At 36.6% G+C, this 72,089-nt stretch overlaps 2 protein-coding genes and 1 pseudogene across 6 annotated transcripts; 1 reads left to right on the top strand and 2 right to left on the bottom strand.

The window, feature by feature from the left end:
- Positions 1-9,887: 9,887 nt before the first annotated feature.
- CISD1 (CDGSH iron sulfur domain 1) lies at positions 9,888-26,168 on the bottom strand. 5 transcript variants are annotated; one of them, XM_037496167.2, is made up of 4 exons: positions 26,000-26,018; positions 19,468-19,671; positions 18,261-18,466; positions 9,888-10,179 (listed from the first exon to the last, which is right to left on the bottom strand). In XM_037496167.2, the coding sequence occupies exons 2-4, from the start codon at positions 19,505-19,507 to the stop codon at positions 10,090-10,092; spliced, it is 336 nt and encodes a 111-aa protein (XP_037352064.1). In that variant the 5' UTR covers positions 19,508-19,671; positions 26,000-26,018; the 3' UTR covers positions 9,888-10,089. The 5 variants fall into 5 exon arrangements, with proteins under 5 accessions (XP_037352064.1, XP_054546059.1, XP_037352065.1 ...); XM_054690084.1 differs by lacking the exon at positions 26,000-26,018 and adding an exon at positions 24,513-24,838 and having other exon boundaries at positions 19,468-19,556; XM_037496168.2 differs by lacking the exon at positions 26,000-26,018 and adding an exon at positions 21,804-21,897 and having other exon boundaries at positions 19,468-19,556.
- Positions 26,169-27,596: 1,428 nt separating this feature from the next.
- Positions 27,597-56,894, top strand: IPMK (inositol polyphosphate multikinase). The gene is made up of 6 exons (XM_037496442.1): positions 27,597-28,107; positions 38,069-38,154; positions 45,083-45,179; positions 51,670-51,842; positions 54,570-54,651; positions 56,044-56,894. Exons 1-6 carry the CDS (start codon positions 27,918-27,920, stop codon positions 56,664-56,666), a joined length of 1,251 nt encoding a protein of 416 aa, XP_037352339.1. The 5' UTR covers positions 27,597-27,917; the 3' UTR covers positions 56,667-56,894.
- On the bottom strand, positions 42,374-43,836 carry LOC119234071 (ubiquitin-conjugating enzyme E2 variant 1-like; annotated as a pseudogene).
- Positions 56,895-72,089: the final 15,195 nt, after the last annotated feature.

A 72,089-nucleotide genomic window follows, 5' to 3' on the forward strand; every position in this document is an offset into this window, starting at 1 on the left:
AGCAAGTCTACCAGGTTGACAAACACCAGAGCCTTTGGTGTTGTTCAGAGTAACCTTCTCTTCTCCCAAAGCAAAGCCCACAGATTTGAAAGGTCCCAGGTGCCACACTTGTCCCCAATTATGCATCATGTACATGCTGGCTTAAAACAAGCCGATCTGGTTAGTAGTAATATTTGCTGGTTGGTTTATACTACCTATGTACTAGGAACTGAAATATTATAAATTATAGCCAATCTCATCAGGATAAGTTCTCTACTTAGCAAATTTCCCTAATAGGCATAGTCAAAAGTCTACAATACTGGACATAAACAGATTTGAAAAATAAATAATAATGGTTTGGAGCAGAACAAGAAATAAATATGATATTTTGGGCAATGATTTCTACATACTTTAAAAGTTTCATTAAGACATCTCATTTAGGGCCCCCCCTGGTGGCACAGCTGTTGAGCGCTGGGCTGTGAAGCTGCCCGCAGCCCCTGCAGCGCCAGTTCGAACCCCAGTCGCCGGCCACTGGCGAGGGTCCCACATGGCACGACAGACCTCTCCTGCCAAGCCCGCTGCTCCCCTCAGCAGTGTATTTTGTCAGTCTGCCTGTTCTGTTCCCTGCTTTGGCTCTGGTGAATTCTCTGACCCTCCCGCGCTTCTGACTGTACCCAGTGCTTGTATAAATAATCTTAAAAAAAAAAAAAAGATGTCTTATTTAGACAAGCATTTATTAAGCATCTGCTAATGTTAAAAATTTGAAATATATTCTTCAGGGGACGTTAAAAAATCATTTGCCAATGATTTGACAAATCAGATATGAAGAGCATTAGGGAGTCACAAAATTGTAAACTGCAACATGTGACCAGACTTTTGGGAGTACAAAGGTGTTTCAGGATCAGGGACTTCAACTCAAGAGCGTACAATTCAAAATAAAATTAAGAAACGTCATTTGATTTAAATTAACAGAGACTCAACACTAGATGGCGTTCAGGGTCAGGATTGGTGCCCTAACTAACAATGGAAAGCCAAAGTTATGTTCTCTGTGGATCCTAAGATTAATAACATGGAAAGAGAAATGAATGAGGTTGTTTTAAGTAATACTCAAAATGCTCTTCTTTGGAAGGGATGTGGGGTGAAGAGACATGGAGAAAGTTTCAGATGATAAGTAAAAGGGAGACTGTAGATTGGAAAATGAAGGCTGAGATTTTTTTTTAAACTATAAAAACATAGTGGTATTAAGGTGAGAGGGAGCCTGGGTAAAGAAGGTTTAGAATATAGAAAAAACAGGGCCTCCCTGGTGGCACAAGGGGTTAAGATGCAACCTATGAAGCTATCCACAGCTATTGCAGCACAAGTTCAATCCCCGGCCAGGGAGCTTACCCACATGGCACAGCAGACCTCTCCTGACTTACCCACTGTTCCCCTCAGCAGTATAGTTCAGTCAATCTGCCTGTTCTGTTTCCCACTGTGTCTCTGGGGAATCCTCAATCCCCCCACACCTCTGGCCGTATGTACCCCAGTTCTTGTATGCATAAATAAATATTTTTTAAAAAAAAGAATATAGAAAAAACATTGCTGTGCAGAAATGTAATACATAATGGAATTCTATCTTTCACACTTGGGAGGTTTTTTAAATAAATTTAACAGATCTAGCTAATTTTAATAAAGATAGAGCTGTGAAATGTGTACATATCATCTCTATCATATATATATACACACAAAACTGCTCATGTCAATCTAGTATATGGAGTTAGATGAGATGCTGCCTAACAATAATGAAAATGTTGGTAGAGAAAGACAATTTATCCCATAGTGATGAGCATGTATGCAGGTGAGTAATGTTCATTATTATTTTTTTTTAATAGAGGCATGTTTATTTATTTATTTGTTTGTTTTGTTTGTTTGTTTGTTTTGTTTATACATGCACTGGGTACAGTCAGAAGCGCAGGAGGGTGAGAGAATTCACCAGAGCCAGAGCGGGGAGCAGAGCAGGCAGAAGGACCGAAGTACACTGCTGAGGGGAGCAGCGGGCGGCAGGAGAGGTCTGCGCGCCATGTGGGACCCTCCTCTGGTGGCCGGGGAGCAGCCGGGGATCGAACCGGCGCCGCAGAGGTCGCCGGCAGCTTTGCAACCCAGCGCTCAACCACTGCGCCACCGGGGAGGCCCAATGTTCATTATTTTTAATGTAAAATAAAGCTGGGAAGTATATAACTCTGCACATTTATAAATGAAAACAAATTTTGAAATAGCACTTGAAGAACCAGATCTTGACAGAAACTGACTTTTACTTATCTGCGACAGATTATGAAGACTATAAAGAAATAAGACTATTCTAAGATACAGGCATTGCTGAAAGTGAAGAACATCTAATTTACACAATATCTAGCTGACATTCTAAGCTTCACATTTTCCTATTTCACGTTTGAAGCTGAATTGACATTTTGTTGTTTGGGGACTTAATGGGTAACACCATTATTATGGTAATACCCTAACTTATAATACTACTTACATTTACCAATTATTGATTAAAATCTTATTCCCAGTCTTTTTCCTTTTGGCATGATTTCTGGCAATTCCAGTCAATATAGTCAATATTTGCAATTCTTTTGTTTATGGTACACTCTTCACTAAAATGCATAAAAAATAGAGACTTTTCCCAGGAAAGGCAGATGCCCAGTTACAGTCATATTTTGTAAACCTACATGTTGTGTATTTTATTCATTTCTTTGAAGTTATAGGTTCGAAAGGGATTAGATGGAATGGTATTACCTTTAGTTTAGATCCACAATGGTAAAATGAAATAAAGGCATTTTTTCACATTAATTTTGCATGAAGCATCAACACATTATGTTAAGTCATATATGAACAATTTCAAATGTGTAATATTAGAATCAGCAAAACTATGTTGTTTTTAATAACTATTAATTCCTAGTGGTTCCCAGAGTTTGATTTCATGGAGCAGCTTAAAAAAAAAATGGGAGGGAGTCCAACACGGGGTTTCCAACTTTTATTTTGCTAAGGATTTTTTTTAAGATTTATTTATTTATGCATACAAAAACTGGGGTACAAGCTAGAGGTGCAGGGTGGTGGTGGTGGTGAAAAGATTCACCAGAGACAGAGTGGGGAACAAACAGAACAGGCGGATTGAGTGAAATATACTGCTGACGGGAGCAGCGGGGGAGAAAGGGGAGGTTTGCTGCACCATGTGGGTTAGCTCTCCCGCCAGCCAGAGATCGAACTTATGCAGTGCTGTAGCGGCTACAGATAGCTCCATAGTGCTGCATCTTAACCCCTTGCCCCACCAGGGAGGCCGTTGCTAAGTAAGGATCTTTAAAGCAACTAATATACTACCAACACTTCATAAAAGAATACTTTAATACTCAAGTGATGGATTAGTCTTACAGTAAAACTTAAATACCAGTTGATAACCTATCATCTTTTATTTTTTTTCCTTTGTGATTGTTAAAAATTCAGTCTTGGGGCCTCCCTGGTGGCGCAACGGTTGAGCGCTGGGTTGCGAAGCTGCCCACAGCCTCTGCAGCACCAGTTCGATCTCCGGCTGCTCCCCAGCCACCAGAGGAGGGTCCCACATGGCGCGCAGACTTCTCCTGCCGCCCGCTGCTCCCCTCAGCAGTGTACTTCGGTCCTTCTGCCTGCTCTGCTCCCCGCTCTGGCTCTGGTGAATTCTCTCAACCTCCCATGCTTCTGACTGTACCCAGTGCTTGTATAAATAAATAACTCTTTGGAAAAAAAAAAAAAATTCAGTCTTGGCCTAGAATTTGGGAACAATTGACTAAAACGCCATTTAGCTTAATCTGCTTCAAGAAGGCTAAGAAGTGAGTGGCACTGCCTGAAATCAGTTTGTGTTAAAATCAGGAAGAGAAAACACAGCTTCTGACAACTGTAGAGTGATAAACCTTGGGAGATACCCAAGCACTAAACATGCTTATCTAAATCACTGTTTACTTTAAAACAAAACCAAAATCCCTCTTAACTAATGTAAAATAATTCCAACTTCTTTGCATTAGATGACTTGGTAATATATGACTGTTGTAATTTGTAGAGGAAAATAAGCCCAAACCATAAATTATGATAATTATATAACCTATGCCATAAAAGATAGAATCTAGAGTGTGAGCTCACTAAATGTTTTATTTTCAATCACATGGTTTATAGATCTTTAATAAATGTTGCATGAATAGATGAATGTCACTGTAAATCACAGCAAAACAAGTTTCTTCTAAACACAAGAAACTCTAAGTCCCAGGCCAGATGGCGGAAGAACAAAGATGCTGGGCTCACTTCCTTCCCATGTATAAAACAAAACAGATAAAAACAAGTCCCTTAAAGCTGATTGGAGGACCATCAATTACACAAGGAAAAATTGCCATATAATTTTGCTTGAAACACTATCAGGGCAGTACAAGAAAGGGAGGGATGACTTACTTATAACTTCCTTACTTACAACCCAAGTTAAGGGAGAGATGACTGTGATGACCGTGATATGAAGCATTTTTCAGTTGGTGACTGAAAGGCTCACTCCCTTCCTTATAGGGGGGACTTTAGAACCTGGGAACTACATTGGGGAGGGGGGCCGTATGCAAGAAGGTGTGAAAAATGGAAGGTCCTACTTCCAGAGAAGGTAGGATTCAGAGGAATGAAGACCTGTGGTTGAACAGGCGGATCAGATAAATGCTGACAAAGGAAGACGTCACATTGCTAGAAATAAACCAAGAAATCAGTGCCAGAAGATGAAACACCCCACACCCCACCACTCACTGGGGAAGTGTGAGGCCATGGAATAGTCCTTGTGACTGCTGGTGGGGCACATTTCCTTTTTTGTTCTGTCTTGGTCTGTCCATATTTTTAAGTGGGGTTTTTAATCCCCTATTATGTTGTGTTGTTGTCACTCTTTATGTATCTTGATGCTATCAGTTTGAGCCTGTAGCCCCCAGATGTAGGCAACCAGACATTGAGCCCAGTGGGGAAGGTCTGATTAGAGGAAGATGTGAGAGGAGGTCACTTGAGGCCTTATGCGTCAGAGGTTCCTCTCCATAAGAGCAGCCATAAGAGGCTGCTCTGTATGAACCACCTTATGTGAATCACCTGTCCCATGCCTGCCTGGGGCTACTGTAGGGATAACATTTACCTACAATGCTTGCTGCATCTAATTAGAGAACCTAAAAAAGCTAGGTCCTAGCAGTAGGAGCTTGCATTTTAAGGGAAGGTACAGTACACGAAGGTCTTGTGGGAACAGACCTGGGCCATGGCTTTACCTGGACTCCCAGTCTGTTCTTGATGCCATGGCCCCTAAGACTAAGCCCAGGCTGCAAGGGAGGCTATCTTTTACAGATTCTGAGAAACACATCCTCATCTGTTTGCGATCAAAATGAGGACTGTGGCTTGTCTGTAATCTGAATAAACATTTTCCAGATCACTCTACACACACCTAGGAAAAACTACTTGTTGAAAAACTGGCAAACAAGAGTTGGACCACAACTCTTGTTAGCCTAAAACTACAGTGCAGACTCCAGTGAATGAAGTGGCCTAAGGGAGGAGATCCTCCCTTCACTTGGACACCTCTAGCCCCTTAGAAGGCTTGAACTTTTGGGAGTACTCTTGGGTCCCCACTGTCCTTGCTCCTGCCCTCTACTGGCACCAGAGCTCCAGTCACCTGAATAGGTGCAGAGACATCAGTCTATGTAGCAACAGGTACTCCAGGATCCTGGGCAAATAACCTAAGATAATATTCTGCAACCATTCAATTTCTCTGCAGAGGAAGCATTTATGACAAAAAAATCTTAACAAAATGGGTATAGAAGGAACATACCTCAATATAGCAAAAGCCATATATTAGAAATCTGTAGTCAATAATATCCTCAATAGTGAAAAACAAGTTTTTCTTTTAAGATCAGGAACAAGACAAGGATGTCCACTTCCACCATTTCTATTTAAGTTAGTATTAGAGGTTTTAGCCAGAGCATTTAGGTAACAAGAAATAAAAGGAATCTAGACTGGAAGAGATGTAAAATCATTATTTGCAGGCAATATAACACATACAGAAAACCCTATACACTAGAAACAGGAAATGTATAAAGTGGTAGGCTACAAAAATCAATCCAAAAAAATGTTGCATTCCTATATGAAAACAGTAAGAAGAAAAAAGAAATTAAGAAAACAATCCCATTTATAATAACATTAAGATTAAACACCTAGGAATAAATTTAAGGAAGTGAAAGATCTATACAATGAAAACTGAAGACAAGGTTAAAGAACAAGACATCCATATTCATGGAAGGGGGAAGGGGGAAGGGGGAAGAACTAATATAGTCAAAATGATCATCCTACCATAAGGAATATACAGATTCAATGTAATTTCTATCAAAATTTCAATGATGTTTTTCAAGGAAATAGAACAAAAAATACTGAAATATGTGTGTAATCACAACAGTTGCAGTAGCTACAGTGATTTTCAGAGAAAAGAAAAATGAAAGCATCAATTACCTGATTTTAGGCTGTATTATTTAAGTTATATATATACACAGTAATTAAAATAGCATAGTGCTAAAAAACAGACACACAGAACAATGGAAAAGAATTAAGAACCCAGAAATAAACACACACATTTATCAACATCTGATTTTTGACAATCAAAACCATACATTGGAGAAAGGAAAATCTCTTCAACAAATGGTGTGGGAAAACTGAAGAGTGACATGCAAAAGAATGAAACTGGATCATTTTCTAACTCCAGGCACAAAAATTCATTCAAAATGGATTAAAAACTTGGATGTAAGATTTGAAAACATAAATACATAGTAGGAAACATAGGTGACATGTTCTGACATTTGTAACAGACATGTCTTTGGGGATCTGACTCCAATGTCAAGGGAAATGAAAGCAAAAGTAAACAATTGGGACTGTATTAAACAGCTTTTTGCACAAAGAAAATTATCAGCAAACTAAAGAGAGCCAACCGAATGTGAGGAAATATTTGCATATCACACATCCCATTTGGGGTTAATCTTTGAGGTATGTAAAGAACTCATGCAATTTCACAATTAAAAAAACAAAAAAAATTAAAAAATGAGCAAAGATTCTTTTCAGTGGTTGACAGGCATGAAAAAAATGTTCATTACTTATTACGTAAATGCAAATCAAAGCCACACGAGATATCATTTCATACCTGTGAGAATGGTTTACATCAAAAAGACTGTAAACAAGTGATGGTTAAAGATATGGAGAAAGAGAAACCCTGATACATGGGATGTTGAAAAGTAGTTTGAACATTCCTCAAAATCCAAAAATAGTACCCATATGATTTGGCAATTCTAGGTATCATCTAAGGACTATAAATCATCAACTTGAAGAGTTAATGCACTGTGATGTTAACTGCAGAACTATTTACAGTGTTAAGAAATGGAAGCAACCTATGTTTCCATTGGATAAAGATGTGATTTATAAACCATGAAATATTATTTAGCTATAAGATGAATTTTTACCATTTGTAGTAAAAAGGGAAAGAAATCAAGTAGACTACAAGAGCAATTCCTCAGAAAGACAAAGTTGGATATTGGATGATTTCATCAGTATGTGCAATATAAAGAAGTAAAACAGATAAATGTACAAAATAAACTAGTGGACGTTGAAAATCGAAATGAAGTTACCAGAGGTGAAGAGGGGAGAGGGCTAAGGGGGAGAGGGTATCATGGATGGTGTTGATGTGAAGTTTTGTTTTGGGTTAGGGTGGGCAATAAAAGTGGGAGGGGGCTCAAAGGTTTATGCTGAAGGACTATGATGATGGGTATGGTGTGGTAACAATACATCTGAAGAGGTATGAACCTATTCCCCTAAACCAAATAAGGTATTATAAACCAATGCCTGCTCAATAAAAATAAAATTAAAAATCCAAAATAATGTATTTAAAGTGATAAAAATTGGATTTACATATTCAGAATCAGAAAAAAAACCTGACTTCATAAGTCAGTATTAAATAAATGATATAGATGGTAGTAGAATGGGGAGTCCCCACTGCCTGATTTGGATCTCAATTAAATGGAAAAGCAGCTCAAAGCCTTAGGATGCCTAAATGAGAACAGTGATTGGACACAATGACTTTTTTGTGTGTAATAATATCTCATATTAACTTAACCATACCCACTTTACTTGCTAGATTAAGTAAAAAAGGTTTTAATATAAAAAACTCTAGCTCAAAAGCATATAGGAAATCTTAACGTGACTCTGGAAATAAATTTATCTATCATCGTGGATTACTAAACAAAGTAGCTCTCTATTTTCTAAAGTAGATCTTACTTTTATTTTCACCATACACATACAACTCACCTAATCCTCTATCTTTGAAAAATAGTTTTGAGAACTGACACTCCCCATAAACTATACAAATGCAAGACAAATAATTTCAAGTTCAAGTTCAATTCATTTAAATTAAAAGGAACTTTGAGAGCTCATGAATTTTTCTTTAAAACGATCAACCTTTAAGAGCAAAATGTTCTCTTTTGCTGATCCATTCATACTTATTAAAAGACAGGGAAGATTATGGAAAAAATTCGCCCTAAGAATCTGATAGAATCAAAGCTTGAAGTATTTTAGATTTTGACTATAGATATGCCTTAAAGACATGTCCAAATAAATCACGTGACACTTAAAACTGTTATACTTTAGTATCAACCTCATCTACCATAATACACACACAAAAAATCAGTGCTTATACAAAATATAGGACTTTTTGGTTTTATTGATTGTGACTGCTAAGGTAATTCTCAATATTAGCAAGTAGAAACTTAAGACTGACAACTCTTAAGAATTTAAGTATACTAAAAGAAATTGAGAATGTTTGCCTGTTACTTTTGACAATTTCAAATGACCTGTTTCTTTTTACTTTATATAAGTATGTGTGTATATAGAGATGTATATGTATATTGTCATTCCTCCTTCAAACCTATAGAGTTCAAAAATCTAATCACCTTGAAAAAAAATACTAACTACTCCTGTCTTAATTCTTTTATTGTCCCTAATAATTTTCAGTTTTCACACTTTTTTTCCTGAATCAGTAATGAATGCAACGTCTCTGATCAGAATCTTTGAAGAATGTTACATAAACAAAAATCGTGTTGAAATTTTTTGCTTTTAAGTACAAGATCAAATAATCTAAAAAGTCTAATTCTTACTTTTCTCTCCAAAAGTTTCTTTACTAAAATCAGTCACACATATCATTGTGAGTGGAAAATAAAAATCTTCCCATGCCTTTGATCTAGCTTATAGTTACTATTTCTGTCATGAATATGTGGCTTTGCCGGACTTGACATGTACTCCCGTTCTCCAATGTCCTTAGTTCAAGCGCTTGCCACTTCTTGGGCTAAAACTCTGGAACACTACATTTTAAGACCTTCTTTATGACTACCTTAAATCTAATTATCACTTTGGTCTTAATTTCCACTACTGGGTTCCTTTAATGGATGAATTACATATCCCTGAAGATGAATATGAAGTTACTGCCCATGGCCCACATTACTAAGCTGAATGGCATTCAAAGTTCTTTTTGACCAAAAACTATAAAAACAAAGAAGCATTATTTTCTTGGTGTCAAAGCATTATTTTCTTGGTGTCAAAAAAGAAATTAAGGTCGTAACAGTTTTCTCCTAGATTGTATTGAGAAATTAGTGGAGCTTAATGACACCCAAACTAGTTTTGAGGTTAACTAAGTAATATTAAAAGGTGATAATTTTTCTTTGAAACTTACAAGTACAATCTGCATATACATGATTTTGAGAATAATTTAATAGGTTAACTTCAACATACAACTATATTCTAGTGTCATTATTTTAAAATGTGAAGAAACGGATCCTTACAAGACCAAAGTAACCCACAGGCCATGAGGTTGGTTTTAACTTTTTCCTTTTGTTTAAACAATTTCACCACAATGGCTCAACAAGTAAGGCAAATGCCGTGAATATGAAAGCTGCAGTTTGCAATATACCACATCTAGAACCAAGGAAAGGTGAATTAGACAGAAGTGGTAATCGTACTAATTAAACAATCAGGTAATATTGAGATAAGTTGGTTTGCAGCATCAAAAGTGTCCACTTAAGTTTCTTTTTTCTTAATGATCAGAGGTCCCACGTTATCTCCAGTCTCTTCATTGTGTTTTGTGTGAGCGCCATCACAGAATGGAAACTAGGAAGAGAAAGATAATGCAAAATGTCTAATCACAAAATCAATATTATATTCAGCAGACTGAGGATGATGTTTAATTCACATATATAACTTCATAACTAACGAGTACATGTAAAGTATATATACTAAATACATGGAGGAAATCAACTTGTGAATACTACACAGATATAAACAGCATTTCCATTTGATACCTGATTATGGATGTTAAAAACTTTTCCCATGTTTATGTACTAATGAAATTTTCTTTCTAGTAAATTATATTCACTGTCCATTTGTAAGAACCTAAATTCATTCATTTCAAATCAATTTGTACATTTATCCTTTACGGTAGATGATCTTCGTTGCATTTTTCACCCAAATGTTTTTATTTTGCTTATTTTTTTCACCCCTGATTTCTCCATTTTTATACAAATAGGCCAATAGGTTGCTTCTTAACATTTTTAATGGAGACATCTTTCTTCTGGAGATGTGATAGATACCTAAAACTTTCCATGATTTCACATTTACATGCAATTAGCAATTTTCTGCCCAGCAGGAGAAAAGGGTCCAAACTAAATGTGTAATACAATGTTTCTCAGACGTATCTAAAGACGTGATACAAGATGTTGATTCTGTGTTTGAAAAACATACCTTGAATCACAATATACATCATTACTTTAAAGAGGTCCTGCTATAAAAACACAATTTTAACTCCAAATTTCCCCACTGGACTACAGACATTTTTAACCTTGCTATCCATTATCAAGGTGTCCCTACAGAGCACTTAACAAAATGCTGTTCTAAGACACTGCTGTTTCAGTATTAAAGTTCCCTCACAAATTGTTATATCTGTATGTACTAATAATTTTATCAAAATAAAATCTCCACATAAAAAAGCCTATTTATAGTTTTTACATTACCATGCTCCTCAGCATAGAATACTGGGGTAGTAACTGCATTTAAAATAGGTCTCAGTATTTGGTAGCTTTCCTTCACATTCTTCTTCTATATTAAACATTTCCTATTTATTGCTTAACTTTATTAAACTTTACCCATTTATTCTTCCAGATAAACTTGGTAATTCTTTTTATTAAGTTCTACTTTGTTTCTCTTATAGTTTGTATCTTCAGGTTCCATAAATTCTGTTAAGATTATTTGTTTCTTATTTGTTATATGGTTATTATAAGTAGGTATATGTTCATACCTGTCTTCTCTCGAGATGTGTGTATATGTACATGTATATGCAAACACACATGCACTTATATCAACACTGGGTTTTATCTATTGCTCCCAATGCTGAATGATGAAAATAAGAATTCAACAATGTCTTAAATGTATACTTAGGATTTTACAATTATTTTGTTTCAGTCCTTCTAAATTTATACCTTTTTCCCCTCTACTTCATGGGAAATTTTGATAGCTAGTCTCTTTGTTTTATGCTTGCTGTCATGAATAAATGTATTTACACTCTAGAATCTAGAGTTTCACTGTTTAGAGTAAGGTACCTGGTGGCACGGGAGAAACCTATTTAGAGAGTAAATACTATTAGAGAGTTTTGGCCAAGAATAAAATCATCTCATTATTCACAGTGAAGGGAGTATTATTTTAGATACCCAACACTATACAATGATGTGACATAATTTTAAGCTTTGATATAAGATTGTGTTCATTCTAAGATTAATATACTATTTGGTAGATGTTAAAGAAACTTAATGTTAAGCATACTTAACATTAAGGGGTTGGGGAAGGAAGAGGAACCTGCTGCCAGCCCTCCTCTGGGATCTCCTGCTTGGGTGGCACCAGGTATGGGTGCCCAGCTTGAAGCCTTGGACCAGTGCACACCCTTCTCCTTATCTAATTCTGAGATGCAGTAGTTAAGAAATACAGATAAACTAGGATCTCAGCATATATTATAAATTCTATCTTAGGGTAGATGACAATATAAATGCAATGTGTATAAAGCTTGCATTTCTTTTTTTTAGCTGAGATACCTATTAAAAACAAGTCCTTGTAGCAAAAACTTGAATCCAGCTTTCATTTTCTTGGCATGGATAAGGAAAGAGGCCAAAAAAAAAAAAAAAGAAAAAAGAAAATCAAACTAAATTGTATCCCATAGCAAGAAAAAGCATTTCAAAGTGACATGCTTAAATAAACACCCATGATCTTAGTGAAAATAAAAGTTTACATTGTAAGAGATTCTATTTTTATAAGTAGAGCACACAAAACATGCCACTGTATATGTAATTATAAAATGCATTTATGAAAAATAAAATAGTTGTGAATTAAAGTCTCAACCTACAAGATAGCATGTTTAACTTTTATTTTTAGTTTCACATTAAAAAATTAGAAAACTAATTTATTTTCTCAAAGGACTTTCCTCTATAGACAGAATAAAAAACAGGAAAGAAATCTATGGATAAATACACAAAGAAAATCTTACTAAAATATAAAAAAGTCATATATCTGACATGAGAATTTATTTTTACAATCCGGTTCTGCCTAAAAACTGACATTTGTCTGTATCATGATGTTTGTAAAAATGTAAAAAAATACTTCTTTAAAAGTAGAGAGTAGTAAATCCTGGCTATTTGTTAATACATGTCCATACTTTTAAACTATATAAAGTTTTTATGCCTTTAAAATATAAATTAGGTATTAAAAATTTTATTCAGAGGCACATATAAGTTCTTCTTGGGGGTGGGAGCGCCAATAGCTTTTATCATCAATGTTCCCTCCCTATACACCCCCCTCTCCAAACCACAGAAACCACAGTAGCCCTGAGAGAGGAGGCAGAGTGTAGGAAAACCTCTTTCTACATCCTGGCAAGCACTGACTGGGTAAATGTGTGAGGGAGAAAAGGGGTAGGGGAAGGGGTTAGGGAAAGAAGAGATGCCTGCTGCCAGCTGTCCTTTGGGATCTCCTGCTGGGGTGGCATCCAGGGATGGGTGCCCAGCTTGAGGCCTGGGACCAGTGCACACCCTTCTCCTGTGTGGCCATCACTCTTCTCAGCTGCTTACTCTAAGGCCCCATCCTAAGAGTCTGAGTCACAGATAACTTTTAAATCATAATTTCTCTATCACTTAAACCCGGGAATTATTGACTTAATTCAGAATTATGCCCCAAATTTCATGTGAGGATTAGTTCTATTTTGTATCTATTCATTAGGGATGACTCATCTTCTGTTAATGAAAAAAATGCAACATTTTTTCCTAGGGGCAAAACAAGTTGTTTCAAGATAAGGTTAGCAATTTTTAAGAATGCATTGTAATTATTAATGGAATATATTTATTGAAATTAGATTCTTAACATAGCATAAATGAATAATTACTTGACCTTAAAATCAAAAGGTAAATTATATAAAAATATGTAGTAGTTTTACATTAAATAATGTACAAAAATGAATGCTTTAGTAACTTTTTCATTTAGAATTCTAAAATTTGTTAAATTGCCCAAGCTGAATTTGCAAAAACACAAAAGTATATATTTAATCTAGTTCATGTACTATCAATACTGAAAAAGTTTAGTTCATGATTGATTCTAAAATTTGTTCTAAAATACCTGGTTACAGATTTCCCGATATGCAAAAAGTAGACCATTCCTCTTTCATGGTTATTTTCTTGGCATGAAAATGCACACAAAAAAAATTTCCATATAAATGAATGGTAATAGTGTTTCCAGGCCCAAAAACTAACCAACCAAATCATACCAAATAGAAACACTGTACTTTCGGATAGCGGGGCAAACACATATTAATGAATTCCGAAGAGAGTTCAATGAATTAAGTTAGCTGAAAAATACCCCAATTATATTTGCTAATCCATTTAGAAAACTATAAATCCTAATATCTTAGAAAGCAGGGAAGAAAAGGGTGAAGACGTTTGGAATAAATATTTGGGAGGGAAAAACCACCAGAGATCCTTACTCTCCACTTAGAAAGCCAACATTGTTGGGGTCTTCATAGAAAACATGAGATTTGTTTCTTTTTAATGGCTCCACATCACAAGTTAAGATGCTCCTATTTTTAGGGTGACTCAGATGGAAATAAATGTTCCTCCCTGACCGACCTCTTCTCCTTCAACAATTAAAAAACATCCTCCTTCTCCAAGCTTCCTATTTTTAAAGGCTTTGGATTAATTTCCCAAGGAATTTTCCTGATACCATTTTTGCTCATTACAAAAAATGTTCTGAGAAACAAGCTTGCTTTGGTTGAGGAAGAAAACAAAAGCAATTAGATTTTCGAGGCTACCTGAGAGATTATGTGACATTTTACACCATTCTTTTTGTACCTACTGTAATAAAATGTGAGATAGTAAATATAACTTAGCAAATGATGGTACAACTCACTCAAGGTGAGGGAGATAGGAAACCAGCAAGACTAATGCATACTCTTCCCTCTTAGATCAATGTTCTCTTGTCTTGTTTTGAAAGTAAAACTCTCTTCCCGTTTAAGACCGAGTTTAACATCTGCACTCTTACTTTCATTTCCTTCCACTTTCTTTCAAGACACCAATTTTTTCAAGCAGTGTCTTTCCTTGTAGTTGTTTTGTTTCCTGTCTATTGGTACCTTCGTTTCTCGATTCATATATTGATTGCCTTTTTGTGAAATGCTACGAAATAAGGGAATTTCTGAAACAGCAAAGAGCATGCCTAACTGAGGAGGAATGAGGTAAGTTAAAAATGTAATTTCTACACACTACTAAGAGATCTGATTTATTAGATCTGGAAAAACTATTCAAAATGCTAGAGACCCATAATAGGTTATTCATGATTAATAATCTATTAATAACTTTAAGAATGAGTTAGTATTAAAGCTTATATTAGACATAACACTTTTGGAGATAGCTAAAAATATGAAATATAGCTATCTAATCAAAGATATTAGTTACAAGTCCTCTGTGCATCGGCATGTAAATGCATGACTTGGCATCTGGGCGACAGATAATTGCAGGTACTGAAGAATGTGGGGACTTTCCAAAGATGTCTAAAGAATGAGAACAACCATTAAATTCAATATTATTCAAAGTAAACTCTTAATTGATTCATCTGGGAATAAAAAGTGCCCAAGATTCAGTGAAAATTCAGCACTGACAAATCTTAGATGCAAAAGGATCACTATGGCATAAAAGACCAAAGGAAAAAAAGATAGGTCTGGCATTCCTTTCCTTAAAACCTACCTATGGGAAATGGTGATTGTTAGTTTAACCATCTGGAAACTAAACCATATGATCAAAGAACAATTCTGTAATATTTTGTTGAACTAGAAGTCTAATTAACATTTAGACCACCAGCCTGTACTTTTTGTGTTTTCATGAAATACTTGAGAACTTTGTTCATGAAAGTCCATATTGACCCTTTGACAATTGAGAAGACCAAACAAAGCAAACACCCTTTATTTAACCTCAAATAAAGCTAAGCTATGCTTTGGATTATATTCAGGCAGTTATATCTCTTCATTTTCATTTACTGTCGTATTTATTGAAAATTTGACATGTACGTAAACTTCCAGCATTTCTTTATCAGTAATTCATACTTTCACCCACTTAAGACACAGCTTCTATTCTAAATGCACTGTTGAAATGAACACCAAAAGGTCAACCGCCTAATTGTTTAATCCAACAGAAATACTATAAGTCTATTTTCCTTGTTGATTTTAGGTTGATGCTCACACCAAATTTTCTTTGAAATGCTTCTTTTTTCCACTGTGAAGCCGTGATACTCATAGTAATATTCTGCTCTGACCAATTTCGTCTCCTTTTTTGGTTCTTTTTTTAAAAAGATATATTTATTTATGCATACAAGAACTGGGGTACAGGCCAGAGGTGTGTGGGGTGGGGGGTGAGAGGATTCACCAGAGACTGAGTGGGGAACAGAACAGGCAGACTGACTGAAATACACTGCTGAGGGGAGCAGCAGGTGAGTCAGGAGAGTTCTGCTGCACCATGTGGGCAGCTCCCTGGCCGGGGATGGAACTCGTGCTACAGAGGATGCAGATAGCTTCATAGGTTGTGTCTTAACCCCTTGCACCACCAAGGAGGCCCTCCTTTTTTGGTTCTTATGCCTCCTTCCAAAATGCAGAAAATTCTCTAGCATTTCATACTCAGTCTGATTTTTTTTTCCTATCTGTATCGAAGATTTGTTGCATTCTTATACTTGACTCATCAGTTTTGCTGATCTCTATCTCCAACCCTGATGCCTCAGCTTTAGTCCCACATTTCAGATTGCTCATGTTGTACATTTCCATTCAAGAGTCCCCTCAAATCTACTCTTTGAAATCAAATACCTTTTCATTGTCTTAAAATAATCAGTTTTTTCACCCTGAATTCCTTATTTTTGTTATGGACACCGCTTCTTTTAATCCAACATGCTTAGATACTTCAGTAAGCTTTAGTTTTTCTCCCCCAATCTTCCACACAAATCAATCATAGCATTTGGGTGATCCTCCCAATATGTGTCATGTTTTGCTCATTTTTTGGTCTATGCTTCTCTATACCAAGAGTTAGCAGCATAGTATAAGTATGATAACTTTATGCCTGAAATTCCTGACAAGGAACTCTTAAGCCTGGAGACACAAACTCCTCAGGCTAGCACTCAAGACTCTCCTTTATTGGACTTACTCTGGGAGAGAACAGGACTCAAGGACCAGACTAGATTCTTCATTCATTCCCAACTTTGCTCAAATAAGTCTTTTCTCAGCAGATTTTGAGAGAGTCCCCAATACTTGCTAGTTTATTCAAACACCACCAATCTTTCCAGGGGCCTAACTGCTGTATTTATCACAACTCTTTCCCAGAAAATTCTAATCCCCAGTGTAGGTTCCTTTTCTCTAATCTTATTTTTATTTAGAGCACTTATACTCTATCTACTACACAGTAAGTCCTCACTTTCTGATATGTTCCTAGAAACTGCAACCTTAAGTGAAATAATGTATAACAAAACCAGGTCCCTCAATAAAATCATTTTGCTTAAAGTCAAGGACTGTTTTTTTCCTCATCAACATTATACTGAAATGATGTTCAAGAAAATGACATCCTTTGAGGGCCTTCTGTACATATCTACACCGCCTGCTGTTTCACTATTTAACTTTCTTAAGCATATACAGACATGAAATAAACTATATATCACTGATTAAAGAACTATTAGAACTCCAACTTAAAATTCCATAATTTCTAGGTGTTACTTTCTATATTTTGATGAGCAACCAGATAATAAAACTTATAATAAGCATAATTTTAAAAAACTAAGGCGGTCTAGTCCAAAGAATACTGAAAGATTATTTTCTAGCAATCCATTAGTATTTATTAACAGTCTAACATTTCAAATGAATAGTGCTCTTATGATTCAACTTGTAATGGGGCTGTTAATTTTTGGTTCATATTCCATATATTCATTATGCAGTTTTTGGACATAATAACAATCTAAGCACTATATCACTAGATTATATACATCAACATCAATTGTACTAGAAGAAAGGAGTTAGTGGAATAAACTTCCCAGTAGCTCGTATGTAACTTCTAACTTGTGGCATGTGATTTGTGATAATAGTACTCCATTATATGAAGAGGTCCTTGACATAATGTTTTTAGGAATAAACACATCATTTTTATGGCATATTGTCTTGGCATTTTTGGGTCTCATCTTTAGTAAAATTCACTTTATTTAAATACTAATAGTAGCAGTACATACAGTATTTTTATCATATTTCTCACAATGCACCAGAAATTCTGAAGTTATTCAATATATAAAGCTTTTCAAGTTGACCTTAGGATAGCGTTTTATTATCTTTAGATCACTAGCTGTCATCACTTTCCAAAAGCTGCAGGTATCACAGATGACACTTCCAAGTGGAACTTGATGAAATGCAATTTTCTCAAAAGAAAGTAAGATTTAAAAAAATCCTGTTAGATATTTAACTATAGAAACTTCAGCTTAAAGGTTTACAATACAGGTTAGATAAATTCTCAAGTTTCTCTTGAAACACTTTGAGAACTCTTTACAAGAAGAAAGAAAAGAAAAAGGGATGTCTTTACCAATTTGGTGATATAAATGTGATAGAGTAATTTAAAAAGAAATGTTACATTAAAAATGGTATTTGTTTTCCTCACCTTTTTGGACCTCCAACAACGGCAATACACAGCTTTGTCTCCCAAATCCTCCATGTCAAAAGCATGTACTATCTTGGGGTTGTCTTTCTGGATATGAAGGTTCACCATAGCTTTGTTGCGATGATCTTTACTATAAAATCTTTTGTAAGCTAGATAACCAATTGCAGCTGTCCCAGCAGCAATGGTAACTGCTGCAATCCATTCAACTAGAGCAGGGAAGGAGAAGAGGAATAATCATCAAAACCAGAGTAAACATTAATAATTACACATGCATGTTCTGGAAATCCAGTTTTTGAGAATTAAGCATTTCAAAAGCCAAAGGTTTTTAATGTTAACAAAATGCCCCAAACAACCTGGTGTAATAGTCCTTCTAAATACATTTCCAGTCCTTACTGAGGCAATTGTGCATTTTCTACTGAGTGATGAATGCTAACACCACTGCAACCTGAGTTTGATCCCCAGCCAGGGGATACACATGTGGTGCAGCCGACCTCTCCTGTCTCTCCTGCTGCTCCCCTTAGCAGTGTATTTCAGTAAATCTGCCTGTTCTGCTCCCCATTCTGTCTCTGGTGAATCCTTTTACCCCCCATATCATTGGCCTATACCCCAGTTCTTCAATGCATGAATAATATTTAAAAAAATAACATGTGAATCTATAGATATTACTGCTTAAGAAGAAAAACATAAAAATTCAGATTACAAACAAGACCAAAAAGAGAAAATGATCAGGTGATTATGTTGAAAAATGACTCATTAGAGTTCACTTAAATAGTAAGATCCCTTAGTGATTTTAAAATGCATAACTACTAACAAAATTGGTATCTGAAAAAAAAAAAAAAACAAAAATGACAAATAAAACAAAACCACCCTTACTATTAAACATTCTAAGCAATATATTCAGCAGGAATGTGGGTTCATCATTCAAAAGTTGTGTTTTTTTTAAATTTCAAAGTTCTTTCTTATTAAAGTAAAAATTGAAATGTACTGATTTCATATTTCATAAGACATGACTAATATAATTAGTTATATTCTCAATTAATAAATTCTAGATTTCCATTATCCACCAGTGGATGGTTATCTGAGTTCTTTATAAATTTCATTTTAAATTTAATGACAATTTTCTAGTCAATTATTTATTTTCTTGACTAACAGCCATCTATTCTTTCCATGGAGCCCTTAGAAAGGCAAGTATTTAACAACTAACTACCCCACTTCCAGAGATCGCTGGAGAGAAGAAAGTTCTGCATAGTCTGGTTAGCCTCAGAGTAGAGTTGTCTATTTCCAGCATGGAGTAGACTGCAGGAAGAAGTTGAACAAGGGTCAGGATAAACACAGTGGACTGCTTCCCAGCACTTCCTGAGTCAAATCTTCAGAGTGTTTGAAATAAGTTCCCAGACTATCAAATAAAGCCCTAGAGAGATAAGTACAAAAACACATTCCAAGGCCAAATGAAAACATATAGTGAGTAGTTAACCATATGGCTTATTAGCACTACTGAGTTAAATTTCTTATCTGACTACCATGATTAATCACCATACCTAATAGTGCCTTATATAATAGTGCCTTAGTTCCTATTCTAGCTTACTTAATAATTTAGTTTTTAGCAAATGTTTCTAATTAGCATGACCCTTGTATTCTATTTTCAGTCAGTTATTTTTCTCTACCAAGTAATTTAGTTTGTTTTTCTTCCCACAACAATTCCATTCTTCCTTGTTATAATTCCCTAAAATTAACATTAATGTTATGTCCTTCCCAGGTACTGCATGACCGGGAAAACAAGTTAGTAAGTCATACGACAGCTTCAAACCTTTGGCCTAGTAGAAGGATATTTTTTCTAACTCACAGTTTATGTAAATTTGTGTTGAACTACCGTGTGGCAATTCCAAGCAGGGCTGCAAATTTGCTCTGATTGCTAGCTTGATTTGCCATCTTACTCTTTGATGCAGTATTTTCCATAAAATTCCCTTGAGAAAACATTCTCTTTGTCAAGAGCTATAGCAATCCAATGTTAGCTAATGGAAAGCCACTCTGAATAGCTAATATACCTATCATAAAATGGGTTAAAATACTGTCTTGCATAGTACATGTTCAGTTGCATTTGCTGAATGTTATCTTTAGCATAAGCTTAAAAGATGGGCAATAATCCAAAAGGACTAAAATAGCACAACCACCTAAATGTTGTTGATCTTAGTTCAACCTTATTTTTTAGATCAATTATGAAATACTCAAACAGATTTATTTCAACAGTGCCTACATATTACAAAGAATTACAAAGAAGCCTGAGACCCAAAGAACAAACATAACTGGCTGGTATTAATTGGTCTCCAAAAAAAAAAGAATCCTACAGGAATTTCTACCTGAAATTCGTGATAGGCCAAAAGATTCTTTTTTAGCCATTAAAAGCGTCTCTAATATTACCAGCTAAATATAAACACTGATTTAAAAACAAACAAACAAACAAAAAAAACAAAAACCTTTACTACCCTTGAATCTTTTTGATGGTGGAAGAAATGACAATTGAAGAGACTGTCGTTGTTTATAAGGAAAGGGAGAAATGAGAGATGACTCTAAATATATTACTTGAGTGGCTGTCCCATGGGAATCATACCATGCACTCTGCTCCTCTACCCCTGACAAGGGTCACTTATGGCCTTATAAAAGTGTCATAGTACCAGATGTGTGCTAGGAAAATGGCTTTGTATTTGCACAGATGAGTTTAGAATCACGAGGCTAGATAAGATCTTAAGAAATGAATTTCAATTTCCCCCCTTTCCAAATTCTAATTCTCTAATTTCATAGGGGCAAATTTAAGTTTCCAGAATAAGAAAAATGTTCTAGTTTATCTTTTCAGTACTGCACCTGAATCAGTCTTTTTTGGTAAAAAGCTGTGGATGCCACTGGCAATTCCAGGGAAAAAAAGAAAAAAGAAACTATATTGAAATAGAGAAGAATGATAATGGATTCCAAAGTCACCACTTAGGACAGAAAAAGAACTGAAAATGTGAGACAGTAAATACATACACAAAATAAAACTCAGTAACATTTAGTCCTTGATGGTGTATATTCCTAATAAAAATAGACACAATCTCAGAGGCAACAAGTTACTTTCCCATGACCCAATTTTAAAAGATATTTCATTTGGCATCTTTGAGACATTTTCAGACCTGGGTTTCAGAAAAATCCTAATGGCGTATTTCTGCATGTTCTGGTTTATTTTCATTTTCCTTTTCTATAGATATCTCTCAAGGTACAGCGTTCCTATAGTTAGATCAAACCCTACTTTATCTTGTTTAACAACGCTTTTTATCTACAAAAATACCATTAATGAGTGAATCAATATAAAGAAGAAAACAGCAAATTTTTTTCTAAATACTCTCACCCCCCCATCCTTCTTCCTACTCTTCCCCTTTTATTATTTAATCTTTGGTTTCCTCTCTTAAAATTACTCAGCGATTGAGAAAACATAAACGTGTCCAAATTTCACACCGTTGTTGAGAACCCCCTCCTTGGCTTTCTCTGTGATAGTGTATTATTTTTCTTTACCTTAGAGATAAACCTCACCCCGCTTCTTTTCCTCAGCCCCTTTTCTGCCTCAAACTGTCTTATGCCCACTGTCAACTGCCACAGAATCAGAACATTCCTTTCCTTTCAGGTGAGGGGGAGGGGATTGTGTCTAAATCTTTCACTCCTCCCAAGTCTCCCAAATGTTGGCTAGGCTGTGCCTAGTAATGTTTTTCTCCCAAGGCCTGGTACAGGTGGTGTTTAATGTTGGTTAAATAAAAAGAAGTAATGGATTACTCATTTGTATTTGCAATTCCAACAGTTCATCCTACTGTCATGCTTCTGTTAAACTAAATGACTTTCTTTGGCCTAGCCTGAATCTACTATGTCAGAGTGTGGAATTTAAATTCCTGAGATTAAAACTAAAACTTTATTATGTACTATTTCAGACATACACAGGGAATACTGTAACAAACACCCATTTTACTCTCACCCATCTCCACCAAGTAACAACTAACAGCCGATTGTGTTTCATATTTAGGCCCTAATCCCACTCCCTTCACCAATTATTTATTGTTTATAACCTATGAGAATTGTCTCCTTTATTCTCAGCTTGAGCTGCACATTCTTTCTCAGACAAAACACAAACCTTAAATGGTAATACTTTAAAATGACTCAATGGGGCCTCCCTGGTGGCACAGCGGTTGAGCGCTGGGTTGCAAAGCTGCCCACAGCCTCTGCAGCGCCAGTTCGATTCCCGGCTGCTCCCTGGCCACGGGAGGAGGGTCCCACATGGCATGCAGACCTCTCCTGCCACCCGCTGCTTCCCTCAGCAGTGTACTTCGGTCCTTCTGCCTGCTCTGCTCCCCGCTCTGGCTCTGGTGAATTCTCTCACCCTCCGGCGCTTCTGACTATACCCAGTGCTTGTATTAATAAATAAATAAATCTTTAAAAAAAAAAAAAAATGACTCAATGGATTTATCAAACCCAAACAGTATTTCCCTATGCTGAAGTTAAATGAATTACAGAAACCATAAATTATAAAACAAAAATATAAACATCAGAAAATAAGAACTTATGAAATTCCGTTTTTGTTACATGCATTTTAGTGTTCAGAGTTTGGAATGGACAACAGTGCAGAGTGGACAGATGAACCATTACTTTGTAACTTAACAGTAAAGCAAAGTTTGGAAAAAATAATTTGTAGGGAAGACAAGTTAAAGAAGTTTGTTTAAAATATTTGGTTTAGCCAAACAAACCCCTGGATTCTCACAGCAAAACTAAGGTTTTGAAATGGGTGGGAGTAAAGTTGGAGCAAAGGGTGAAGAGAAAAGGTCAAGTGGACTCTGGTAGAGGGTTATCGCTAACTTGGGTGTGCTTGGTGTGGTAACATACATTTGAAGAGTGTGAACCTGTACTGGTAAAAAATATACAATGCGGTAAACCAGTATTACCTCAATTAAAAAAAAAATTAGTTTACCTGGCTTCTTTTCAAAGTGAAGGGTGATTTATGGAAGACTTTAGTGGAAAAGAAGAAAATCCTTGTTAGAGGTTGAACATAAAACAACAATAGGTATCAGTGAAGCAAGAGATAAAATAAGCAGGAGAAAACAGCATCTGTAGGACATGGACCCTCAGTTCATCTCTTCATTACAAATAGAAATGGGGAGGGAACGTTGACAGCAGACTCAACAAGTTTTAGAGGTATTGAGGAGCAGCATGGATAACAAACTTTCCAAGATCATCTATCGGGTATAAAGAGACATTAGGGAATGAGAACTCTGTGACTGTGAAGGTCACTTAATGTGTTTAAGAAGTATACGAAACTAATATCTGGTATCAAATAAAAAATAAGTTTGGTATTGTTAGGGGGAAAAGGATGTCCCAAAGCTAATTCCACACAGGCTTTGTGGACTCCACCCCCACCCCAGGTCAAGGCCAAAGACACTGGGAACTCCAAATCCCATCACCACCAAAGGGAAGGTGGCTGGGACCTGAGGGTGGGGTTAAGCAGCCAGGTGGATATAAAAGGCAGACACGTGGGCTTTGGGGGGAAATCTCCCCATTTTGGCTCTCTGCCAGCTCGCAGCTTCCGGCCAGCTCTGAGAGTGACTTTGGGTTTCCAGGTCTGCGGATCGAGTAGGACGCATTAAAGACTTTATTTCCCTATTTTCTCCCTGAGTTGTACATTTTCCTTATTTCCTTTTTCCTTGTAAATAAACCTTTTATTAACCTTTGGTGTGTGTCTGTAGTGGAGTATTCATAAGTCCCTTTTAAGCGCGCGGGTGAGGACCCACAGCCAGGAACCCGTTTAATATCGGGGCTGCTCTATAACAGTATCATCACCCAAGCTATCAAGAGTCACCTCACTGGGATCTCTGGATTTCAATTCCAAGCAATCACTCATCCTCATCACTTCTCCCAGACTGATGTCCTGGCCTGATGGCCATTAATTTTATTTTTAACCCATCCTTTACTTTTTATTACATTGTGAGTATAAACAAAAATGGATTTCCAAGACATTCTCGGTCCCTACCTTGATGTACCGCTAACTGAGGAAGAAGACATTTGTGGGAGAGATTTACAAAGGTTTCAGTCCTCTCCCCATAGTCTTCAACCATCTTTATGATTTTAGGTGAAATAAATAGTAACGACTCAAAACAAACTGAATACTTCAAGCTTAAGCTAATAATCTGCTTCACCAAGCAACTTCCTATCTCTCAGAAAATAGTAAACTAATGGAAAAGTCACCTTTGAATTTTGAATTCTCCCATGTTTAGATTAAAAACCGAATTGGTCTTGATTTCAGGAAAGATGAGCCAGCAGATGGTGATAAGAAGTAGCAAGGGCTCAACTATTTCACATTTCAATAGCAAGGTGCCGAAATAAGAGTTCAGTGTCCACTCACACAAAACGATACCACAATTTAAATAAAAACACATTTGGGAATCTTTGTACTTGTTACAGGGCAGGGAGAGGGGCACCCCAGAACACCACCTGGTTACACCTATAATCACACAAGTACAACCGTCTTCCTATAAAATCAACAAGGGCTCGAGTGGCATGAACATCTTATTTTACCTAACAGTCTTATTCCCCTCCCAATAGCTTTTGAAAAAACTAAATACATAAAATCACTTCCTATTTAACATACACTTCCATTTAAAGGAGCCTCACGATGACTATCCTTTGAAATAATTTTTGCAAGTAATCACCTTCTATAGGTCTCATTAATGTAAAAATGCCATGGTTTATCACCCTCATTCTTGTCAGTTAACTGTTGCAAAAGCAGTGTAATTAGGGTTCCAGTTAGTGGGGACCTTTTACAGAACTTGCCACGCTAGATGCTCGGTATTTACTAAATGAATCAAAGGGGCGATTTTTAATTAATTTGTGGACAATCTCTTTACCTTTACTCAACTACTGTTACTGGTAACCAAACCTTTGGTGTGGCGTGTTATACCGAGAATCTCACGTTTCGTGTAGCTGGTGCAGTCTTACATTAACAACTACACCACCAGCAAGAATTATTACAAGTAAAACTCCGTATCAAACGACATCTATAAAGTCCTTTTTAAACTGGAACTTCTTAAAAGTCACGTTTCCAAACGCTAAGTAGTAGCACAAGGGAAAGCAAGGTTGAGAAAGCTGAAGGTAAGAGCAGCTCGGTTTTCAATCCTCTCTCCTGGACTACAGCCAACAACCGCCTGATGCCAGAGTCACAATAAAAAACTGGGAAAACTGAAGACCTCGGATTGGGTTTCTTCCCTTAAATATGTGCAAAAACTAAGATGTGATTAGTCATGCATCGCTTCACCGTTACAGGAAACAGACGCTCTGACCCCATCGTGATTTAAACGTGAGAAAGGAAAACATGATTTTTTAGATTTCCTCTTTTCCAGGCCCTGAGGGTTAAGAACACAGAGAAGAACAAGAAAAGCCAGCAGCGAGGTCATCAGGATTTAGATTTGGCTAGTTCGGGAAAACGTGGTCTAGATCTGGCTTAGATGCCTGTAGGGCCCCCTTTGCCGGTGAGATCCCCAATCCACACCCTAACGGAGCCCCCTTTACCAGCCTAGCCCAGGGCTCGAGGTTAACCGAACGGTTACCCTTCTGCAGCTCAAGGTTACAGGCTCCGCGGGCGCGCAGGGCAGCGCTAACAGCCCAGGAAGGGACCGAGGAAGCTGCAACCGGCGCGCAGGCCGCCAGCCTTCCCCCGCTCCCAGGCCCCACTTCACCTCGTACGCTGGAAGTCACACTCATGGCGGCGTCGCTTGCAGGGCGTGTACCGGGGACACTAAGCACAAACGGCTCGCGCAGACAGCCTGAAAGTCAGGGAGCGAGCGGCGTCCTAAGGGCACCGACTTCAGGTTGCTACCGCGCAGGCGCGGCGGCGAGCCGTAAGCACGTGTGAGTTATCCGCCCTGGTTGATGCTGAGCATGCGCAGACCTGGTTGCCGGCCCTTCAGAAGTCTCCCAGGCCGATTTTGACAGCCGGGGGAGTGGAGGATGGTGGGGGAGGAAATCTAGAGCGGTAGCCTGAGAGTTTGCGCAACCCTGAGGGGCGGGGTCCTGGAGCCCAGGGGCAGGGCTTTGGGAATGGGGAATCCAGGCCACATTTTGTTTTTTTCCAGGTGTGTGGGTTTCTCAGGACTGCGGACAGGTGCTCGTAGGGCGCTTGCCATCCTCAGAAATATAAGACGTTGCAAAATGTTCTTGCTTAGTCCGGTACCTGAAAGGCCAGGTCCAGTTTTCACAGAATGCCATTCCAGAACCTCTCGTCGCGCCCATTGTGCAACCTTTTCTTCTGCCTTTGACCCTGCTATCTATTGAAGGCCCGGAATCTGCTATTCACGGGCCCGAGTGGTTAAGAAAGACTCCTTTATTTAAAAAAAAAAAAAAAGTGTTCACTTTTAATAAAGACAAGATTATTCTATATCACCTACAGACTGAAATCAGCGTCGGTTCTAAATGGTTTGTAAAAGCGGTTTAGGGCCACCGATTTGACGAGAGGGGCTAGGATTAATTTTGAAGGGTGTCTTGAAGGGGAGTCTTCTAAGAAGCGGCTTGTTTTACACGCTATTATGTCTTTGCTGGGTGGGAAGTGGAGGAGTACATTGCAGTTAAGAGCCGGCCTCCCAAGCCATTCTTTTTTTTTTTCCCTTCCTAAAGACATATTTATTTATGCATGCAAGAGCTGGGGTACAGGCCAGAGATGCGGGACGTGAGAAGATTCACCAGAGACAGAGTGGGGAACTGAACAGGCAGACTGACTGAAACACACTGCTGAGGGGGGCAGTGGGCGAGTCAGGAGAGGTCTGCCGCGCCATGTGGGTAGCTCCCTGGCCGGCAGGGGAATCGAACTCGTGCTGCAGGTGCTGCGGATTGCTTCATAGTGCGGTGCTTAACCCCTTGCGCCACCAGGGGTGCCCCTCCCAGCCACTCGTGGTAATGCCACTGCCTCCCAACTCGAACACACGACTTCACTCTCCCCACCTCTGGATCCCCTGGCTCCCGGAGCCCGCCCCCAGGAAGCGCTGCCTCGCGCACAGAAAGAATTAAGGCACAGCAGCCCTGGAGGCTGCCTAACGCCCTCCAGGCGGTGGGGCTCTGCAGGCACGCGAGCGCACTCCCCTCCGAGCGGCCTTCAGCCAGCCCGCGCCCGCCCCGCCGAGAGGGGCTGTCGGGCGGCCTCTGGGCATGCTCAGTAGCGGCGGCGGCCGCGGGTCGCGCAGTCGGAAGCTCGGGCGGCGCTGACGAGCGCGCGGCAGCTGAGGGGACTGGAGGACGGCGGGAGGGGGCGGGGGCGCGGGAGGTGGGGCCGCCGTCGCCGTCAGGGCCCCTGGGAGCGCGGGGCGCTGCCGCCGCTGCGCCTCAGCTCGGTTCCGTCTCCAGTGCTGTGCGGCGGCGGCGGGCCGCGCCTGCAGAGCAGCGGGAGCCTGGAGCCGCGCTCCGCGGAGAGTTGGGCTGGGGAGCGCCCGCGCCGCCGCGGCGTCATGGGCCCCCTCCCCGGGCCTCAGCGGGTACCAGCCGCGGGAACCCCCGGGCCTCCTCGCGGCCGAGCCTGAGAGACCCCCCAGGTTCTGCGGCGCCCCCTCCCTCCAGCCTAATTTTTTCCTGCTCTCGCCTCGGTCGCCGCCGCTTCAGCTCTCCGTTATGGCAACTGAGCCGCCATCCCCCCTCCGGCTTGAGGCGCCCGGCCCCCCAGAAATGCGGACCCCACCGGCGAGCGAGGCCCTCCCTGAGGGCACCCCGAAGCCGGCGGGCGGCAGGCTCTGTTTCCTCAACGGCTGCGTGCCCCTCTCGCATCAGGTGGCCGGGCACATGTACGGGAAGGACAAAGTGGGTAAGTGGGGGTGGCGTGGGGCTCCCCTTCCGCCTCTGCGAGCCCCCGGGCGGCCGAGGCAGCCCGGTGCTCCCGGGGCCGGGCGGGGAGCCCCTGCGGGTGTGCGCGCCGCGCTCCTGGGCGCTTCCGCTCTTTCTCGGAGCCTCGCGAAGCGAGCAGCCAGGGCTCAAAAAAGTGGGGCGATTCGTAGGGCGTCAGGCTCGCAGCAGGAGGTGGCGGGGAGAGGAGTGCCGGGTCTCCCGAGGGAGGGCGAGTGTTGATTGGAGATGGCGATGTCAGTGAAAATAAGGAACTTCGTTTTCACTGGATGGGGAAGTAAATTCTCCCCCGAGTACTAGTACCAGGTCTGTTTATTATAAGCGGGTAGCTATTGCAAAAGCAAAGGAATGAAATGCAGATGATGCTAATCTAGTGCTTCTCTTCTGGGTGCAGCTGCATAGCTGGAGGGGAAGAAAAACACTAGAACCTTTTTTTTTTTTTTTTTTTTAAGCTAGTCTTGGCTTAGCCCCTATCTTCTCCCTGCCCTCCTAGAGAGGTTTTACCTATGCCTTCTGGATTTCTCCGGGAGGCGTGGTTCCAGGAGGGCAGAAACTCGGATTTAGGTTGGCAAAGGTACACCCTGCTGGTGATCGAGAACGGCACACGGATAAGACATCCAGTTTTTCTCCATCATCTTCTTAAGACTGTATCAGGGCCTCTAGTACATTTTGTGAGTTCATGACATTGAAAGCCCAATAAAGGCCTATCTCAGTGGAATCTTAAGCTGATGTGGAAATCCCGTGTAGACGTGGTAACTCCCCCAGCTTACTGACTACCGGTTCCTTGGGCCACGATTACTAGGGAGAATGGAATGGATGGGTAATGTGGGTCTCTGCCCTGAAACCACTGGAACCTTTTTTATTTGGTTTATGCTGGTAAGATGATTCGGGTTTAGGCTGGGGAAATAATACATCCTTAGGGGAGCCGAGGACAAGGCGAGTTAAATGACAAGCCTAAAGTCACGCAGCGACTTGGTGTTAGAATTGGCCAAAGATCCTGACTTCAAGCACTTTTCCCACCGTGTATTGCAGATAACTTTAACAAGAATTTGGGGAAATGGATGAGTATTCGTTTGTTATTTCTCAGAAGAGCAGCATCCCTGCTATTTTCTTTACCTACTTTCCTCTTGTTTAAAGTTTAATGTTAAGTGTCCTCGTAAATTGTGTGCCTTTCTCCCACTAAATTGTGATTCCTTTGGCGTTAAAGACTGTTTATCCCGGTATGGTATCCTTGTACAAAGACTGGAGCTCGTGTTACACTTGGGAAATGTTGAACTAGTGAAAATTAACAGTTGTTTTAGTACCCCCAAATAAGGAAACAAGGGAACAAACATAGTTCTTACTTTGTTTAGTGTAGAGGTTTCCTTATGTGTATCACTGCTGGTAATGACAGTTTATGAAAGTAACGTTAATTGAAGTATGTCGCATACCTATTGATTTATGTTAGTGAAATGTAATGATAATATTCCTGATAATATTCTGGAGGCCAGAAAAAAAATTATTGTTCTCCTAAGGGTCCCTAGGGTGACTTATGTGCAAAACAGAGCAGAATAAAAAATCCCCAGATAGTCTCATTAATGATTGTCACTTAAGTGTATAACCACTGCTTATCAAAGAATGTAATAGTGAACTCATTCTGAAGTGTCATCTCTGCTTACAAAAGTATTTGTCACCCAAATTATTTTTAAAATTATGAGTATAGATTCTAGAGGAAGGACTACTTAATTTTTTGGGTAAAAAATAAAATTTACATATTAAATGTAGAATAAAAAATTAATGTATTGCATTCAATTTGAAATAAACTTCAGTTTTCTGAGGCTCTCTTAACTAGAGATTGTGTATAACCAGAACACGATGTCTCAAATGTTGCATTAGCAATTTAATAAATATTTGTTGAATTTAATTCTCACTTATTTACAATTTTTCATCTAATGTCAGTGAAAGGACGCCAGACTTTTGATTATCTTCCCTATTCATAAAATGGACTACAAGCCAGTCAGTAATTCAAAGTTCAAGGATTTATTATGTTGCTCCAGGGTCATAAATCACTTAAGAGTTAGTTGTAAAGTGTTTTCACAGTCATACTTAGGTTTGATTGTCAGTTGAAATTTTCAGCATAGTTTTTCAAAGGCACTTTGTGTGGCTATTTGATGTTCTTTTGTCTTCAAAATTGTTTGTTAATAGGATTTTTCAATTTAGGGTTGATATATTACCTAGTACCAAAAAGGAGTTCTTAGCTTTGTTAAATTAAAAACTGAAAGCACAGAGCCAATAGCCTGAAGGTATTTGAATGGAAAATTAGATTTTACTATATTAAGTAACGAGAATGTGTTGTAGTTATCAGGACTATATATCAGTTGTATTTTATGTTCTTCTCTAAAATTATAGTTTATTGAAGTTCATTTAAATCTTAGTTTTTTTAATTTTAAAAAATTATTTTTTACATCATTGTTCATTTTTAAACAATATTTGCTTCCCCCCACACCCTCAGGTGTAGTCCCCATAGAACTTCCTTTACCAATGCACCCATGCACCATCACCTCAGTCCCCTGTGCTCCTCCCTCCCTCCCTCTAATTCTTAGTTCTAACAATGCAAAGTGTGTTTCTGGACTTGAAAAAGTAGTACATGATATTTTAGAGGAAAAAAGTGAGCAGTAGAATAAATACTGCCCTTCTCCCTACTTTTCTCCCCACAAGGGCCCTGTTAATTAATTTCTTGTGCATCCTTACAGGTTTTGTTTCTCAGCAAATATAGAATAAATACATTATCACAATTCTGATTTTTCATATGGTAGATGTATCAGACAACTTTTTATTTTCAGTCAGTTATATAGTATATTTACTTTTGTAATTATGATGTACTTGGAAATTGTGTTGTATTATACTGTGTAGATTGTATCATAATTTTTTCCTCTAGTGGACTGTTTGATTTTCACCATTTCTTTGCTAAGAAATGTAATAAGTAATATATTAAATATTCTTGTGCATCTTCTTTCAACTGTATTTTTTTTTAAATTGAGATAGTGTTGGTTTACATTGTTGTCTGTATTTTAGAAGTAGAGGGTCCCCCCTTCATGTGTTATCACCATAGTGCACCCTCCACCGAAACATTGCAGTCCGCCTCCCTAGTGATTGTGGCATACCTTGTTGCTCATTGTGCAACTTTATAGGAAAATTCCACAAAAGTGTAACTGCTATCAATTTTCGAAGCTTGCTAAATTAGCATGAAATCCTTTGTTTTAATTTTAATATGTACCATTAATTTCTTTTAAAAGTTCTTAGAGTTTTAAACAAATGGTTGAAATCTGATATTTATTTTAATCCATTTTAGGATCTAGAAATGAAGTAGTCTAAGAAAAGGAAGGGTTTAAATTGATATTGTAGGGGGACAATCCATGACTATTTAGACTGACTTGTCTATAAGATACCCTGTGAAATTAATTTAAATTAATTTAAATTAAATTAAGACGAGAACAGTAAGGAAAACTTAACATATTGCCAAATTTACAGATGTCCTTATGGTATCTCATCTGGAGACTCTCAATGTCAATTTCCTTATAATTAGTGATACTAATTTTGGTCATTGATCCAATATGTAGTCAGACTTCTCCAATATACAGTTAATATTTTTTCCCTTATCACACTTCATTCCTAGATTTGGCATCTATTGATGATTCTTGGCTGAACCAGTCTTTCTTGTGCAAACTTGTGGTTTTTCCAATTCTGTTTTAACTGTCAGCATTCTGTTACAAGAAACAGCCTTCTCTTTACTCCTATGCTTTCATGCTCTTGTTTATGGTCAGTTCTTATTTTATTTCAAAATAAGATTCTTATTTTATAGAATTCTTATTTTAAAATAAGAATCTTATTTTAGAAAATGGATTCTGGATTCTTATTTTATGAAATGTCTTAGCTCATTATAGAGCTTACTAATTTTGCTGTTCACATTGTACCAAATTTGGCCAATGGGGGCACCTTCTTTTTATTACAAGGTATTTTAGACCCATCTTTTGTCTTACCTTCTCACCTGTTGACATCAGGCTCTTCTCCAAGGAGCTGTGGTTTGCTTTTAAGAAGTGGTATTCTTCTAACAAAACTCTAGGTTGTTATGTGTGCTTCTGAGGTTTCATTGCTTCCTGGCTTGTTCAAGTGACATAACTAAAAAGTATATATAAATGTGCTTGTAAAATGAGTGGGGAAATATACCCTATTTTGTTTCTGAACAGACTTGGTAAAATTGGTATTTTGATAATTGGTAAAATTCGTAATTGATAACTTTACTAGCAAACTGATTTTTGCCTGTAGTTGTCTCAGGATATTTCAAATTGTGAATTTAATATTTTTAGTAGACATAGGCCAATTCAGATTTTCAATTTGTTCAGTTCAAATAATTTGTATCTAAGGAAATCTGTTGATTTCATCTAACTTGTTGAATTTATTGGTGTGAACTTCATAATTATACTTTTTTTTTTTTTTTTAAAGATTTATTTTATTGATTGATTGATTGATTGATTTATACATACAAGCACTGGGTACAGTCAGAAGTGCGGGAGGGTGAGAGAATTCACCAGAGCCAGAGCGGGGAGCAGAGCAGGCAGAAGGACCGAAATACACTGCTGAGGGGAGCAGCGGGCGGCAGGAGAGGTCTGCGCGCCATGTGGGACCCTCCTCCGGTGGCCGGGGAGCAGCCGGGGATCGAACCAGCGCTGCAGAGGCTGCGGGCAGCTTCGCAACCCAGCGCTCAACCGCTGCGCCACCGGGGAGGCCCCATAATTATACTTTTAATGTTTGTAGGATTTGTAGTATTATTTTACTTTTTTGCCCCAATAATGGTAATTTATGGGTTTTTTTGATCAATTTTATTGATCACAGAGAACTCTTTTGCTTCATTGATTTTTTTCCCCATTGTCCATTATTATTTCATTGATTTTTTAAAAGATTTATTTATTTATTTATACATGCACTGGGTACAGTCAGAAGCGCGGGAAGGTGAGAGAATTCACCAGAGCCAGAGTGGGGAACAGAACAGGCAGACTGACGGAATACACCGCTGAAGGGAGCAGCGGGCGCAGCAGTAGAGATCTGCGCACCGTGTGGGACCCTCGCAGAGGCTGCGGGTGGGATGGGGGGGTGGGGGGGTGGAAACCTAGCAGCCCAGCACTCAACTGCTGCACCACCAGGGGAGGCCCTTCATTGATTTTTATTGTTGTTCTTGTATCTTCAGTTATTTGTGGTTTAATATGTTCTTTTTCTTTTCCTTTTTTTTTTTTTTTTTTAAATTTTTGTATTGAAGAACTGGGGTGTAGGCCAGAGGTGCTGGGGTGGGGAGTGGTAGTGGTGGTAGGATTCACCAGAGATAAAGTGAAAAGCAGAACTGGCAAATTAACTGAAATATACTCCCTAAGGGGAGCAGTGGGCAGACAGGGGAGGTCTGCTGCACTGTATATGGGTTAGCTCCCTGGCCAGGGATCAAACTCAGGCCATAGTGATGGGTAATTGCACTGAGACATAACCCATAGGCCACCAGGGAGGCCCCAATATGTTCTTTTTCTAACACCCTAAGTTGGAAGTTTGTTTCCTTGTACAAATTTTTGAAAGTACTTATTTTTCTAAGTACTTTGGCCATAATCCACAAGTTTTGATTTGCTATATTTTCATTATCATTTTGTTTAAAAATATTTCTAGTTAATCTTGGGAATTTTGAGCCGTGGATTAATTTGAAGTGTGTCTACTTTTCATCTGTTTGCTATTTTCCCAAATATCTTGTTATTTTCATTGTATTCAGGGAATAGTCTCTGATTTCAGGCCTTCTAGATTTTAGATTTGTTTTATAGTCCAACAAAATGTCCATTTGTGCTTGAAAAATATGAATATTCTGTTGAATATAGCAGTCTAAGTGTCAACATGGCCAAGTTGTTTTATACAGTTGTTTAGGTTTTTAATATTATTACTAATGTTACATATACATGTTTTATCAATTGCGGGAGCAGTTTGATCTGTCTTTTTAGTTCTGTCAGTTTTTTGTTTCATTTATTTTGAAGCTGTGCTATTAGGTATACATGTTATGTTTTCTTAATGAATTGATCATCTTATGAAATGCGTAATATTCCTTTTCTTGAAATTGGCTGTCTAGTATTAATATTGTGTGATATATAGTAATGGTATATCAAGGTTCATATGAGTGGTACTTGATTCACATATCCTTTCCCCCTGGCTTTTTACATTTAACGTATCTGTGTGTATCTTCATATGTAAGAAGTCCAGGAGGTATTTTTTATTCTACCTTATCTGGGATTCTGCAAAATTTATTATTTCTTTTACTGTTTTATGTCGATGGATGAACCCTTTGTCTCTGTTCCTACATGTTTTATTTAACTCTTAAAATTTCTTTTCACTGAAATTCTTCATCTTTTCATGTTTACTGTCTACCTTTTCTGCTGTAACCTTTAACAATAATTATGGTTACTTTAAGTTTATTTGATCAATATACCTCTTCTGCTACGCTATTAGTGTTGCTGATTGAGCTAATCTTGTCAGAAGTAGAGCCAAATTTGATGCTGTTATTATAATTGCCTTTTATTATAGACTGAATGTTGTGTCCCAGAAATTCGTACATTGAAACCCTAACCCGCAATGTGATTATATTTGGAGTTAGGACCTTTATGTTGTCCTAGTTCAACTTCAGTATTAGATAGGCCCTGTGGTCCTGAGACTTGGATGGGACTTTTTCATGTGGTAGTTGAACTCTTCAGCAAGTGCTTTATCTGAGTCTTTTACCTCACCTGACAAGAGGATACCTATAAAGTCAGGTCCTAATATGGTTTCCTGCTTCCTTCTTACTCCCCAGAGTTAGAGAATTTTTTTCTTTTACAATTTTCTTCATCTTTAATGAGTTACCTGTGCCTTGGGAGGAATAAATTTATTGTCCTTATCCCAGAAGTTAAGAGCTTTGTTCAAAGGTGAAGATCCCTTTTCCTGTAGAATTGAAGTATCCCTCAAGACCTGTCCCTCTAGGTTTGTTTTTTTTCTGCTTTAGAGGCCTCTGGTGAAAATGTTGCAAACGTTTGCAACTTCAAGGAGTTCTGTGCTCTCTTCTTAACCTACACTTGGCCTTAAACATTTTCTTAAACATTTTAGCTGACTAATTATAAGGCAACCCTATCTTTTTTCCCATGCTCTGTTCTGCCATGTGCTGCATTCTGCCTTTTCTTAGTGATGTGTCTTTCCTTAGATTTCATATTGTTCACAATCTCAGTACACTGATGGTTTCAAGAAAAGTTAGGAAATTTTTTTTTTTGGTGGGACCCTCGCCGACAGCCTGGGAAACGAACCAGCCCAGCAGAAGCTGCGGGCAGCCTGGCAGCCCAGCACTCAACCGCTGTGCCACCAGGGGAGGCCCAAAAAGTTAGGATTTTTGCACATTATTTACCAGTTCCTTGTTTTAAATTGGGAGTAAAGCTATTTCCAGCTTTCTGTATCATTTGTGGAAATGAAGTCCAGAACTGTTTCTAACCCATTCTCTTTTCTCCTTATGATACTCCAACTACAATTTTGTTAGAACACTTGATATTGGGCCTCCCCTGTGGCACAGACGATTGATCGACTTGCTGTGAAGCTGTCCGCAGCCTCTGCAGCACTGGTTCAATCCTGGCCAGCGGGCGAGGGTCCCACATGGCGCAGCAGACCTCTTCTGTTGCGCCCGCTGCTCCCCTCAGCAGTGTATTTTTGTCAGTCTGCCTGTTCTGTTCCCCGCTCTGTCTCTGGTGACTCCTCTCACCCTCCCACACATCTGGCCTGTACCCTGGTTCTTGTATAAATAAATAAATCTTTAAAAAATAAAAAAGAACACTTGATATTATTTCACAGGTTACTAGTGTTTTATTCCCTTTTCCTTTTTAAATATTTTTTCTTTGCATTAATTTAGATATTTTCATTAATTTAGATATTTTCTATTGTTCTTCCTTAATATTCATCACTCTTCTTTGATTGCTTTTTCTTAATTGAAAATTGTATTTCAGATACTGTATCTGAACTTGAATTTCAGTCAATAATTATGTACTTTCTTTTTGTCTCCTGAAATAATTTGCCTTTTCAGACTTTATACTTACTTTTTCCTGTTGTTTTTAGCATGATGTTTTAAATCATTATTTGCTCATTGTAATTACTTGGTCATCTGTGTGTCAGTTTCAATTTGCTGTATTTTCTCTTGGTTATTCAATCCATTTTTCTGATCTTTTGATATGTCTCATAATTTTATTATTGGATTTTGGGAATTTTATTTAAAGAACAGTGGGGAGAGAAGTGTGTTACTTTTTGTTTTGCTTCATATAGAGTATAAGCCCTTTTCTCTATTTATGGTGAAGGGCTTATAAGTAATATTTCACCTAGAATTTAGCTGAGTTGGTACTGGGTTGCAGTCTTAGATTTAGTTATTGGCTTATCTTCCCAGGATGCATCCTTTTTTTTTTTTTCGTGACAGTGTTTTTGGTGGGAGAGATTTGGCTGCATTCTAAGAGGATCCTGGAATTCATTTCCTGGGAGATGACTGGGATTACCAGCATCTCCATGGAGGGGGGTATTGCAGAGGAAGTGATATGAGAGCATTGCTGGACCAAATGATCTGTTTTTGTGTTACCACCATGATAGTCTCTGATCCATTCCTGCTACCCCATACTGCTGTTTACAGTCTAGCTCATTTCTGTTTACCTGCTTTAATTTATTTATCTAGTAAAAGATTGACTGGTAACTTGTCTAGGTACCTACTCCAAGGTAGGGAAACTGTCCTAGTTCTCTTCTCATTTATGAATGCTTTACTCCCACATCCCCATGGAATTCAGTTCAAGATTTCTTTGTATCTGCCACTCTTAATTAGCCCTTCACCATGGAAGTGAAGGCCACCCCAACCTTTAGGAACAGAATTTCTCTTAAACGATTTTTAGTTGTATTAAACTATTTATTGAAAATTCAAAATCTTTTGCCTGTTTACTAACCAATTATTTGCATATAGATTACTTTCCTTCTATATCTAGGTCTTAAACTTGGTCACAGTCTCTCTTAAGTGGAGACTATTTCCGTTGATAAAATTCCGCATTTTGTCATGATTAAAAATTCCTGACACTAGCAAAAGAAATAGAAAGCTAAATGACATGTTTTATTAACTTGCAAATAGTTTTTTTTTTTTTTTGAGCCTTATTATGTTCTGGCTAGCATGATTTTGTGAAATCCTAATATGTAAAAATTTAAGATTTTAGTATATAAATTTGAGAGGAGTCTTTATATTATAGCAGCAGGGTCAGTGTTGATCCAAGAAAAGGTTTCCCCATAGGGTGGGCAGATTCTAAGAAGGTGCCCCATTCAGGGTTGGTTCAGTGTTTGTTTAAATTTAGCTTCCACTTTTCTCTTTGACTGGGTACCTTTGCATTATCTGTATAGTTGTATACAGTGCATCTGAAACAGGATATTTTTTGGTTGCTTTCTTCTAACAAATGAGAGAAACAAAAAAATTACAAAGTTTGAACTTTATACTCTACTGTTAATATTTTCTTTTTATAAAAGTGGATCAGTTTATGCTACTGTTTAACTTACTTAACTATAAATTAACATTTCCTGGAAAGTCTGAAGAATGTTTATAAAAACTTTATACATATATTCTAATTTTTACACATCTATTTACTAGAAAATTTGAGGTGGGTTCTAAGGGGAGTAACTATTGGAAAGAATAAACCCAAGCTATTTAGAATTTGTGTTCTTGTGCTCTGTGTATAGCAAACACTGAACTTGTTGATTGAATGTCAAATTTTCTGAAGCAAGAGGAAACCCTTAATTATGAAAGCAGTTTATCTGTAACTCAAGAACAAATCTATCCCATGAAGCAAGTCACACTATTGTCAAAGCATTTAAAAATAAACTTATTTGTTCTATAGGTATACTGCAACATCCTGATGGCACAGTTTTGAAACAGCTACAGCCACCTCCAAGGGGTCCAAGAGAGCTGGAATTCTATAATATGGTAAGTAAGTAAGATTGGTTTTGTTATAGTCAAAGTGTTTTTCATGTTTTACTAGCTTGTCCTAGTATATGGCTTGTGTGATTGAAAGAAAAAGTTAATGAAATGCAATACTCCTCTCTACTCATTCACTCTATATTTTCTTTCCTACTTTATTTTTTTAAAGATTTATTTTTTTATTTATGCATAGAAGAACTGGTGTATAGGCCAGAGGTGAGGGAGGTGAGAGAATTCACCAGAGACAGAATGGGGAGCAGAACAGGCAGATCTACTACGCTGCTGAGGGGAACAGCGGTCAAGACAAAAGAGGTCTGCTGTGCCATGTGGGTTAGCTCCTTGGCCAGGGATCCAACTCATGCTACAGTGGCTGGCAGATAGCGCTGAGAATTTAACCCCTGTGCCACCTCTGCTATATTTTTAAAAGACCCTTATTTATATCCACTAAATTAATTTTTATTAGTGGGTAGCAAAATGATCTACATTTTTAAAAATACTTTAACTAAGAATGATCTACATTTGTATTTTTCAGAAATGCTAAGTAGATGTTTTTACTATATTTTCTAGCCTTAAATGTGCTAATGTACATATGTAGCATCTAAGTCACTATATGACTAGGAATACTTCTTAATATATTCACAGTGTTTTACAGTCACTACTTCAATCTAATTATAAAACATTTTTATCTCCCCAAAAAGACCCTGTACTCATTAAGCTATGGTGCCTTGTTCTTTCTCTCTGCCCCCACTGGTCCCTGGCAACCAGTCTGCTTTCTGTGCACTTAACTATGCAGGGCATATGGAGTTATATACACAGTATGTGATCTTTTGTGTCTATATTTTTTTAGTGTAGTGTTTTTAAAGTACATCTGCATTGTAGCGTGCATTAGGACTTTGTTCCTTTTTATAGCTGAGTAACATTCCATTAAACTTACCATATTTTGTTTATCCATTTACCCATTGATGGGCATTTGTATTGTTTCTACCCTTTGACTTTTTAAAATAGTGCTGCTGTGAACATTCAAGTATAGTATTTGTTTGCGTACCCATTTCCAATTCTTTTGGGTATATACCTACGAGTAGAATTGCTGGGTCATATGGTAATTCTACATTTAACTTTCTGTAAAACTGTCATTGTTTTCAAAACTGAGTGCATCATTTTACACTTCTACTAGCTGTGTATTAGGGTTCCAGTTTTTCCACATCCTTACTAACACCACTTGTTTTTTATTTTTAATGGCCTTCCAGGTAAGTATAAAGTATTATCTCATTGTGATTTAGTTTGATTTGCATTTTTTATTTGCTTACTGGCTGTTCACTGGAACAATGTCCATTCAGATCCTTTGATCATTTTTTCATTGGCTAACTTGTTTATTTAGTTCTAGAAGTTCTTTTGTTGTGTTGTTGATTTAGCTGTTTCTTTTTTTAATTTATTTCTAATTCAAGTAATAGGATACCCCCATCAGATATTACCAGCATAGTGCTCCCACATCCAGCTCACCCATAGTCCACTACTGTAGACCATTGTGCTTCCTTAACTCTTTGTTCTTATCCCTTTCTTCCCTCCCCCCACCCCGTCAATGATTCAGTTCAATAGTCAGCTATCAAGGTTAGTTTTTAAGCTTGTCTTTATTAGTTTGGTTGCTTCATATTCCACTTATTAATGACACTATCCAATATATATATTCCATCCATGTTGGCTCAAATGGCATGAGTTTATTATCTTTTTTTAATCATTGAGTATGATCTTTCAAATTGCAAATGGTGGTTTTAGAATTTGAACATGGGCAATCTGGCTCTAGAATTTACTTTTATCTGCTGTAGACTGTCTCTTGAAGAAAGTATTAAGATTTACTTTATGAAATCCTTGTATATAAATTGTTGAATTTATCTTAGGTACCTTATTTTTATTTCCCTTATAAATTACTTTTAATTAATTTTTTCAATAAGTGCTAATATATAATAAAATAGAAATAGATATCTGTTCTTATATTTACTAATCTAAAAACTGAATTCTTACTATATCATTTATTTGAGATTCTCTGGTAATTTTAATTGCTTTCTATATATGCAGTTATATCTTCTTGATTGGAGGATTTTTTTATCCTTTTTTGAATGCATATACTTCTGTCAGGAACTTCCAGTTCAGTGCTAAATAGAAGCAGTGCTGGGTGGCATCTTCCTCTCATTTAACAGAAGTGCTTCTAGCGTTTACCCATTAAAACATGTCTTTCTTAAGTTTTGTTAGATACTTCTTTCTTGGTTAAAGAAATTACCTTCTCTAAGAGTGAAAGTTCTGTCAAGAAACAAATGGTGTGCTTTGTCAGGTTAATAAAGTAACTATTTACAAAGTGACTTAATAAAGGGAGTGTTTACAAAGGTGTGGTCGGAGTATAAGGCCACCTGCAAAAGATAATTCTGTACCATCCCTGAGTTGAAAGGGGACAAAAGGGAGTGGTTATTGGAACTCAGGGATAGTAACTATGAGAACACATGAACTGATAAGGAGGGAACTAGAAAAGTAAATAATGTGGTCTTAATTATACTACTGTCCTCATTCTTGTACCAGTAAGAGACTATGACAGGATGGCATGGGATCCCACTGATATAGTTGATTCAGGTTAACTTCTTGAGTAGAGAAATGTGGAGGGGAATAGGGAATGTAGATAGCCCCTTTCTATTTTTATCTTAATTTACCATGAATTGGGTAGTAAGTATTTTTCAACTATGTATATAGAAATGATAATGTAAGTTTCTTCCTGTAATCTGTTAATGTGGTAAAATGCCATAATAGAGTTCTAGTATTATATTATTACTGGACAAAACTGCAGGCAAACAAAACTGATACTGAGCAAAACCAAGATGTGCCCACAGACCCCAAACTGTTAGGGGAGAAAACCCATGTTGCCCATTCTAAGACTTCTGGCCTACTTAAGTGCATCAAAGCAAAATAATGAAACACTTGTATGCCCACAGGTTTTTAATCAGTGAGAGACTCAAAGGGAATAGAGAGGGAGGAGTATGGGAGAGAAGAATTTCAGATGTGGACTCCTTAGCAAAGTGGAGAATCAGGACCCAGATGCAGAGCTGTCAGGAGAATGAATCTAAGGCCTTTTCTTGGCAGGAAACACAAGGAAAAGATAGCAAAGGGCCCAAAGAGCTGTGACACCATGGGGTCAGGATGGTCTACGCGGGCACGTGTGTGTGTGTGTGTGTGTGTGTGTGTGTGTGTGTGTGTGTATGAGAGAGAGAGAGACCTGAGCAGAAGCAGAAGGCCCCCTCAAAGTGATCCTCATCTTCTAATTTCCCTCAGTCTTCTTCATTCTGGAAGGCATGGGGGTGAAGTGGCGACACTCATGGCTTTCTTACACACCATCTTTTGTTTTTGTACTTGGATAGGTCTTTAATTTTTTAAAAAATAATGCATTATTGGGGCCTCCCCAGTGGCGCAACGGTTGAGCGCTGGGTTGCGAAGCTGCCCGCAGCCTCTGCGACGCCGGTTCGATCCCCGGCTGCTCCCCGGCCACCGGAGGAGGGTCCCACATGGCGCACAGACCTCTCCTGCCGCCCGCTGCTCCCCTCAGCAGTGTACTTCGGTCCTTCTGCCTGCTCTGCTCCCTGCTCTGGCTCTGGTGAATTCTCTCACCCTCCCGCGCTTCTGACTGTACCCAGTGCTTGTATAAATAAATAAAATAAAAATAAATCTTTAACAAAAAAAAAAAAAAAAAAAAAAAAATAATGCATTATTGGATTTTGTTTGCTAGTGTTTTAAGATGTTTTCTAGGTACGTTCAATATTATTACTATTTTCTTCTCATACTGTTTTTTATACTAAATTTCCTTTAGTTTTATAAGATGAAGTGAAGAGTGGTTCTTTTTTTATATTGTTGAAGAATTTGTTTGGATAAGGATTTTGTTCCTTAAAAGCTTGTTAGAGCCTGTTGTCTGCCTGTCTTTCACTCTTCCTTTCCTCTTTTTCATCCTTTCCCCTTTCCTGACAAGGGATATGTGTGTATTTACATTTTATTACAGCACCACTTACCTCTTTTAAATGAGCAAAAAATTAGTATCATTTACAGAATCTTAAGATAAATTGTCTTTGAATGGAACTTCCTTTCCAGTACTTTCAGACCTACAAGATGTAGCTACCAAATGTACTACCGTGGAAAATGAAGACTGTTTAAATTGAATGGGGGGAGGGGAGGGCTGTGGCTTTCCTTTTTTTGATTACTTGCTGAAGCACCATTTTGGTGCCTGAGAGAGTTTCGTATTTTCTTTAGAATCATTAGGCACCAAAATTCTTGCACAACTTTATTCCTATATGAGTTCTGCCATTTTGCTAGCCCTGATATGGATGGCTTTTAGTCCACTATTCCATTAGAACTATTAATTTCTGTTACAAATCTTACAGGAGGGGTGTGCTTCTGGGTGCTTAGATCCACATTCTACTTTTAGGCTGTATATACATAAATTGTTCTTGGATGCCCAATTATCATCCCTGACCAGCTTATAGGTGTCATATTTTTGTCATTTTTTAGACTTAGCTTATTGTGCCACCTCCTACTTCTTTCTGGCCTTCTTTAAGAGTTCTTCCAACTGTTGGAGATTGCAAGAGACTTTTATTCCCAAGCCATGATGTCTGCCAGCTTGTGTCACTGTCCAAGGGACATATTTAAAATATGTCCAAGAGACATATTTTAACCCGTCATTCAGTTTCTAAATGCTGTGGGATTTTTTTAATTTGTAAGTGTTACAGTAAAATTTTAGTGATATTATGTTTTTATACCAAATTGCCCATTTGACAAAGATCTTCATGGTATTTTTTAAAAATATTGCTTTATCTAGTTGTGACTCCTTTTCAACTCCTCGTGTAGTTTGTTACTTTTCTCTTTTTCTTGATCAGCTTAACTGGCAGCATTCTTGGAGTGTAGTGGTAGCAGAAGGAAGAATGATGACAAGGTTTTTATTGTTCAGCATTTGGACTTTTATTTACTCTCCCTATTTCAATATAGTAACTATTGTCATTTATACTTGGTCCCTACATTCAGAGAGCCTTTGATTAAAGCTCTTTGGAACTCAAACATCTCTGCTCATCTTAAGGCTTTCAATTTCCTGTTCACTTTATATCCTTTGAATTTTCGTTTTTTGCCTTGGCAACTCAACTAAGCATTTAAGAAACTATTCCTTATATTTTATCCTGCATTTCTAAGTAGGTTGCCTTGTTAGGAATGTTGCAGTAAATGCCAGTTCTAGTTTTAAAAAATATTAAAAGTACAAAGAGAAAGTTTGCCTCTCTACTTTTCCAGTTATTTTATCACTTTTTACTAATATCATGGACTTATTTATGTCATCGCTTAGTAATATACTTGTGGACACAAGGAAAAATCCCCCACCCCTCTAGGTTCTTCTTGGGCTAAATGGGTAATCAAAACATCATCATACAGGTTAGCAGAGGAAAAATCAATTGAATAACATGCTTGGGGGAGATACAGTGATTATGCATCCCTATTTTGGCTAGGGATAAAAGGGTATAAATTCTGGGTTAAGGGACCAGGGTGTCTAGGAAAGGAGACTTCACATGACAAGGAGGGACTGACTTATCTGTACTCTCAGAACGAAGATAAGATTCTTAGATATAAAGAATGTGTTTACAAATAAACCTGTAGCTGGATGATACTCTCAGAGTCCATTCTTTAGTCATAGAAGGAGTAGCAGTGATGCATCAGTTAGGAAAGAGGACAAAAAGCTTACGGAAGGCAAAAAGGCCGAGGAAAGTATAAGAGCCCCTCAAACTCTAGCAGGAGACTCATTGCTTTATACTCAAAATAACTTAGTTTCACATTTTGGGTGCCTTTGATTCAAAAAAGTCTACTCTGGACATACTGGAAAAAACCTGTCAAACCCTTTTGCGATGACTAATCCCACACTTTTGTCATGAACACTCTGCCCTCATGGTCATTGTACCAGGGACAGAGGGATGATAAAATTATACACCCTGCTCTTAAGTTACCTTGGGCGGAAGTGACTAATACCAGTTCTGATTACATTTCAACTGCTTACATTTCAGTAGGGGAGACTGGGAAGTAAGAGTGTATCCCATAGATATTTGTTGAGTCTATCACATTTGAGTTTATTTTGTAGAATTATATGTACTGTTTGAAATGACTATGATTTAAATTCTAAAATTAGAATCCTGATATTAAGATTTCATAATTTATACCACTAAACAATTGTTATATTCAAAACAATGATGGTTTTGAATAAGTAGTTAGGCCATATCTGGTAAGAGTTTAATTGGATTAAATGTCTTAAAAGTTGTTGTAAAAGAAAAATTTTCTTTTAGGGAAAAAGAGTATAGTTCAATGATGTCTATACATGTCTTGTATATTCTCAACTTAATAAAGTAAAATTACAGTTCCCTTACAGATAGAAAATAAATGTGTATTAAATATTTTTATTAAAGTTACTATTTAATGAGGGAACCAAACAGATATTAAAACTGATTCAAAAGAGAAATCAAAGGAGCGCTAATATATACGGAATAAAAGGAAGTTGAAATGAATTTACATATAGACATTATAGGCCTCCCTAACATGCGATGTGCAGGGAAATCAGTAGACTTCCTCTGGCCAGAATTTAGATACATATTCATTAGTATGAATTATTTTGTATTTGCTAGGAGTTATTTGCAATTTACTTAGTTATAAAATAGTCAAGGTCAATGAAATACTAGCAGTAGATAACCAGAAAGAATACAGTTTTTCCATTGGAGAAACACATTAATCTGTTTTTGCATATTACAGATTTATATCCAGTTGAAACTCATACCAGATAAATTGTGATTCAGCAGCACTGTTTTATTTGAGAAAGGTATAGGGCAATTATAAAACTTTTTAATAAACTGACATGCAAATGTTACATTTTTCTTTGTTTCAGGTTTATGCTGCTGATTGTAGTGATGGTGTTCTTTTAGAGCTACGAAAATACTTGCCAAGATATTATGGCATCTGGTCACTTCCCACTGCACCAAATGGTAATCATGTCTTAAAATTTTATCTTTTAGTCTTAATTCATGAGAGTAACTTTAAAAAAGGCTTTAGGTAAAGTTAAACAGTATGATAAAAACAGAATATGTGTGTTCTTTCTAATCTTTCTCTACTTCATTAAAGCAAGCTTATTAATACTTTTGCTCTTTATAAAGTTTCCTAAGTGGCATGTGCACATTAATGACCAATCTGTTTAATTAAATGAACATATGTATACCAGTACTTCATACTATTAACTTACACTCTTTTTCCTAATTTATTCAACAATTCCTTTTCCATTTTAAGTTGGAATTAAAAAAAACAAGAATATTTTCCCTTTACCATCCCTCTTAGTCTTTAACATTAATCCATTTTCCAGGCTTTAAATAGTAGTCTTATAAAAAAGCACTGGGGGGTTTCATAGTTAGGACAAAATGATTTATGTAAGAGCACAGCATTTCTCTCAATATTTGAAGCAGTATTTGCCACTAGAAAGCAATTGACAGAGCAGAAAAACAGCTTGACTCCTTAACTGAAGAAAGTTCATGAAGGGAAGAAGTTTCAAGCTTCTTAAATGAATTTAAGAATCTCATATGGGCTTGCTAAAATGCAAATGTATGGGCTAACCCCTCATACTTTGATTAAACATTTATGTTGGAGTTTAGCAATATGCTTGTTAAACAAAGCTACAAATCTTTTGGGGGTAGATAGTGCTAGAGCTACATTTTGAGAACAAAAAAATAAAAGGGGCCTCTTGTTTGAGCTTGCTCAGTTGTCTTTCATTCATTTAGTAGATGTGCCAAGGATTTTTTAATAGGGAAACATATTTCCCTATGAGTATCCTCAGTTAGTTTATAACAAATTAATAGTTCCCCTGGGTAATAAGTATTTTCCTGTACTTCAATCATATGGGAGAAAAAAGTGAGCCTTTACTGATTCTTCTCTCCTACCCTATCTCCCTTCCATCATTCCTACAGTTCTTTCTTATTTTCGTCCCAAGTATATGTCTCTAGTTCAGATCAGCATATTGCTTACATTATTTCACAAATTGTTGTCATCATCTTTGCTTTGTAGAGATTCCCATTTTAATGTAATTTATCTAGATTCCAATTAACTTACAGCTGATTGCTGTTCAGTTCAGAGCAAGTCAGTACTCCTCAGTAAAGTGACATTGAAAGATTAACAAAGATTGCTGAGGATGGTATTAGATTATATATGAGATAATTAAATATTCACTTTAAAAGGATTGTTTAGAAGGGAAATAACAGCAAATAACATCATTATTTTGAAAAGTATACAGAAAGAATTTGGGTAAGAGAAAAATAACATTTTCTAGTTTAGGGTTGCTACCACATGATTTAAAGATCCATGACTTCTTAGTAATCAACAACCTTTTCAATCTTGAATACTAAATCATTTTGAGGGTCATCTAAGCTAGTGTAAGAAAGAACAGTAACTTGGAAGTCAAAAGACTTGACACCTGCCTTGGTTATTTCCAAATTTTGTGAACTTGACTAACTCATTAATCTTTTTGACCTCTAAACTTGAATACTATTATCTGAATATAATGTGACTACTAAAATAAGATTCTGTGAGTAAAATAAGAGAAGAAAGGAGAAAAAGGACAAGGGAATAAGAAAGTGTACATATAGAGATAGTATGCAGGTGGTTTAGTAATACCATCAGTTATGCAAAGGATTCTGCATTCCTTTTCACTTTGTTAGCTTTGGGAAAAGTTGGACAAAACTGTTGCTCCATGCAGATTGTTGAGCTTTGATTTTGCTGGGGAATTCATGGAATTGTTTTTCTGTTTTTATACTTTTGACTGTAAATGAAACAAATACAAGGTGGAAATTTGTATACATGTTTAGCCCACAAAGTCATGTGAAAAAATACTTTCTTAAATTTTAGAATATGTAGTTTGCATTACTGTATGTAGTATTAAATTATCATAATTTATTTCCTGGATTTTTTTCTTTTTATTTGGGGACCTTATAGATACTTGGTGAATTTTATAAACCTCAGTATAGTTTTTATAATCTGAAGCAGTAAAATGTAGAAAGTACTTTCAGTTTGCTCAGCAAACTATTATAACTTGAGACAACGTAAGAATGTGCTGACCAATAAAGTTTTTTTATTTTGATTTTTTATGACAGCTTTATTAAGATATACATACTATAAAACAAACCCATTTAAAGTGTATGATTCAGTTGTGTCACATAGTTGTATAATCTTGTATGATTTACAATAAAGTTGTATGATTCAGTATGTTCACATAGTTATAGAATCATCACCATTAGCTGATTTTAGAACCTGGCTTAGGGATTTTTTTTTTTTAAGATGAAAACTTTGTTGGTAATTGTCTTTAGTGATTTTGGGCTAGATGTGTAGATTAAATTTCATTAGTGCTTGTATATAAACACATAGATGTATGCATATATCATCAAATGCTCTTTATTGAGAGTTATTTGGAGAGATAGAAAAGTATATCAAATAGTTTTTAACAAATGGAAGAGTTCTCAAATGTATCTCCAGCCTGATTGATTAATAGTTTTCTATATCTAGTTATTAATCAAGTTTTAGGAAGCATGGACTAAAATAAGCTGGTCTAGGGGTTTCTTTCCTCCCTGTACCTTAGATTTATATACTGAAGCTCACTATTAAAATTCCTTCTACTTCCAGCTTTTGTTACTCTCAGAAATGGCTGGTACTTACTGTGGGAAGCAGAAGCCAACCCTTCTGTTTTTTTATTTGGCTTCACGGTTGTACCAGGTTCAGAAGTAAAGATGGTAGCCAATCCCTAGTAGATTTCTAGATTGGTGGGAAATAAGTTGGTGAAACTTAGAACCCATGTTCTCAGAATTTATATAATTAATAATATTCATTATGGGGGGAGATATGTCTTTCTTCAACTAAATGCCATCTCCCTTATCTTTCCTTTAAAGGGAACTAATTGTCTCATCTTTGCTATCATAGGTCTTTGAAGATTGCCACAATAATTTAAATGTTTCCATTTTTTCTTCTTTGATAGTGGGAAAATGTCTGCCTGCTTCTTAGAGTGTCAGGACTATATTCCAGCAGTAGCAAATTTGCTATAGGATATTTTTTATACTTAGTATATTATAAAATAATGTAATTATTTAATTTTATTTAATTGTATTTAATTATATATTTAAATAAAAGTATATTTGAAATAGAAAAGATTCCTTCATTCATAATAATTTGTGTAATCTTGAATGATCATCAATAGAATGAAGTATATATAAACATTTTGAGCATGTTAATTATACCCTTGGTAAAGCCTCTGAGAAATTTTACTGCATAGTCTGCTTATAATAATAATGAAGTGGTGTATTTTATGTTTTCATGATTAGACCCTTAAAAAATTAACAAACTGTATGTATTCTATATATATTTCCCATAAATTTATAATTAATATTTTATCTCTTAAGGCTATAGCCTCTTAAACTTAATTTTATTTCTAGTCACTGTGATCTCTTATAATGAACTCCATTTATTTATGAAAAGTAAATGTCCTTTTGCTTATAAAAACACCAAAACTAAACTTTACGAAATAGCTCTTAGATTTTGAGGTTCACAAATACAAGTTCTTGGACCTCTGACAGATTACCTCATCACAATCTGTTAAAATAGAACTTTTCAGGGCCTCCCTGGTGGCCCAAGGGATTTAGCACAGTGCTATGAAGCTGTCCGCAACCTCTGTAGCACGTGTTGGATCCCCGGTCAGCCAGGGAGCTACTCACATGGCACAGCAGACCTCTCCTGTCACGCCGGCTGCTCCCCTCAGCAGTGTATTTCAGTCAGTCTGCCTGTTCTGTTCCTTACTCTGTCTCTGGTGAATTCTCTCACCCCCTGCACCTCTGGCCTGTATTCCAGTTCTTGTATGCATAAATAAATAAATCTTTTAAAAAATGATAAAATAGAATGTTTCAGAATTAAGAAAAGTAAATCTAATTATTATTTTTATGATTTATACACATACACTTGCATATATGTATGTATGTAAAAATCAGCAATCTTCTTTTTTTAATATTGAAAGTTCTTACAAGGTATATCAAATAATCATATCATAAATATCTTCCAAACATATTAATGTAGTTTATTTTCTTGACCTTGGTCAGAATGAACCTATTCCAGATAAAATAATTATCATATCTATTAGATTTTTTTTTAAAGATTTATTATTTATTTATTTAATATTTATTTATTTATTTATACAAGCACTGGGTACAGTCAGAAGTGCGGGAGGGTGAGAGAATTCACCAGAGCCAGAGATGGGAGCAGAGCAGGCAGAAGGACCGAAGTACACTGCTGAGGGGAGCAGCGGGCGGCAGGAGAGGTCTGCGCGCCATGTGGGACCCTCCTCTGGTGGCTGGGGAGCAGCCAGAGATTGAACCGGTGCTGCAGAGGCTGCGGGCAGCTTCGCAACCCAGCGCTCAACCGCTGCACCACCAGGGAGGCCCTATTAGATTTTTTGAATGAGTTTTAGAATTTATTTTCTACTTAGCTGTAAATTGAAAAATACTGCTCTACTCTCTACACAGAGTAGGCTAGTTGAAAAAGTGTCCTTTTTTCCAGTCAGTGGTACTGTTTTATGAATGACACTGTACTGTAGTAAAATGCCTTTGATTATTTAAATCTCAAGATTGACCTATTTTGAATTAAACTATATTCTGATTGAATAATTTTCTAATGGCATTTTTTAGAGTGAGTTATTATTCATATTTATTTCTAGTCATTACACCTATGAAAAAAATCAGTGAAGGTTTTAGTGTTCAGATCATGCCTCATTTACCTGTTTACCTTTTACATTCAAAAGCACTTTTGGCAAGGTGCCAGATATATAACATCATATTCTTTCTTAAGAACTCTGCATCTCCAAAGCAGGTTTTCATTATTTTTATAATTTAGAGGGGCAGATAGAAATTAAAATCTCAAATTTGTACTTTCCCCTTAAAATAATAATTGAAAGTCTGAGAAGTAAAAGAAAACATTGTCAACACTTAGTAGAGCTTAAGGATTATTAACACAAATAATAGTTATTTGGTATAATAATAAATTACTTGGTAATATCCAATCATATAAAATATATCAAAAACCTGAAAGTGAGCTAAAGAAAAACACATTTGGCTGGTAAGAATAAATGTCAAGTAAAGCCCGTGATACTTAGTCTTATTTACTGAAGGAATGACTCAATTTATTATACAGCGAAGAAGATGAAGCTCAAAGTTCCACTGGGCAGTAGGAGTGAGAAGGGCAAACATTAATTCATTCAGTAAACATTTATGTATTCCTACTATTAGAGAGTTTGCATTTATATTTTTATCTTTCCCAAGAAGAGAAGGAAAAAATAAGGATATTATATTCTGACTTGCAGAGTCCATACTCTAGCTTCTGTTATCTCTGTCTTATTCTTAAAAAAAAAAAAAAAAAAAAAAAGTTTTGTTGTTTGTTTTTGATCACTACCAAATTGGCAATTGAACGTAATAATCTTATACAGATATAGATGCTGTGGTAGTTAGATCACTTGTTATCTTTATATTCCTATACACAGCCTTACCTCAGTAAGAATTTTGGGTCTTCTTGAATTATGAAAATTAATGATGATTAATTTGTGAATGCCCACAGTCTACTGCACTAGGATTAGTTTTTTCTGATATGTGAAATATAAACCTTGTTACTGAAATTTTTATACAGCTGTAGGAAGAGGATGGATCTGTTTCCCTTTTGTTTATAGTAGTTACAGATGGTAAGAGAATTTGAAGGAAAATGTACTATGCTGCTTCCTTTCTCCTCTTATTTCATCCTGTGATACCTTTTAAAGTACAGAAACTTTGATGGGATCCTATTTCTTGCTCACCTTGCCCACCTGTCCCAATACCTTTCACAGTAAACAATTTCATGTCTCTGTTCAGAATTTTTGTTTTCTCTTATTCTGCTGAGGATGTCTGTGAGAGAAAGTTCCTTCTTGTATACCAGTGCTGGTCTTTTAGGCTACAGTTAGCTTTTTTTAAGGTCATATTTGGGTTTGACTTTACCTACAGTTATAACCCTCCTGCTACTCCACCTTCCCCCTTCTTTTGAGTAAGGATTAAAATTTATCTATTTCATATCCTTTGAATCAGGTTTATGCCTCTAAAATTGAGGTGCTTAAGACTTTCTTAAGCTCTACCTTGGTGGTTCTCACTTTGATTCAGCACAGACTTCTTTGTTGTAATTTAATAACTATGTTTGTCTTAGTGGGAAAAGAAAAAGACAGTAGAGGATAAGTCTTTCCCTCATAATCTTTTATTCATAGAAAATATGAATCTTTTCTAACATCATTTGTTACTTTGATAAACAGCAAATATAGTCTTTATGGATTTGTTTTTAAACTTTTTCTCAATTTTAGGCTCTTTCATTTCATATTTCTATAACAGTTAGTTGAGTAGTCATATATTTTGCCTGTTACTAATTAAGGTTTTTCTTTAATAACAGATTTATACCTGAAACTGGAAGATGTGACCCATAAATTTAATAAGCCCTGTATAATGGATGTAAAGATAGGGCGTAAAAGCTATGATCCTTTTGCCTCACCTGAGAAGATTCAGCAACAGGTCAGCAAGTACCCACTAATGGAAGAGATTGGGTTCTTGGTGCTTGGCATGAGGGTAAGAGTGATTACTAGTATACACAATTTTCTTTATGTATTCTTTACTTGAAAATTATAGATGTCATTATAATACTACTTTATTAGAAGATAATGTGTTTGTAATCGGATTGTCAACTGTATATATCTCATCATTCCCTGATGTGGACAGAGATTTTTATCTCCTTTGTTCACTGTCATGGTCAGTGTCTGCTATAGTTTGACATTTAGTGATTAATGAATGAATGACTGAACTTCAAGACTCTGGTTATGGTAATTTTATTTAGTTTAGATGCAAAATAAATAATGTGATAGGTAAATGTGATGTTTGTGACTTTTCCATGAGAAAAGTGTTAACTATATAGGAATGTTTCTGTATTTTTAAAATAAAAAAAGATATTAGAATTCAGGTCATTTCAGACTATGATTTAGGTTTAAAACAGTTTTATTTGCTCATATTTTGGGTTGGCAATTTGAGCTGGGTTCAGGTAGATAGTCTGCTGATCTTACCTAGGATACCTTACGTAGCTGTACTCATCTGATAGCTCAGCTTGGGCTAGATGGTCTAAATGATCTCACTCTCATATCTGGGAGCTGGTACTGTTGACAGCCTTTTTTCCATGTATTCTCTCATCCTCCAGAAAGCTAATAGAGCTGCTTCTTATGTAACATTCCAAGAAAGTGGGAGTGGGAGCTACTAGGGCTCTTGAAATCTCTATTGGGTAGTCACTTGCTGTTGTCACTTCTGTGAAATTTTATAACTCAAAGTATACCAAAGACCAGCCCATATATGAGAAAAAGTAAACTACTTCTCACGGTAGTGGTAAAAGTCACAATACAAATGGCAGTGAACACAAAGATGGGAAGGATTGTTGAGACCATCTTTGCAAATAGTATGTCACAGTTAAGAAATAATGTGGAGGGCCTCCCTGGTGGCACAAGGGGTTAAGCACCACACTATGAAGCATTCCTCAGCCTCTGTAGCACGAGTAAGATCCCCGGCTGGCCAGAGAGAAACCCATATGGCGAAGCAGACCTCTCCTGACTCGCTCACTGCTCCCCTCAGCAGTGTACTTCAGTCAGTCTGCCTGTTCTGTTCCCCACTCTGTGAATCCTCTCATCCCCCGCATGTCTTGTACCCTAGCTCTTGTATGCATAAATAAATAAGTCTTTAAAAAAAATAAATAAAGTTGTAAAGATTTCAAAAAAAAAAAAAAGGAAAGAGTGTGGGGAAAAAATCATTCAGAAAAATGGTATATGTAGAAGTAGAATCTGTAGAAACAACAAATGATTGCTTACTTATATAAGGGTAATGGGTAGTATTAACCTTCAATAAGAGTAGCAACATTAGAGAAGCTGAAATGCATTTATTTGAGAATATCAATTCAGGATACATACATTTAGGTAGAGATCTAAGCCATGTCTTGAAGAAGGACAAAAATCAGGGATTTTTAATTGACGAAAGAAGGATGAAGGTCAGGTAAATGGTTCACAAAGTGAAAGTTAGGTAAAATCTCATTTTGTCATTCCTTTCAAAGAGGGTATTTTCATTCTTGTTGACTTGGAATTTTGATGTTTTTAGCCCAGTTCAAGGGCCTGACCCAGTTTAAAGAGAATAGTAAACTGATTTCAGTACAGTGGCCACTTTGGCTGTTTTAATATGGCTTCACTAATGTTACCTTTCCAAAGTGATTTTGAAATTGACCATATAAGATGATACAACCTTTGAGTTTTAATATCTATATGCATAATATAGCCTTTATGTATGTAGCCTTTAGATGTCTATCATAGCCTTTATATATATGTATACATTTGTCCATGTATATGGATATGTGTGTGTGTATAAAATGAGTGACCATGGGAAAATACTTAGAAAATACAGACCAAAGGTGTGAATTTATTGAAACAAAGGATATAAACTTCACTCTCTGGAGGCTTTTTATATTTCCAAAATATATTTCAAAAAGTTTATACAGATGGTTCACAACTTAAAATGACTTGACTTATGATTTTTTACTTTTATGACAGTGTAAAAGAGAGAAACGTTCAGTAGAAACTGTACTTTGAATCTTAATTTTTTTCCCCTGAGCTGTTAAATTCGATGCTGTTTCATGATGCTTGGCAGTAATAGCTGCAGCTCCCAGTCAGCTACCTAGTCACAAGGGTGAACAAACAGTACTCTGCAGACTCTTTTTCACTTTTGTATAGTATATTACATGAGATATTCAACACTCTACTATAAAGTAGGTTTTGTGTTAGGTAATTTTGTCTTACTGTAGACTAATGTAAGTATTCTGAGCACATTGAAGGTAGGCAAGGCTAAGCTATGATGTTTATTCAGTAAGTTAGGTGTATTAAATGCATTTTTTTCTCCTTTTGAGTTTTAAAGAGGAGAATTAATAGGATACATAGATGGTTATAACAGCACAGTTAAATTGTGGTAAAAAACTTGTATTTTAGGAGAGTTGCTTCCTTATTTCTGCTTTAAACTGGAGGCTAGCTTTTGGTGAATTGAGATAATCTTATTACATTGGGAATATTCATGTATCTTTTTAAAGAATTTTGTATCAATATGGTGTAAATTTGTCATGCCTTTTCAGTATCCATTGATATAATATGTTTTTCTGCTGAAAATCCATTAGAATGAATTATGAGTAGGTTTTCTGATTTTTAACCATCCTTGTATTGCTGGGAGCAGTCCCACATTGTCAAAGTATTAATTTTTAATACTTAGTGCTTTTTCTGACAGGTTTATCATGTTCATTCTGATAGCTATGAGACAAAAAATCAGCACTATGGAAGAAGCTTAACAAAGGAAACTCTGAAGGATGGTAAGGATTGAAAAATCATATTTTATGCTTTTATTATTGTGCAGTTAGCAAAATAATTCTAAAGTGGTTTTAGTTTTAACTGTCCTTTGCTATAGTGTTTCATTTCACAATAAATATACTTTTTAAAAAAGTGAGTCTTAGAGTCACAGGATTGAATTAATCATAATCCCTGATTCATGATATACTAAAAAAAAAAAAAAAAAATCATTGTTCCATGAATGGCCCTCTGTTATATTTTATTCATATGTATTTTTAAGAATAATGAACATTTGTGAACCAGCCCTCTAGTTCAAGTAATGGAACTAGTGGTTGTCTTTAAAATCATAGTATATGGATCATAGTATATTAAAATTGCTGGTTACGTAAGAGACTTTAAAATGTATTTTGCAATATTTAATGCATTTTTGAAATTTCCCATGTGTATTTGAGTGTCATGTTACTGCTTCTAGGACTACATAATAAACTAGTGTCATTAAAAATAGATTACATGAAATTGTTACCATACATTACATGTTTCTAAAAGATTTATGTCCAAGATATTACAAACGAAGTGATATTCTATTATTTTCAGAAATAATAACCTATTAGAAGTTTATTCTTAGTTCTACCTAAGATGAGGAAGAATTTATTATAGTGTTGAATTCAAAGAAGAATTTTTTTTTAATGTATAGAAAACAAACATCCACAGTGTGTTATTATTTAGTATTTGCCCTGGCATATTTAACCAATAAGAAGAAACTAGATAGGCTACTTGTACTAAAGTCTCTGTTCCAAAGTAGGGGAGGAAGCTATTTAAAGGCAGAAATCAAATTATATTCCATTAGTTTACAAATATCATAAAATAGGCATAAATAATTTTAAAAGAGGCCTAATAATCTGATACATTAAAATATTTAAAAGTCTGAATTTTGAATAGCATGCTCAAACAGGAGTATTGTCAATCTCGACAGTGAACTGAACTTTCGTGAAAAGACTGAGTTAATAGTATTTCAAACAAAGAAAAATAAGTACAGTTATGGCTTAGTATTTTGATAATGAGCCATTTACACCATTCCAACTAGTTATACTTTGACTTATGTTTTAGATTAACTCTTGAATGTGATTTTAACAAACAATCTTACTGTAAAATCCCTCACATTAGCATATCTTGGGAATCATATTCCTTAAGAAAAATATACGTACATAAGTACTACTTACATGTTTTTCAGTAAGATTGTCTTCACCAGAAATTAAGTTAGGCCCAAATTTCTTTGTCTTACTGTTGATTCTTACCTGTGAGTTAAAGGTTGATGGCAAGAAGTTAAAGAAATGTATCTAAGCTATGATTAGTTTACTTCTCAGGTAATAGCTATTTTATAATTTTATTATATTCTAATATTTTCTTTTTTATAGGAGTCTCCAGGTTTTTTCATAATGGATCTTGCTTAAGAAAAGATGCTGTTGCTGCCAGTATTCAGAAGATTGAGAATATTCTGCAGTGGTTTGAAAACCAGAAGCAGCTGAACTTTTATGCAAGTTCATTACTATTTGTTTATGAAGGTTCATCTCAGCCAGCTACTACAAAATCAAATGATAGAACTTTGGCAGAAAAGTTTTTGTCCAAAGGACAACTCTCAGACACAGACGTACTGGAGTACAATAATAACTTTCATGTGTTAAGTTCCACGGCAAATGGAAAAATAGAGGCTTCAGTAAGCAAAAGCTTGTCCAAGATGTATGCTCGTCACAGAAAAATGTATTCAAAAAAGCATCACAGTCAGACTTCATTGAAAGTCGAAAATATAGAGCAAGACAATGGGTGGAAAAGCATGTCACAGGAACATTTAAATGGAAATGTGCTTTCACAACTGGAAAAAGTTTTCTACCATCTTCCCACTGGTTGCCAAGAGATTGCAGAAGTAGAAGTACGAATGATAGATTTTGCTCATGTGTTCCCTAGTAACACAATGGATGAGGGATATGTTTATGGGCTGAAGCATTTAATTACTGTACTGCAAAGTATTTTAGACAATTGAATCCATTGCTGCAGTCTTTTTAAGGGGTGGGGCAATCATACATAATGAAGAGCAGCAGTTAATATCTCTGCCCTTGTAATGCTATGTAAAAAATTTGTATTGTGAGTCTACATTTTATTTTTCTTTATACTTTTGGTAGAAGGGTTAACTTTTTTATAATCTTACTCAGGAAAACTAATTATTTGTTCATTAGAAAACTATGAAGATAAAGAAACTTAGGAATGTTAAGCAGGGAATATGGTACATGGCTTAAACATCTATTTGGGTCAAGCAGAATGCAAACCATTATTTAGTCATTGAAATTTTAGTTGGCTTTCTCTAGCCAGTTTATCATGAAATCTCTGTCCACCCAGCCTTGACAATGAGCTATATCTAAACTCATTGCGTTATTAGGACAATTTCAAAAAATTAGAAAACATAAGTTGAAGTCCTTAGGTATTGCTCATATGAAGTTATTAAAACTGGAGAAAATTCTGCTTAAGAAATAAGTACTGTTTAGGCTTTATATTAAAAGTTCAGACCAGCATATCAAAAGGTGCTTCTTAGGAAATGATCAAAAATTATTGCATTCCAAAAGCAGATTTTCCCTTTAATTTCCATTTATATACATATTTCAAAATATTAAACTTCATGGAAAAGATAATTGAATAACAACAACAAAAGTCTTGAAATTAAGAGCACTAATCATTTTTTTTTTTTTTTTTTTTGTGGCCAGGTTTAGGAGAGAAGTTATTTGCAAGGAACAAAATGTTTTTCTTTTAAAATCTTTCATTTATGGATAAATTGGACTATTTATATACATTATGAAGAGCATTATAAACTGTACAACCCCTTTATCGCTAGCTTTTAAAAGCTGGATGATAGAACTTTGTCTTATTTCTTCTTTAACTTTTGAGAGTTTTTTCTTTCAAATTCATATACTTATATATCCCCATTTAGTTCCGCAGTTAGACTAAATATATGTTGCTAAAAATAGTATTTCTCAGAATTCCAGTAGTGAAGGACAACATTCAATATTGTATTATAAAAAATAACTGTCTGAGGTAGTACATCCTATAAAGTTTGTTGCATATCTAAAACCATGCTTCTGTTTCTTAAAACAGTTTTTCTGACATTCAGGAGAGAAATTTTAATTTCAGAGGGAAGAGCAATAATATTTGCTGGAAAAATGAGATATTTAACTATTAACCAGTGTTTCATATCCTCTACTTTTAAAAAACAGCTAGTTATTTATTGAGTACATTTAAAACTTTGAAATTAAATTTGCAAATATGTAAGTGCTTAATGCTCTCATTACTTGCACTTTGATTTACTAAACAACATATCTAAGTAGTTAACAGTTTTGCCATATTCCTGGAAAAATGTTTTAGATTTGTGAGTTGTAAGACTTTTCCCATCTTTTTCCCTTAGAAAAATGACGCTTTTAGCACCTTTTTTGGTATGGAGGAAATTTCACAATCTTATTTTTATCTTGCCTTTCTAGCCCTCTCAGAGGGCACTTAGCAAATACCTGAGTACAAACAACAGTACCAAATGCTCGTAAATATATTAAACCTGAATAACTTTAAGTTCATACATTGTTTGTTATGGAAAAATTTGATTGTTTTTAATTTTTGTCAGTGTAAGTATTTTCCATAGGGACTTTATATTTTTCTTAACTACCTAAATGGGTTATTGGCTATAGCTTTTTCTGTGTGTGGGAGTGAATTTCAATTCATAATTAGTATTCAGTCTTCTAATTTTACTTTTTTCTTCTACAGACTTTTGTTGTTGTTTGGAAAGTGGTTCAATAAATCTTAAGCTCATATAATTAAACACTATTTTGAGTCTTAACAAGAGACTTTTTTTATATGGGATGATATTAGCCTATGTACATTGAATAATAAAGTATTATCAGATTTTTTGCACATTTTAGCTCAGTAAAGTCTGAATCAGCTGTTCCAGATTTTCTTTATCCATATTTGGAAACAGTTTTGTAAAATCAGTGTCTTACCTTTTTGATAAAATAGATTGTGTTTTGTTTTAATAAAACAAAAAGCGCTGTTATCTTTTGCTCTTCAGGGAAGGGATTAACATTTAATTGTTTGTTTACATTTTTTATCACTGTTATCCAATGTCCATTTTATGTTACTTTGTAAGTATGCTTACAGAATAAGTATGTTTATATAATGTACATGTGACTGATTTCCTGTCTAGCCCAGTCATTAATAACATGCTGAAATTTACCACTGTGGAGATGATCACTATTCACCAAGCGTATTTAAACATATAAATGTTTAAGTACTAAGCATAATAAGGATATAATTTGGTTAAAAGGATTTTCATGGTCATGCCCCCTCTCCTGTAGGAAACATAAGTAATGATTTTAGTGTATTTCTACAGAATGCACTCATAAAAAGGACTCTAAGAAATTGTGGATAGTGAATAATACATTTCTCAATAAATACTTAAATTGTATAATAGTTTTATAATAAAGTATTTACATTAATTGATATTTTAATATGGATGGAAGTTGCATAGATTCAAATAAATTAAAAATTGATGATAAATGCCTAATATTTTATCTAAAATAGTTTTTCAAGAAGCAATTGTGACAATGTGTATATTAAATGGCTCTAACATGGAGCTTGTGGTATTTTCAACTCAGTGTTCATTATTTGTTTTATGTGTCTGGAAAGATTGTACTTACTGTGTCTCTTTACACTACAATTTGCTGATGTGGGACTTTAGATTGTGCTCAACTGATTAAGAACTTTTTCCTGAATTTTCACTGAGTATATTTATTATTTTATGATTTCCAAGATGACGTTCTACATATCGTCTCCATATTAAATTTAAAAACAAGGATTTAATTTTCAGAGATATTTCAGTTGTAATTATTGTTTACACAACAAGAAAACAGTTTCTAGAATGTGGAATATTTCAGAAGATGTAAGATGAAAGAAAAAAACAGTAATGAAAAAAATTTGTGAAATTATAGTTTTTTCCACTGTTTTAAAGCATTGTCATCATTTTAGTACTATTTTCTCTTAGCAGTTAGTCATTTGATACCTTAAAGCTTGATTTGCTTTAAAAATTGTTTACAGTGCTTTGTAATAATCATCCTTATCCAGTGCCTTTAACCTTCTTGATTTGATATATTTGTAGCTTAAATTATCCTTTTATATCCTATAATGTCTTTATAACCTAGTCATCAATTTCTTTTAAAAAATTATCAATTTTGTCATTTAAAGAGGTAGTGATGGTCTGTTGATGCTTTGGTAAAACAACTAGAGTTGTCTTTGGAGACCAAGCTTCCCATTTTATTCAGAAATACTTAACTGGATATCTACCTTGTGTCAAGTATTTTTAACCCCTGAATATACAATTGTGAACCAATCAGACACAACCCTAACCATTTCCTGTATTCTGTCTAGATGGATTCGATTGGAGGCATAATTAAATAAATGCTTTAATTATAATTAGAGATATAGAGAAACATGCATTTAAAGATAGCCTATATAACATTAAATAGTATTTGAGTTTATGTAATAATAATTATTGAATTGAGGGGAAGCAACTAACAATATGTTAGGTTAAAAACAATTATTTGCAGCATTATATCTGTTTGCCTTTGAGTTTGGTTGTAATTACAGATAGCATTAAAAGGTCTTAATTTTATACTTTTCTTGCTGGTAAAGGTACGTTGATTTAGATTGCCCATTTAGAATAGTGTTTTAACATTACTGTGAAAAACATTCCTTTATATATTCACATGCAAATTACTGCACATTTTAAAAATTGCATTTGACAATTTAGTACAAATATTTTAGGGCTCAACCTTACATTCAAATCACTGGTATTTTAAATTTGGCAATGAATATTAACTGACAGTGATTATATTGTTACTTTAAATGCCTCTTGATATTTTAGGCAGGTTGGCACCTCCACTTTTTTTTGAGTTAATGTTTAAATTATTTTGATAGCATCTAGTAAAATGAAATAGCATTCATACTATAAACAAATTAGAATACACTTCTCAAGATTTTGTTTTTGATGATTAAACTTTGTCATCATTGAGGTTAAATTTTGGCCTGGTGTTTACTTACAATATATATTAACAAGTTTAATTATGAAGTGAAATAGTCTTTAAGTATGATGTATCATGCACCTGCATATAAATGAAATGGTGTGCACACAGACACTTTACTATGGGAGTTGTACTGGAAGATTTATGAAAGCATGTGAAATTGCACCTAAAATTGTGTTATTAGTGACTATGCTAAATTTATTGTACTTGATGAATGAATGTATTTAGTCAAAGTTACTTTGGTTTAAATGTCTAAATGATGTTTTTTTTTTTTTAAATTGTGTTTGTAATTTGTACTATGATGGGGGGTATTCTTGGACTGCAGGGGTTATTGTCAAAGTGTGATTTGTGTTTTATAGAATCACCTAGTGTGATATACCAATTTTTATAAGTGATATTTAGATAATTCTAATAACTGTATATTTGACAACCTATTAAAATGTTTTGCATTGGAGCTGTTTTCATTAATTGTAATGTGTTAACAACCTCATGGTAGTTAAAATTTTAGCATTCATTCCACACATACTTGAGCACCTGTTAAGGTATCAGAAACTATAGGAATTGTGGATTCAGACATGATCGACACAGGATGTTAATAGAAGCATACGCATTGGAAAAGAAAAAGTATGTACATTTTTATATGAATTTTTCCCCATCAGATGAACTATAATCTTTGGAATTATGTAACATCACTGGACTACAGGAGAAAGAAATTGACTTGACTGAAGTTACATACTATAATTTTTAAATTTCAAGAGTAGGTTAGGTTTTTTGCTGTATTGGAAGTTTCATAAATCAGTTACTTAAATCTGTGACCAAGTTATTGGTTTCATTCATTAATTATACTAATACCTGCTTTTTTACCAGGCAGTATATTTAGCTTTGAAGATTTTAAAATGTTAAGTAGGCAATTTGGTACCTGTCCTCAAGATGTACTAACTGGTAGAAAAAAAGTCTATGAATGGAATATAATGCTATTGGAGCTATGATTGATATGTAAAAATATCTGGCAGGTCCAGTGAGAAGGAGTCAGTTCTGATAGCATGCAAGAAGAAGAAGGTGTGTAATTCAGAGCCTCATGGCAATTGTGAGTCAGTGCTTCAGAAGGTTGTGTGGCAGCTATTGTGCAATATGGAGAGGATTGCTACGGGGTGTGACAGTTTCTTGTTAACATTGATTGCCTAACTGCTGAAAATAACAGAACATCCCACTACCATAGTCTAAGAGAGACTCCCAGAATGAAAAACAAAGTAATAAAGTGAAAATAATAAAGATGAAAGCGAAAATAACTGGGAGATTTTGTTTAAAAACCAGGTTCTGATTCAGTAGGCCTTAATGGAGTCTCATGCTCCTAGCCTATGGATCATACTTTGAGTAGCAAGATTTACCAAAAAAATGGGGGACAGAGGAGGATGGAAGGTGCAGTAGGACTTGGATCACTTTGATTCAAGCAACCAGAATCAGCTACCAGAGCTGTTTGAAAATGAGCGTAAGTTGATAACAAAAAGTGAGTTTAGAACGTGAGACCATAACGCCTGTCATTAATGGCTCAAAATACTGGCTATTCGCAATTGGAAGAAAAAAATGCATAAGCTATGCCGGTCCATTAAACTCCTTTCTGTTACAGGTCTTAAGAATCCTGTAGTAATTACTTTGTCTTTTTGTATTTGTGCCTTTGGCCTTTAGTGTGTGTAAATGATAACTACTTTGCCAGCTGATGAAAGCATTTTGCATATGTTTGTTAATCTTGTGCTTGCTATCCAACATGTGTTAGGTATAAAGGGCACAATATGAATAGCTTGGATACCCTGAAATGTTTTGAGCCATCTAGGAGAAACTAGGAAGATCTTTAAGAGTGTTATTTATTAAGTTAATATAATTTGACAAAGTTGGGCTGGAAGCATGGTGTGGACATTTGTTCGTCTATTGAAGAAAAAACAGTATTGCCTCATACATTTGGAACTTACTTAAGGTAAATAGACTTGTAGTTTTCTGGACTTGGATACAATTCAAAGAATATCTTTTTTTTTTTTAATGAATTTGTAAAGAAACCATAAATTTTCATCATTGTTACCTTTCATTTCCCAGTCCCTATTGACTCATCCAGGTTAAGCCAGGAGAGGGCAATCTTCTTAAATGGATTAACCTGACCTGTATAATTGGCTGACCTGTGAGCTGAGCTGGGATGGGTCAGAGGGAGTGAACTAATCTAGGAAGTCTGTGATGTATTTTTTATCCTTTCAGCAAAATAGCCCAGACATTTTCTCTTAGTGACAGTAGGGGTCCAGAAAAGACAAGCATGCAAATAGCTTTGGACCTTGTTAGCTTCAAATTTGCTACTATTGCCAAACCTGGTGACTATGGGAGGACACTGAGAAAGGGCATGATGAAGAGAGGCCACAATGCAGAGACTACTTAATTCTTAAATACTATTTGAGCATTTTTATAAAGCCCTTTGAAACTAAGATTTATTACCTTATGATACCCCTGGGTAAATCAGAGAGCTTCAGCAAATACTAAGTTTAACAGGTTTGCCTAAGTCATCAAGGAGTTGGGTACAAATCCAAGCACACTATTATTTAAAGAGAGTGGAGCTCCATCCATGAGTTAGGACTATTAAATTATCTTGACATGTGCTGAGGCACATGAGTTATTTTTGTAAACTAGGAAAAAATAATAATTGCAAGAAAAATTTAAGTGGTATTTCTGTAGTTTAGTGCCCTCTGTAGTGAAAATATTTTGACCTTGCTTAATTCTCTATTGCATGCCCATTAAACAGTAATTATCATTTTTAAAAAGTCCTGAAATTGAAATTGAGTAAAACATGAAAAAAATGGGTTCTTCATATCTATGAAAGTTCGACCTTAAAATGAAGATATATGTTTCTTCTGCATAAAAATTTGCAAATTCAACATTAATCATCATTTTCAGCTTTCCCCCCTCTTGCAATCCTTTCCCTCATTGTGTCTGTTTTCAAAAATGGACCACAAAAAAGCATTGAGTAGAAATGATAATGGCAGAAAAGAAACAGTTTTGAGGGGTCCAAATTAAAGGGGAGGCGATAAGATTTATGAGACACTCAGGGCCACTGTGTACATTTTACTGTACATTTAGATCGACTTCCTCCTGTGGGCGACGCTTAGGAGGTGGTGCTGAGGCTAGAATAGCCCTGTGGTCAAGGGTGCACAGCTTATCAGGACAGCAGACACAAAGACAGATAAAATCATCTCATGAGGCCACTATCATCCATTTTACAGATGAGGAACCTGAGTCTCAGCTTTGTTTAAAAAAGCTCATGCAATGTCGTGCAACTAGTTTAAGAGCTAAGATTTGGGTCACGGCTGGTGGAGGCACATTCTTGTTCCCCTTCTACCAGTCATCTCTCCCTCCTCCATATTTTCGACCACATTATTTATTCATCTTTAAGTAACAGGAAGTCAGAAAAGTTCTGTTATAGACAAGACAGACATAGTTTTTAATCCCTCTAAAAGTACTTGTGAAAAAGAACATTAGATAAAAACTAAAAAGCTTTATTAATATCCCTTCATATTCTCTGTCCATATACACCAAGCAATGTCTCTATGGAAGAGTCTGTCCTCCCCCAAAGGAGAAAAGCTGTTATACTCATACATAAACTTTAATTTCCCTTACTGGATAGACATTGGTGACTTATGGTTAATTATCTTCAATAATAAAGGTGGCCACCACAGAGGGTGACAGGAGTTTTACTGGGAAAGAGATGACTGCAATATCTTGATTGCAATGGTGGGCACACAACTCATCAAATGGTTGCATTTTGTTGTATGTAAATTATACTTTAATAAGGTTGATTATACTAAGCATTGGGAAACATGGCACTTGCAAATGGTCTGCCAGTTCTGTAGTAAGACATACATTCTGTTTGTTCTCATGGAAACTAAACAGTAGAGTAGAGGGCAGAAAACAGTATGATTTAAAGAATAGATATTTTCTGGATTATAAAAGTTAAATGTCCTTCAGCAACATTTTTTTGAAGTTTACTATTTTAATCTCCACCTTGTAAATTTCTAATTCACATTGCAGTTTTTCCAAGAGAAAAAGATAGAAATGTATTCAAATTTAATTTCTTTTGAGGATTCACACACTTGAATACTCACCTTTGATGTAGAAGGATGGCAAACCACTAAGTCAGAAAAAAATTGGGTTATTTTTTTCATGGAGTATCTTATTTTTTGGTCTGTTTGTTTTGGGTATTTAGAATATATATATATATATATATTTTTAGGGCCTTCCCTGGTGGCGCAGAGGTTGAGCGCTGAGCTGCGATGCTTCCCGCAGCCTCTGCAGCACCGGTTCGATCCCCGGCCCCCTGCGAGGGGCCCACATGGCACGACAGACCTCTCCTGCCTCATCTGCTGCTCCCCTCAGCAGTGTATTTCTTTGTCAGTCTGCCTGTTCTGCTCCCCGCTCTGGCCCTGGTGAATTCTCTCACCATCCTGCGCCTCTGACTGTACCCAGTGCTTGTATAAATAAATAAATAAATCTTTAAAAAAAAAATCTATTTTTAAAGACTTGTTTATGCATACAAGAACTAGGGTGTAAGCCAAAGGTGCAGGGGCTGAGAGAATTACCAGAGAGAGTAGGGAGCAGAACGGGCCGCTCTACTGAAATACACTGCTGGGGAGAGCAGCGGGCCAAGGCAGGAGAGGTCTGCTGCGCCACCATGGGATGCTTCCTGGCTGCTGGCGGTCGACCTGTTCTGCAGAGGGTACCGACAGCTTCACAGTGCTATGCTTAACCCCTTGTACCACCAGAGGGCCTGGGATATTTAGAAAATATCTAGAAGTTAAACTGTGATCTAAAGTGTAGTAACACTATCTTTTATTGTGCTCTTATTAAGTCCCAAACATTTTGCATGCTATATGTCATTAGCCATTTACAGACAAAGTAATTAGAAGTAATACTGTCACAATGTAGTTGAGTTACACTAGAGCACTAAGTATTCCAGGAAGACTCAGCAAAATATACAGCTTCCTTCCTGGCCTTCTCCAACTCAGTTAATGTCAATACCATCTATTCAGTTGTTCCTGCACCAGAACTTGGAGTCATCCTTGACTTTTTCTCCCCTTACACTCCAAATCCACTGCACGAGCAACTCTTATCGGTTCTAACGTCTCTCTGTCTGTCTGTCTGTCTGTCTGTCTCTCTCTCTCTCTCTCTCTCTCTATATATATATATATATATATATAAAATCTAACTGTTTCTCACCACCTTACGGCTACCACCCTTTCTGAGTCACCACAATCTCTTCAGGATTGTTCAGTGGCTTCCTGCCTGCTCTCATGCTTTTCCTCATGCCATCCTTCCGTTTCTCCACTTGGTATCAATAATGATTATTTAAAAGTATAAGTCAAATGGTGTCATTCTCCTGTTGAAAATCCTCCAGTAGTTTCCCATCACACTTGCATACTATCCAGATTACTTACAATAGCTTCATTAATCTGTGACTGACTCTCTGATCTCATTTCCAACCATTCCCATCATCCTTAGCCCTCTGGCTAAGTTGGCACTGTTCTTGCAGCTCCTTTACTCTACCCTTGAAGTTGGCACTAGCCTTGACCTGGAAATTCCTGCTCTTACATACGCATCTAGTTTTCTCTCACACTTCTCAAGTCTGTTTATGTAGCACTGCCAAAGGTTTTGCCCTGAGTAAAATTAGTCACTGACTCATTACTCAGGCATTTTACACTAAAATTTCTTCCCAGCATTTATGAAATATGTCAGTCTTTTTCTCATTAATCTGTTGTTTATCTCCCAGCCCTCTTTTGCCCCCCCCAGTAGAAGGAAAACTCCATGAGAACAAAACTTTTACTATTGTTATTCATTGTTGCTTCCCAGCACACTCAGAACACTGCCTGGTACTTGTTATATATTTACTAAATGAGTAGATGAGTAATACCTTTACAGTTATACTAAAATTTAGAAAATAAACATCAAGTTTCTGTAACCTGATAGCTTCAGTGGCTGGTGAGGTTTTCAAGGCTGTTTGAACTTAAATGTTGTCAGAGAGCTGTGCTCTTGGTTAGTTTAGCATTATCTATCTTTCAGCAGTTTCCCTCTTTTTAAAAACAGAGCTTCTTAATGACACCAACAAGGTCTCCTAGACCTTGTTATACATATATCACTTTATAATAAAATTGTAATTGTAGGTAGCACTTCCCTAAGTTCTTTGAGTCATTCTAGCCAATTATTGGACCTCAGGTAGGTCATTAGAACCTGTCACTTTATTGCCAATTGACCAGAACTATAGGTGTGGAGATCTCCAAACTTTTGACTGGCATCTGAAGTAAGGGCAGTCTTGTTGGGCACTGTCTGGTCTAATCCTGCGTAGAGTAAGAATACAGAATTGTATTGCGGTAATGTAATAGGTACACCCTAGTCTACATACACTGTTGATTCATTAACACTGAAATCATGGCCGGCAGCACTATAACTCATACCTGCACAGGACTTACTAACACATCTTTTCTTCATCAGTCCTATCACTGTCTTTTTAGTTTAGAATCACTAGATAAACATTGTTGAGGCCATATAAACAACAATATCTCCCCCTAGAGTACAAATGTGAATAATGTTACACTAAATAGACTGCAAAAAGCACTTGTAATATGAGAGCTGAAACAAGAAGGCAGAATATTCCCTTATTCAACCTGAGCTCAACCTCTGGCTACTCCTGTGCATGTCTGCAACTGACTGTGAAGATCCATAGGTATGGACATTGAGTCACAAATAAATTTTAGCTAGTAGGCGAATTTGCAAATATGTAATCCATGAATAATTAGGCTAGATTGTATATATGTATATATAATACATATGTATGTGCATACTCTTCACAAATGTGCATATTTATGAATCTGTATATGCATACACATTACATGTGTGTATGCAGATATTTGTATAGAAAGAATTTTTATCAGTCACTGTTATTTATGTATTATTCCATCTGTCACCCACTTCCTTTAGTTTGGGGTCTAAACATTTCTGCTTAGAACCACCTATCCCAAATCCCATAAGACATCAGTGTATTTCTCAAGAATTCTGTGAAATCCTAGGGACTTACGCTCAATAGCAAATATCCCCAAGTTTGTATTCCTTCCTTCCAGAACTTTGATCTTGTTTCTCTCTGTATCTGATCTTTTTACCTCACATAATGCAGAGGTGGGACTCAGAGCTTTTTCTCTTGATTTCCCTCTCAAACTCTTTACTTGCATGGGGTTTTTATTTAAATAGGCTTTAGAGACCAGAGATTTAGTTTACTGAAGTGAATTATTACGGTAATTCCTTGATAAGCAAAATCAATTATGGGAGTTTTAATACTGTTTCCCTCCCTCTATGTTACTGATGGAAACCCAGTTTCGTAGATACTTGATTTTTAAGTGTTTTAGAAACTTTATTGCGACTTTGCGATGAGAATTCGACTTCTTAGTAAACTGGTGATTTAAATTTGTAAGCCAAAACCACAATCCAATTTTAGAACTTTTCCATCTACTTCGAAGTTTCCCTCAAACCTATTTGAATTTTTTCACTCTGCTTAACAGATCTGAAAGAGGAACACTCGCGCTCGCTCTGTCTCGCGCTCTCTCTCTCTCTCTCTCTCTCTCTCTCTCTCTCTCTCTGACTCAAATTTATCACTTAGTGCCACCTAGTGGTGTCTTAGTAGATAGCAAGTTGATATAGGAGTTCCTGAAGCCCTCAGTGTCCATCACTTCTATGGAATCCTGTGTGTCTGACATTAATCAGCTATAAAAGTTTATAATCTATGATTGAAAGTCACCTTGAAAATTTCCACATGTAGATCTTAACTCTATAATAAATGAATTTTATTTTTTTTAAAGATTTATTTATTTTTATTCAAGAACCGGGGTACAGGCCAGATGCGCGGGAGGGTGAGAGGATTCACCAGAGACAGAGCAGGGAACAGAACAGGCAGATTGACTAAATACACTGCTGAGGGGAGCAGCGGGTGGTACAGAGGAGGTCTGCCACGCCATGTGGGACCCTTGCCAGCCTGCTGGGATAAAACCGGCGCTGCAGAGGTTGCGGACAGCTTTACATTGTGGTGCTCAACTGCCTGAGCCACCAGGGAGGCCCAACTTGAATTTTAAAAGCTAATGATATCTTTTCTTCCAATGAGAGTTTACTTGGAACCACAATTTATTTCACTGACACATGCTTAGCAATTTTGTTTGAGGAGAAGATGAAGGCCCAGGTTCCTGATCGACCTGCTTCCTCACTTGAAATTAATTTTACAGAGAAAAGACTTCAGAGAAATGCATAATAATAGAAGGAGTGGTTCTCTTTGGGTATTGGGAAATGGGTGAATTTTTCCTTTTTGTTTTATTTTTCCTTTGAGTATGTATTCATAATTGAAAAATTACAATAAACTTTAATAAGTGAACGTCAAATTTCAAAACATTGCAAAAATGCCTAGCAAAGTTACTTGAAGAGTGTAATTTTATGACTATTATTCCCTGTCTGGATTCCTTCCTACTGGTAGCAGTAATTGCACCATTCACAGGTAAGATTGAAGGCTGAAAGGCTCTATCTCAGTCTCATCAGATGATTACCTGCTGGGTAATCCACCTGTTACCTGGATTCAGGAAAGCTCAATGTCCTAAGATTAATTAAATCACAATCAACAGTGTTCCTTTGATGAAATGCACATAATTCTCATAGTGTTTCTGGAAAAGTGCTTTATTACAGAAAAGTTATTCAGAGAAACAACAATTTTGGCAGCTATACAATTTTAGGTGTTAAATTTAATAATAATAATAACGATAAATGCCTAATTTAGATTCCAATTCTGGCTCTGATTCTTATTATCCATGAGATCTGGGGCAAACTCCTTTACTTCCCTCTCCTGAATTTATCTCCTAACTATAGTGTGAGATAATAAAGTACTTACTTTATAGAGTTGTTATGGGAATTACATGAAATTATACATGTATGCTATGTAGAAACATTCTATAAATGCTAGATAGTTTTATCATTATTTTATCATTAGTATTATCTTCTTATAGTGGTATGAGAGATGTGATTTGACCTCTGATTGTGGGGGGAAGCTAATCACTCACTCCCATAGGTGTCGATAGAAACCTGAAATATGGGAGAAGTGGGATGTAAGTGCTTTTCAAGATAAGGTTGTCTTGAAACCTCAGTTACTGGTGATACTTGATCTAGCTTCTTTCCAAGAATTTTGAAGCAGGTGAGTGCAGAATTGAAGGGAAATATGTGGGCGTGTGTGTGTGTGGAAAGAGCCACTCATGTAAGGGGTAGAAAGAAACAATTTTTAAGGAGAAAAGAGAGAAAAGAGGGTGGGAGGGATGGAGAGAGTCCTCTAGTGTCTCTTCTTATAAGGACACTAATCCCCATGGAGGGGAGAATTTCACTTTCATATCACATTCAACTATCTCATCTCAACACCCTCATAATCTTATCTAAACCTAATTACCTCCCAAAGGTGCTTTCCTCAAGTACCGTCACATTGGGGAGTAGGTTTTTGACATATGATTTCTGGAGGAGCAAAAATATTATTAAGTCCAGGGCCTCCCTGGTGGCACAAGAGGTTGGGATGCAACCTATGAGACTGTCCACAGCCACTGCAGCACAAGTTTGATCCCTGGCCAGGGAGCAACCCACATGGCGCAGCAGACCTCTCCTGACTCGCCCACTGCTCTCCTCAGCAGTGTATTTCAGTCATTCCACCTGTTCTGTTCCCCACTCTGTCTCTGGTGAATCCTCTCACCCCCCACAAGTCTGGCCTGTATCCCAGTTCTTGTATGCATAAATAAATAAATCTTTAAAAAATATTAAGTCCATAATAACCTGTGAAGTGAAAAGCACACAGTGTTCATCATATTAAAGACCCTCAATAAAGGGTAGTTATATAAAAAGAAGAGACTAACCTGAGCTTCATTGCATTGGTCTCACTGTATATATTTCTAATTCTTTTCCATTATGTAGATCATGTAAGATAAATGCGGTGTCAACAAATACAGTTTTGTCACTTTTGTTTCCTTAACCATAGTTAAGGTTATGCACCTGCACCTGCTCAGCATAGAAGTCAAATTCTTGGTATCCCACGACTTTGTGACCAAGGCCATAACTGCCATGTAAGAAATCGTGAGACTGTCAATGCAGCAACCTGAATGAATTCATCATACTGTAAGTTTAAATAGTCTTCCTCCTTTGCCTTCTGAGGTCCTCTAAGTCTGAGAGCTCAGAGACCCTGCACGACAACATCAGTCCCAGCAGGTTGAGGAAGAGATGGGTGTGCTTGGGAATGAGGTTGTGAGCTTGGCAGCAAAGGTCAACAGAACTGTGGAAGTGGCTAGAAGGCTTGTTAGCCCCGTTGATGACATATATCGGGTGTGAAGTGAAGATCTAAGGGGTATGTGGTCTTTCTTAATGTTGCCAAACATCTGAAGATGGCCCAGGAAGTGACCAAAATCTATGTGGAACATGTGTTTGGTAGTGTTCAGCAGAATGTCATTGTGTCACTCACAGATGCCCAAGATGTACCTAACCACGTATCAGCCAGCACAGGAATAGATGATGTTTTCCACAGCATTCTTGTTTCCTAATATCCTGGGTTGAGTTTCTACAGCCAGTCACCCAGGGGCTGGTTCTTGAAGGAGCCAGTTATCCTATGTTTCACCTGAATCTTGTGCAAGATCTCAGCATTGGGGTTCATTGGGGTTCATTCTCACCCTCACTCTCCCGTGGCCAGTGGAGAAGCAGTGGAAAAATGACCATGTTCTTATCCATCCCTTTCTGCACCCAGATGTTGATCATGATGAGAAATATCTGCTGAGTCAGCATGTCCTGACAAAAGTTGTCAGAGGAGCGGATGTCTTCATCTAGTGGATATACTTTTTTTTAAAGATTTATTTATTTATGCATACAAGAACTAGGGTACAGGCCAGAGTTGTGGGGGCTGAAAGGATACACCAGAGACAGAGTAGGGAACAGAACAGGCAGACTGACTGAAATACACTGCTGAGGGGAGCAGCAGGCAAATAAGAGAGGTCTGCTGCACCATATGGGTAGCTCCCTTTGCTAGCCGGGGATCAAACTCGTGCTGCAGACACTGCGGATAGCTTCACAGTGCTGTGCTTAACCTCTTGCGCCACCAGGGAGACCCTGGGTCGACATTTTGTTTTGAGCTTGAGGGAGACTGCGTTGGAGTCAAGGTAGGACCAGTCTCTGGTCACAATACCCTTAACCAACAGACTGGGGCTGAGTGGCAGGTGTTGCTAGTGGTGGTGTTTTGACAAGCAGCACTGGCATTAAACTCTCTCAGCACCCAACCACAG

Source organism: Talpa occidentalis, unplaced genomic scaffold, assembly GCF_014898055.3.
Source record: "Talpa occidentalis isolate TD23 unplaced genomic scaffold, MPIMG_talOcc4v2.1 talOcc4.8, whole genome shotgun sequence".
NCBI lineage: Eukaryota > Metazoa > Chordata > Mammalia > Eulipotyphla > Talpidae > Talpa > Talpa occidentalis.

Excerpts from the sequence above, each read along its gene's own strand:
- IPMK (XM_037496442.1), top strand. The coding sequence starts at position 27,918 with ATGGCAACTGAGCCGCCATCCCCCCTCCGGCTTGAGGCGCCCGGCCCC. Across the intron at positions 45,180-51,669 it reads ACTTCCCACTGCACCAAATG|ATTTATACCTGAAACTGGAA; the intron begins GTAATCATGTCT and ends CTTTAATAACAG. Across the intron at positions 51,843-54,569 it reads TCTTGGTGCTTGGCATGAGG|GTTTATCATGTTCATTCTGA; the intron begins GTAAGAGTGATT and ends TTTTTCTGACAG.
- CISD1 (XM_054690084.1), bottom strand. The coding sequence starts at position 24,703 with ATGTGTTTTTATTTAAATTGTGGTATCGTTTTGTGTGAGTGGACACTG. Across the intron at positions 19,557-24,512 it reads GGAGAATTCAAAATTCAAAG|TCTACTCCATGCTGGAAATA; the intron begins GTGACTTTTCCA and ends TTCTTCCTGCAG. Across the intron at positions 18,467-19,467 it reads CAGCGATCTCTGGAAGTGGG|TTGAATGGATTGCAGCAGTT; the intron begins GTAGTTAGTTGT and ends TCCCTGCTCTAG.